Source organism: Furipterus horrens, unplaced genomic scaffold, assembly GCF_987537825.1.
Source record: "Furipterus horrens unplaced genomic scaffold, mFurHor1.1.pri manual_scaffold_6, whole genome shotgun sequence".
Classification (NCBI taxonomy): domain Eukaryota; kingdom Metazoa; phylum Chordata; class Mammalia; order Chiroptera; family Furipteridae; genus Furipterus; species Furipterus horrens.
This window is the reverse complement of record NW_028327176.1, coordinates 51,698,906-51,770,338: the sequence shown is the minus strand read 5'-3', so window position 1 is coordinate 51,770,338 and position 71,433 is coordinate 51,698,906. Positions and strand designations below refer to the sequence as shown.

Sequence of the window (71,433 nt, the reverse complement as noted above, 5' to 3'; positions counted from 1 at the left end):
GCATTATTAAAGCCTCCTTAAAAAGCAGCCTACAGATCAGATCGGATCACAGGGGAGAAGACATGCTAGCAGTGATTTCACATCTCCTGAAAAAAGCAACATCTGCTGCTGGAAAAACTCAGAAAAAAGATTCTGCAAAATTGTAGCCTATTGTATATATCTATCTAATCAAGATGGCCCTTGAACCAGGAGCTTATAAAAGCAGCTAACATATTCAAAGGTGTCGTATTTTGTGTGTGTCTATGTCAGGATGTGAAATTCTTGAATGCTAGGTGATATAGATGGGAAATTGTCAGTGGGATGCATGTACCAGAGTGACTGTGATGAGATGGGAATTAATAAGGCAGTGAAGGCAGATGCAGACACATATGAACAGACAGATGGAGGCCAGAACCCGGCTGGTCCTTTTTCCATGAGATGTTTCAGTGACTTTCCTCTTGTGAAGATCATGGTGCTGTGACTCACATTTAGCTCCTGCGTAGCCCCTTCCTCCAGTAACCAGGGGATGAGCTGTGGTATTCTAAAACTCTCTGCAAGTTCCTTTGTCCCACCCCACCCCCACCCACCCCAAAGGAGACTGGCTCCCCCAGGCAAACAGTGGGCTCCCTTAGAAGCTTCCTAGGCTAAGTTCTTTGTTCAGAGGCAACCTCCCTGCTCCCTCGACCTTGACCTTGATGCTCCCACTCTGGATGGCATAGGATCCTCCTCTCCTTTCACACCTCCTGCACCTCTCAGGGCTATTTGAAGATGACTATGGAGAAGGTGAGCCCAGGGGCTGTGTTTCCCACATGGAACCAGATGGAAATACCACTGGAGCCCTTCAAATTACACACTCAACAGTCGAAGAGCAGGTCTGACCTGGAAGGAACTTCAGGGGCTGCCTGGTCCTGCCTTTATTTTACAGATGGGGAAATGGACAGAGAAGTCAAGTGGCTTGCTGTTGATCACAGACTGAGTTAGCTAGAGATCCAGTTAGCTGGCCTCTGGAGTCTGTCTCATGCTCTTTCCCCATGACACACTCCTGAAAGGCTCTCTTAGGGCCCCAATTTCTCGGTATGGTGTGTGGGTCAAGTATATATCTAGGGATCAGGAAAGCTTTCTGTCTCATACATATCGGATCTTTTATTTTATTTTATTAAGTTTAAATATGATAATTTAAACATTTTATTTTATTTTATTGTTGTTCAATTACAGTTGTTCCAATTTCCACCCTCTTTGCCCCCCCCACAGTCAATCCCCACCCTATTGTCCATATCCATGGGTCATTTATACTTGACTACACCCTACCCCTTCTCCCCCCATTATCTCCCTCCTCCCTCCCCTCTGGTTGCTGCCAGTTTTTTTCTTATTTCCATGTCTCTGGTTATATTTTGCTCATTTTGGGTCATTTTTTAAAAATATTTTTTATTGATTTTACTATTACAGCTGTCCCAATTTTCCCCCCTTTGCCCTCCTCAGCCCAGTACCCCCATTCCCTGCAGTAATCCCCTCCCTTAGTTCATATTCATGGGTCATGCATATAAGTTCTTTGACTTCTCCATTTCCTATACTGTTCTTAGCATCCTCTTGTCTCTTTTGTACTTACCACTTTGTACTTCTTAATCTCAGCACCTTTCTCCCCATGCTCTCCCTTCTTCCTCCCAGCTGATAAACCCTCCAAATGATCTTCATATCTATGATTCTGTTCCTGTTCTGCTTGTTTGCTTAGTTTTTTTTAGATCCAGTTGTTGAAAATTTTGCATTTGTTGCCATTTTAATGTTCATAGCTTTTATCTTTTTAAAAATATATTTCCCTTTAACATTTCATATAATAATGGTTTGGTGATGATGAATTCCTTTAGTTTTACCTTGTCTGGGAAGCACTTCATATGTCCTTCCGTTCTAAATGATAGCTTTGCTGGACAGAGTAATCTAAGTCGTAGGTTCTTGCTTTTCATCACTTTGAATACTTCTTGCCAGTCCCTTCTAGCTTGCAAAGCATATTTTGAGAAATCACCCGACAATCTTCTGAGAACTTCTTTGTAGGTAACTCTCTGCTTTTCTATTGCTGCTTTTAAGATTCTCTCTTTATTTTTAACTTTTAGCATTTTAATTATGTTGTGTCTTGGTGCGGGCCTCTTTGTGTACATCTTGTTTGGGACTCTCTGTGCTTCCTAGACTTGTATGTCTATTTCCTTCACCAAATTAGGGAAGTTTTATTTCATTATTTTTTCAAATATATTTTGAACTCCTTGCTCCTCCTCTTCTCCTTCTGGTATCCCTATGATTTGGATGTTGGTACATTTGGAGCTGTACAGAGGCTCCTTATTCTATTCTAATTTTTATGAATTCTTTTTTCTTCTTGCTGTTTTGATTGAATGCTTTTTTTCTTCCTTATATTTCAAATCATTGATTTGAATCTTGGCTTCCTCTCCTTCACTGTTGGTTCCCTGTGGATTTTTTTTTTTTTCACTTAATGCAAACTTCATTTCTGTCTGGGTCTTTTTCATCCTGTTGCAATATCCAATAATTTCTTTGAGCATCCTGATAATCAGTGTTTTGAACTCTGCATCTGATTGGTTGGCTATCTCCATTTTATTTTGTTCTTTTCCTGGAGTTTTGTTCTGTTCTTTCATTTGGGCCATATTTCTTTGTCTCCTCAATCTGTCAGTGTCCCTGTGTTTGTTTCTGTGTATTAGGTAGAGCTGCTATGACTCCCTGTCTTAGCAGTATGACCTATTGTAGAAAAGGTACCTGTCCTGCTTCTTTAAATCCTCAGTTGTCGGACTTCCGTACAGCTCAGTTTTCTGATGAATCTGGGTGATGTTTGTTTTGTAGTGTGGTTGTAATTTTTGCTGTAGCTGTGCACAGAGGAGAAATGTGTTTACCTACGCCTTCATCTTGGCCAGAAGTCTCTTAATCTACTCACAGCCAGCCAGGTGCTCTGGGCAGAAGCCCCTCACATGTGCCGTGTCATAGCACTGCATATAGCATCTTGCTTGGTCCCAATATAGATGGCATTCAAGTATTTCTCCATTGGAAAAAAATCAATTGAGGAATTACTGTGAGCCTAGCATTGTGCAAGGTACTTCTCTGTAGAACTGGATTTTTGTAGATGGGATTTAGGTAGGAGTGTTGCTGGCTAAATCAAGTGCTGTTTTTGATTGGTTTACAAATGGTTTTGCAAACTGTAATGATCCATAGGCCTCATACTACATATTTTTCTATGGCTTCTTGGTTTGGTTACAAAACACTAACTTTGTTCTTCCTTCTACAAAGTCATGACCAGATTCTCTCCTGCTGTGTATGCCTCTTAATCCTCTGGACCCAATGAAAAGGGAGGGAGGGGGAGATTGAAAATATGGTCATAAACATCACCTTGAGGCATTGGGTCCAAGAGATGATCAGCCATTTCATTTTGCCTTTGGTGCTTTGAAAATGAAGGATGGGAATACCTTCAAAGAATTCCCCTTTGGCATCTTCTGGGGCAGAGCCTGCTGCCTGCTGAATGATGGATTTGGTTGAGGGAAACTAAAGGTCGGAGGGTATAGCATCTACTTCCTGTAATGGGTGTTATCAGGGAAGATGTCTGGGCTTCCTGATGCGACATGTGGCCCGGCCATTTACCAGACATTGCCTAATGAAGGCAGTGACCCAGGGGAACAGGAGAAAGCTAGCAAAGCTCAACATGCATCTCTAGGGGTCTGCAGAGGGGTTTTAATTTTTCCTGGAGGGTCACCCATAAGTCCAGCAAGAGACTGTGTAGCCACGGATGTCTCTTGGGCCTTCAGAAATGACTTATCAGGAGGGTCTCGAGGTGCCATCTCATTGCACTTTGATCTGTACACCCTCCTTCAATTCTTACCGAGTACTGCCTATTTTTTAGGCTCTCTTCTAGAGGCTAGGGATACAGCAGTGAGTGAAATCAGACAAGACCCTTTCCTCTTAGAATTTTGTTATTTTTACAATTTTGAGAAAGAAGGTTCCACACAATAAGCTTTTCCCCACTTGTCCTCAGTCTTTCTTATTATTTTTGTCTGCTGACTCCATGTCAGCCCTTTCCCCACAAAGCAGAAGCACCCTGAGGCTGTAGTGGTGTGTATGGTGGGTGGCTGTCCACCCAGGGTTGTACTCGGCAGAACCCTAGGTGAGCAGACGTTCCTCCCTCCCTCCCTCTTTGGTGTTCCATAAGCCTCTAAGTACCCATTTCTTCCTCTCCCAGGTGTCCAGGTCCCCTGTTACAATAAAGTAAGACAGCCTGCATCCTCACAGTGCAGCTCCCTAAGTGCTCCATGCCCTCTTCAGTTCCCTGACCTATCCACCCCTGATGTCTGCAAAGCTCCAGGAAAAAAACAGAAAGCTGTCTCATTAGGTACCACTAGTGTAGACGGGATTAACAAATATCCGATCAGCTCTCTCAGGAGTACAGGCCTTTAAGAGGAGACGTGTTAGCCAAATGAACCTCTAAATGATCAAGCTTCAGGCACAGAGGAGTGGGGTGAGGATGTGTAGACAGCTTTGTGAAATTGGTGGCTGAGGGGTCCCAGCCCCTACTCCACACCTGTGGCTTGGTTGGCCTTGCCTTTCAGGCTCACACACAGTCAGACCACTTTGCCCTACTGACTGGCTTTTCCTTACAAGTGCTGTGTGTGCATATATGTGTGCATATATGTCTGTGTCTTCTTCTTAGGTCACTGTTTTACATATGCGCATCCATGTGACTAATGTTGGCCCACTGACCCTTTTGAGGTACCTGAGGTGGTGGTATGCTCACATGTCCCCATCACCCAACCCCAAGACAGACACATGATTCTCCCAGCACTCGTTCACACAGGGTAGGAGAGGCAAGATCCTGCACATATATTATCTCAGGGCTGCAATGTGGGAAAGAACTAGGATTCATTTTCTTGACACCATCTTTCACCAGTTACAAATTGTAACAATTGCCAGTGGGACTCTTGAGAAATTATGAAGTGTTAATTAACAGAAGCACTGTGTATTTAAAATATATGGCATATTTAAATAACTATTAAATTAAACCTACTTTGCAGAGTTGAGAAACCATCTGGTCCAAAAATCTGAGGAGTTGAATTTGCTGCATATATTAAGAGAAATGTTTAAACACTTCTAGAAATGGTAATGTTGTATCACTTTTATTTCCTTAGATATGGAAACTGAGGCACAGAAGCCGATGGTTACCTTCTATGGTCACAGCCTGGGATAATCTCATTGACATACCTCCATCTCCTGGAGAGAAAATTTAAATTGCTCCTCATGTCCAGAGGGTGTGTTTTGTGAAAGGACTGTGTTTCTTTCTTTCTTTTTTTTTAAAGATTTTATTTATTTATTTTTATAAAGAGGGGAAGGGAAGGAGAAAGAAAGGGGGAGAAACATCAATGTGTGGTTGCCTCTTGCATGCCCCCAGCTGGGAACCTGGCCCGCAGCCAGGCATGTGACCTGACTGGGAATCGAACCGACAACCCTTTGGTTCACAGGCCGGCACTCAATCTACTGAGCCACATCGGCCAGAGCATGACTGTGTTACTATTACTGTGTTTGTTCCTTAGAAGTTGTGTATTTCAAACTTGTTGATCCCAATGACAAGCAACTCTTTTGGCTTGACAGTGCAAAGCAAGCATTCTAGCCATTTTCTGCAGAGATGAGGAGGAGAGAGGCAGGAAGTCCAGTCCAGGCACCAACAACTAAGTATCAGTTTGTCTTTCTTTGGACAAATCAAGGCCCTTTAGGTTTCAGTTTTCTCATAGGTTTAATGAAGCGGGAGGGAAGGGGTGACTGTGCATCAGTCAAGGTCTAAGAAGGAAAATAGCAGCTTATTCGGGTATCTCAAATACAGGGCATTTGCACAGGTCACGAGGGAGCTGGAACCAACAGGACATGCGGAGGCAGCCCAGAAATTTGCTCCAGTGAGAAGTCACTTCTGCTTTGAGGCTGGAAGAAGAACGGGGTGGGGAGTGATGCCAGCCAGGGTCACCGTGGCAGCTGGAACATGGTCCGCCTCTCCAGCAGGAGCTGGGGCAGTGGAGGAGATACCACTGAGGCAGAGAGTAAGGGAGGAAAGGCCCCACCTTTCCCCCCTTCCTGGGTCAGTGCCTCCTATTGTCCTCAACCTAGCAGGAAACCAGTGACTGGATCCTTCAGGGGTCAGCAGGGAAGGTGAGGAATGGTCAGTCTGAGAGCAGCTCAGGCCAGGTTGCCTTTCAAGTGCTGTACCCTGTAATCCTGACAGTCAATGAAAGCTCTGTTCAATGTGTCCTTGAGGGTTTGCCAATGCAAAAACAAGGCCAACAAGGCCAGAGTGGTCTTTAATAAGACTTTCCTACACTCACCATCAGAAATAAACACTCCTAGGGTGCACCTACCTTTTTCTGTGCTGGGCTTGCCTCTGTGCTCTGTGCAGGGAAGACAGGCAAGCCTGCAGGGATGGTGTTTCTGGTTGATGGGAGAAGATGGTACAAGAAGAGGGATAATGAGAAAGAAGAGATAGGACAGGGGTCATAGCTGTGGGTGGAGGGCTGGACCCAAAGGCAAAGAGGTCAGAGGGCTTCGCCCACGAGCAGAGGTGGTTACTGTCTGTGTAAGGATGCTTCCCATCATAAAATAATTCACAACAGGGCTTTCCTGGAATGTTTAACGTATTTTTACACAAAGGGTCTTCAACCCATAACTGTCAAACTGGATTGGTTTGAGATCACCTCCCCTAAGGCACCTCCTCCTGAAGGAGGGGGGAAGGGGTGTTAGCAGTCACACTCTGTCCTCATCTTGGGACAGATTTGTCACACAGGGAGGCATTGCAGCCACAGTAGAATTCGAGGTGCTAATGGACCCTTCTTCTCTGGGCTTCAGGCCCTTTATCTGTAAAGTGAGGGGGTTGGGTGTGCTTCCAGGGCCTTCCCAGCTCTGCCACATGGGGATCTGCCCCAGACCCTGGCAGACAGGTGCAAAAATGGCCCTTGAAGCTATGCCAGGAAGAGAGTGTGTCAGGCATGGGTGGGACACTTACACGGCCACGTACCACGAGGTCCAGTCTGAGTGCCAGACTTTGGCATCAAGGATGGACTTAAGTAACCAGAAGTTCTTTCTAGTAACTCGAGGTCTTTCATTCTTTGACTGTGAATGGGAAGTATGTAAACCACAGCAACATTTCCTATAAATCCATTTTCTCTGCTACCCACTGCCCTCACACCTCACATAACTGCTCCTTTCTCAACACAAGGTTTAAAAAACCCACCAGCTTTTTCTTTAATCCTCACCTGAGGATATGTTTATTGATTTTAGGGAGAGAGGAAGGGAGGGAGGGGGAGAGAGAGAGAAAGAGAGAAAGACATTGATTGTTTGCCTCCCATATGTGCCCTGACCTGTGATCAAACCCACAACCCAGGCATTTTTCCTACCAGGGATCGAACTTGCAACCTTTTAGTGTATGAGACGATGGTCCAACCAACTGAGCCTTGGCCAGGACTCACCAGCTTTCCTTGAGGATCCCATCCTCTTGTTTTCTCCCCATCTCCCTTCTCTGTCAATTCTGCATTATGAAGCCCCAAAGAGCCAATGTGGCAAGGCAGGCTCTTCTTGGAGTTCAGGAAGGGGAGAAGCCTGCGGGTAAGGGAAAAGCTGGGAACATTCATGCATTAGTCATTCTTGTTCTGACTCATATACAGAGAGGCGTAATAGCAGGAAAAGATGCCAGTTCGGTGACAAATGAGGGGTACTGGAGCTGGGAAGAGGGCGTGAGTTAGACGCTGGAGGATGAAAAGACCTTGACTAGAGGACGAGGAGAGGTGTGGCCTGAGCCAGGCCATGTGTGGAGTGTGGGGCTGGCCTAAGATGGAAAGAGTGGCCCTGTATATTTGTCTGGGGTAGGCATTTCATGTAGTGGATGAGTGGGAGATGGTGCTCGGTGCTAGCTTGAGGAGCTTAAAAGCCAAGGTGACTTTATACTGTTGTCTAGAAAGAAATGGCACCTCCAGCTTCTTGAGCCCATGGCACACATGTTGTTTCTGACTGAATGCAGGGAAGGACTCAAGCGCCATCCATCCATTGGAGGTGGTACATGATATAAAGTCTTGTGACCTTCTTGGCTACAGACAACAAGAAGTCGTGGATGATGGCTTTTGTGAAGCACATCAGAGATTACCGTGTGTGTGGATTGAGTTGGAGGAGGAGTGTCGAAGAAAGAAACCAGTGGGAAAATGAATGTAGTGAGGATTCAGGCTCAGGGACATCTGCTGTATCTTCTATCCATTTCTATATTGGACTTAGTGGACAGCTTTAAAAAAAATTTAAACCTAGACTCTTTTAGTGGGTAAAGCAACCCCACTCCCACCCTCATTCTGGAGCACTTGTGCCAGTGGCTTCTCCCCTCTTGTCTACCAGACTGAGCTTCTCAGTACCTAGTCACGGAAGAGCCCAGGCTACATTATAGGCACATTCTTGTCTTCTCCGTGGACCAAGTGTTTTTCATTCCACTAAAACATTTGGGCCAAGTCTCATGGATAGAGAGCAGGTTGGCAGCTCTGAGGAGGGTGTAGGGGAGTGGAAGGATCAAGCAAATAAGAAAAAAAGAGAGAAATAAACTCATGGACATGACAACAGTGTGATGATTGTCAGGGAGGGCAAGTGGGTAGAAGTCGAAGAGGGTATGGAGGATAAATGGTAATGGAAAAAATACAATACAAAAAGTTAATTAATTAAAAAATATTGGGGCAAAAATTCTGGTTTACAGGGCTCCATCCAGTTCATTGAAGTTAGGAAACTGGGATTCTGTCACCAAAGTTTTCATTCTTCCAGAAATTGCTCTGGGCCAGGGATGAAGAAATCTGTTTTTCCTCCCTTTCTCTAAAGAGATGAGACCATTTCTTGGTTAACTCTGTTAGAGAATAATGAACTGGAGCAGTCAGAAGCTATTAGCATTGCCCCAGTGAGCTGCTGCTCAGTTCAAAAGCATCGACTGAGTGTAGGGAGACATGCCACTGGAGGTCAAGGTCAGTGACTTCCATTCATCTTTATCCCTCAGCAGAAAGCTGGGCTCCTCCACTATCACAGTGGCCCAGTGTGGTGGCTGATTAGATCTACATCTTTCAAATCTTTGTTCCAGAGGTCTCCTTTGTCTTCATGGTGCTACTGATGACAATATGCTCTAAAAACTCTTGCTACCAGCAGCATCAGCATCACCCAGGAGTTTCTGAGAAATGCAGACTCGCAGGCCCCACCTTAGACCTGCTGAATCAGAACCTGCAGGTTGGCATGATCCTCAGGTGATTTGTATGCACATTAAGGTGGTAGAAACCTCAGATAGTTCTGGAGGCCAGAAGTGTGAAATCAAGGTGTCTGCAGGGTTTTGCCCCCTCCAAAGGCTCCAAGAGAGACTCCTTCTCCACCTCTTCCAGCTTCTGGTGGCTTCTGGAGTTCCTAGAGATTCTTGAGATTCTTTACTTAATTACATTGCTCAAGATCCCTTTTCCAAATAAGGTCACATTTTCAGGTTCTAGGGATTAAGACATGGACTTTTTTTTTGAAGGGCCATTGTTCAGTTGGCAGCAAAACAGCACCAGATGTTAGACTTCGGTTCAGCAACCTTGGTACTTGGGTTCTGGCTAAGAAAGAATTCAGAGGCAAGACTCAAACTATAAGAGAAAGTTTATTTAGGAAGTCATAGAAGTAGAAGTGAGCCGTGGAAGACATTGGCTCAGGAAATGAGTCACAGAGGCAAAAGAAAGGCCTTTGGAGCTTAGGAGAGAGACATCTGCACCTTGAGAGATGAAAGAGGAAGGAAAGACGTGGGCATTACTCCAGAGAAAGAGAACACATGCAGGGTTCCTGTTTTAAGGGCTTTTATCCAGAGGTCTCAGAGGACGATCTCAACAGAATATCCATCAGCTTTCCAGGGTCGGTGCTGAGGCCTAGATGTGGTCTCCGGGGCTTAATGCTTAGGGAGTGGTCTGAAAGGGCTCGTAGTTTTGCCCATGGTGAGGCACCCAGGCTCTCCCCACTGGTGACCCTCTGCACCTGGCCTGTTGTTGCTACTCTGCTCATGCCTATCTGAGTACCTAATACAGTTCAACCCACTACATACTCTCACGGAACATTCCCAGACAATGTTCTTGTGAGACACTTGCCAGTGCTCACCTTCCTCAGCTGGTCCAGCGTGGTGTTCTGATTTACCCAGGCAGCTGAAAACTACCCAATAATACCAGCTATTATTGGTGCCTCCTCCATGACAAACATTGTCCTGTGTGTTTTACACAGATGAATCCATTTGATTGCAACAACTACTCCCACTTTACTGACAAAGAAACTGAGGCATGAGGTGGTTCAGTGACTTGCCTGAGGTCTCGCAGCTAGTAGAGGAGAACCTGGGATGCAAACCAGGCAGTCTGCACCAGAATCTGTGCTTTTCACCTTATGTAATAATGCTTCTGAAATCATGGAGGGTTCAAAAGGTGAAGATGACACCAGGGAGGCTGGGCACAAAGAAGGCCAAGGTGTGGTGCAGGCAGCTATCTTGCCCCCACCTCCTGCCCCAGTGCAGGAAGGTTATTTATTCCATCCCCCAAACCCTTTTCATTTAACACTGTATAGGTACACACTTCCATGAGACAGCTTGTCATGACTAAAGGTTTTGTGGGGGTCTATTATCAAAGGAGAGCTCTAGATGGATGTACGGTATGGCTTATACATTTTCAGTCAGTATCATGCCTTGGACTAACACATTCCATTTGCTTACTAACCAGTATGTAAAATCTTATTTAATCTTCTTTAAATGCCCTTATTCTGAGTGGTGAGAAGTGGAATCTCCCCTTTGCGTATATCCTTCATGATTTTGGTTTGCAGTCCTTTGCCTTCATTTTTTCCCAGACTAAAAATCTCGTGCCTTTCTCTTGAGTTCCATACTTGACTACCAAAAAGGTCCAGAAGTCCTTCCCAAGACACAAGCATGTCAGATGCCTGGGCACAACCTTTTGTTCCTGTACTAAATGACCAGGTCAAGGGGGTCAGGGAATTAGCTGGGATACCTGCAGTTCAGTCCAGACATTTTCACTAGTGATGCAGGTACAATAGCATTGTGACCAGCACTGGAAGAGCCAAATTACCTGCTCAGGTGAAAAATACAGAACCCACTGTTTAAAACTGTATATCAGCCAAAAATCTACCTGTGTCTTTAAGACAGAAATTTAGGAGCTAACATAACCTGCCTAATTTTATTAAAGTCAGTTTTACATGTTCACTGACATTCCCTTGAGAACATTGGATGAGGCAGTAAGCCCAGATGTATACTTGCTGGCAAGATGGAATCCAGACTGTGACTTAAAAAATTCAATTGTTATAATGCCAATAAACCGAATGAAGAATGATTTAATAGTAGCACCTAACATTTATTGAGCCCTTCTTATCAGGCCTGTGACTTCATATATTATCTCATATCCTCTGAGAAGGTACTGTTTCTCCATTGTATAGATGAAGAAACTGAGGTCTAGAGAAATTAAGCAAGTTGCCCAAGTTCACGCAGCTAGAAGGATGCAGAGCTGGGATTCTATCCTGTGCCCTCAATGGTCTCCAAAGCCTAGATTCTTAGCCATGATGCTGTTATGGTGGAGCCAACTCCCTGGGCCCTTCCTAAAATGAGATAGCTTTGGATGCCTGTTGAGTTCTTTACCACCCCCAGCCCTGTCCTCCACAATAGTCCTTAATTTTCCCTTTGCTTGCCTCCAATCTCTCTGCTCCCAATATAGGGAAAATGCAGGGCAGATCTGAATGGCAGATATGGGAGGATTCTTGGAGAGAGGGTGTAGGGGTTGGGAACTAGGATTTATTTAGCACTTATTATGTGCTAGTCCTTCTGGAGAACACTTCTAGCCATGCTGGTTTTCATCAGTTCACAGAACAGGGAATCCATGTAGTGGATCTATCTCCATTTTCATCTAATCTTGTTGTCTTTTAAGCTCTGGCCTTCTCATCCTAGGCTGTTCTTGCCTTATGACACTATGCTCCTGAGTGAAACCTTTCTGAGAGCTGGGCACATCACCTGCTTCATAGATCTCAGGACACTCGACCCAGAAGAAACAGGACTGACATCCAACAAACCTGACTGATCAGGGCATCAAGGGGCTCACGTGGAGCCTGTTGCCTCTTGCTCCTGCCTCATCCATCAGATCCACGTTATTTTGATGAATTAAGATCAGTGAAGTTGGAAATAACATTGACAAATGGTCAGAATGCAAAAAAAAAAAAAAAAAAAAGTCAATAATAAAACTAATGAGAGAACCAGAAACCAATATGGGTATAATATTGTATGTTAAACTGTAATAAAAATAAAAAAAAACTAATGTGAGGAAAAGTGAGAAAACAGAGAGTCAACATATGGCTAGTTGATGGTCCTGAAGGAGACACTGGAATAAGTGGAACAGGAAAAACAACCGTGGAGTTCACTGAAGACTATCCTGAGCTAAAGAATAGGTGTGACTTCGTGTTCAGGGCAGGCTACCTGCTGTAACAACAACTTCAGAATCTCCATTCAGTTGACTAACTGCTTTCAGGGGCACCTCGTTCCTTCCGTTTGGTGACTGCATCATCCCAAGGGTCCTAGCGTTTCCACTGAACCTATGCATCCAGCAGGGAGGCAAAAAAGGAGAAAGTGTGGAGAAAGTACCTCTGCTCTCACTTACCTCGGCTATAGATGAGGCACATCACTTCTGCTTACATTCCATGGGCTTGCATTCCATGCGGCCCTATCCAGATGGAAGGGGGCTGGGAAATGTGGGTGCCCAGGAACAACAAGAAGTGGGTTTGGTGAGCACGTGGCATTGTCTCTGACACATGGATATGCAAACACATACTGATACATACAGTTATTTCCTTAATGTCTTCATGATAAAATCCAAACCATACAAGAGCATAGGCAGGATCATAGAGATGAATGAAAAGTGAAACAACATCCTTCCTATCATTTCCATCTTGTTCCTGACACTCTGTGATAGTCTGAGCCTCACTTGTCAGGCTTTTGGGATGTTTTCACGTAGATGGTCCAGAGGTCAGCAGAATTCCCCATGTCAGACTTTAGACACCCTTGACCTTTCACATATTTTCTCCAGTTCCCACCTTCCCCTCCTCCTGTGCCTACTGACCTGCCTTCCTTCCCTCCCCTAAGCCAGCAAGTCCAAGGTCTCATTGGAGTGGTACATTTTTAGAGCTTTCTCAGTCTGCAGAGGGGAGGGATGGCATCAGATCTCCCTCTAGCCCTAGATGCAAGGTGTTATTCCAATTTTCTCTTAAACATCCCCCAACAAAACCAATTTTTTAAAAAAGGGAACAAAATAATTTTGACCTTCATGTGCTAAAAGAGCATTTATTTCCACAGCTGCGGTTTATTCCTTTAGACATAGAACGCTACATCCTCCTGGCTTTCTTAGCTAGCGGGGGTAGAGGAGGACCGGCGTTGTCCTGGTCCCATGATTCAGTGAAGTACACTTCACTTTCTATTGAAGGTCATACAAGGAGGAACCCCCCAAAATGGAATTATCTTCTGGAGGGCGGACCCCTTCTAGTACAGGCTTCCCCTCCTAGGTGAGTGTTCTAGGAACCCATCTGTATCAGTGTACCTGCTGGTGTTGTGAGAGGCTGCATTCAGCTTCAGTTAACTTTTTTTGAAGACTTTCAACATGTTTCCTACACCGCAATGCGTGTTCAGCAGTTTTTGACTACAAAATGGCATGACCCCCATGCCCTACCCTCCTTATCGCCTGATCTAGTCCTAAGTGACTTTTTTGGTTTTCCTGATGAAAAAAGTCCTCAGAAGGAAGTGGTTTGCTGATGTGGAAGAGTTGAAACAAAAACAAATGGCAGAAGCAATAAAAGGCATCAAAATCGACGAGTTCAAAACTGTTTTGAGCAGTGGGAAAAAGCCTTAAATGGAGAGTACTTTGAAAGTGACTGAAGTTTAAACTTGTAAAAATAAATACATAATTTTTAATAAATAAATCCCAGGTGTTTTGGGTCCCTCCTCATATGCTCACAGATTTGTCCAAAAAGCAGAACCAACTGTGTTATGTCTGAAACTTTTTAAAAGGTTTTTAGGTACAGTCTGCCTGAAGGCAAAAGGTAGATAAGATGATCCCTTAGAAGTATCCATGACTAGATTCTAGGACAGCCTGGAGTGTGGAACGCTGAATCAGAGGACGTGTCAGTTCGGCTAGACAGCATTTTTGATGAGTTTTATCCACATGGTATGCAAGTTTGGCTGACCTTTTCACCGGAGGGACTGAGTATTTGAAGGCTGAGCACAGCCATCCTGCCAGTTCAGCACTGTCTCTGCATCACCAGGGCTTTCTTTCCCCGTCATTGAAGGCATGTCATCCGCATGGTTTTGTGATTGGTGGCAGAGGTATCTGACAAGTGAGCTGAAGCTCAGTGCTGGAGCCGAAGGGTGAGATATCCATGCGCCCACCATTCATGAGCCTCTACTGAAGCACAGTCTCCCCAGTATTGCAATGATCTCTCTATGACCTGCACCTGCCCCAAGTCCCTCATGGGCCTTTTGAGCAGGGACTGTGAATTACATCCTTTGGTGTCTCAGCGCCAGAAATAGAAACCAGAATTATTGTTTAAGGCGTTGGCTAAATCTTCAGAGCTTCTTCCAGAAATCTGGTGCCTGGGACTTGGGCTCTGCCACTTGCTGATTTCCATTCCCCACCTTCCTACCAGGGTCCTTGCTTCTGCTCACCTTCATTTGGACAAGGGGAGGAAAGTGTGGTGTAGTAAAAAGAAAGAACAGGTTCTGGAACCAGGTGGGGTCTAATCAGCCCTGCCCTTCACTAGTTCTATGGCCATGATCAAGTCACTCCCTTTCCTGCAGCCTCAGTTTCCTCCACTGGAAACCAGGATGATGGTCCCTTCCCTTGCAGCACTGACAAGAAGGGCCCAGCTCAGCACCAACATCTATCTGGGTTTAACAGCCCAAATTTCATTGATTGAATAATGTCTTCATTAAGGGTCTAACTCAGGACTGCGGCCCTCATCAATGTGGCCCCAAGGTTTTCAGTCTCCTGTTCTAGAAAACATTGAACGGTTTCATTTATTTTCAGTTTCCTGTATTGTATTGACCTTAACAGTTATATATATAACTGTTATATATATATCTGAAAATAAATGTCAGAGGTGGTCTGAAATCAATGCATTTAATGCTTGTTAGAAATATATATATGTATATATTTTCACCAGATTGTGGGCTTCTATCAGCCAGGGGGCAAATCTCCTTTCTTTTGGGAATCTCCCCTCTCATGCCCAATTCCAGTTCCTACTTCTGGGCCCAGGAGATACTCAACAAATACTCGTGCTTGGCCAGCGAGAGGGAATGGAGTTGATTCCAAGTGGTGAGAAAGAATGCTGGGCTGTTCGTCCCACAGCAGTGAAATTCCTGGGTACCAGAAGAATGGACAAAATTGCCTACCGACCGTTAGGCTTTGGGTCCTTTGCTAGAAGGTTTTTAAAATTCCCTGGACTTCCCCAGGAAAGTATGCATCAGAGACGCTCAGAAATGAGTGCTGCTTAGGTCTGCAGCCGTCAGGGGGTTAAAGGCTCCTTCCAGACAAGGGGGTTTCCAGAGGTGGGCAGAGGGAAATTTGACCATCTCTCTCCTTCTCCCTTTCTTCTCTTAAACTATTTCTGTCCTAAATGGTTTCAGCAGCTAATACCTAATGAAGAACTTTGAAAAAGTCAGAAGTGGGTGAAGAAGCTGATGATAAGCTTTACCCATAATCCTACCACCCAACGGGGCGAGCTTTCTCTCTATCTGAACAGACCAGGCCGGGTGTGGTCCCGTCCCTTATTCAACAGTCTCCATTTACTCTGCTAAGTCACAGCAGCAAGGCCAGGCCCAGCTCCTCCCTGACATTTGGAAGTGTCATTCAGGGATCGGTGAGTTTGGGCTCTGACTTCCAGAGTGAAGCTGGGAGCAAATTCTGTGCGTCCTTGCCTGGAGCTGACCCCGGGGACAGGGGACTAGGGCTTTCAGAGGCTGGCACCTCCACAGGAGTGTGGCCTTGTGCAGGGCAGTGGTGGGAGCAGCTGGGAAATGACACCTTGCAGCAGCTTTCCCACTTAGGACTCAGGGTGCCAGGTGATACACACTGTCTGCTCCTGTCTGGACACCTCCCCTGAAGTGGCAGGGGACAGGCACCCACCTCTCCTTGGTGCTCACAAGCTTAAACAGGTTTTAAACAAAAAGTCAGACAACTTGGGCATCTGTTACTCCCTTCTAGACCTTCCATTTCTTTTTTAGCTACAAGGAATGACCTGTAGAAGTGCAATTTCCTATTCTAGTGATTAGATATACCTGGTCTTCAGAGAGACAGGAAAGAAAATGGCCTGTGACAGGAAGCATCTTTCATGATTTGCAGTGCTCAGCTGCTCTCCGAGGATGGTGAATCCCAAATAGAGTCCTTGCTGAGCAGGGTCAAGAGTGTGAGGGTGCAAACCAGAGGTGCCCAGAGGGAGCTTTGGGGATACTGTGAGCCAAGAGCGGAGGTGGGGGACAGGGGAGGGTTGGCTGCTGGAGGGACAGATCAAGGGCAGGGCTGAACTGCGGAGAGCCAAGGGAATTGTGGCGCACGACGTACGGTATATACTATTAGCTTCGCTTGTCTCCTCATAATCAAAGTTATATTGTGGAGTGGGATTTGGTTGTTTGAGAGTTATAGTCAATTGCTGGAATTCTGCTTCAAAATAGGCAAGAAGAAAGGCTGCCAGCAGGGCCCAGCATTTGGGTTATATAACAGAAGAATGTTTAGTTTCACATCAGGTGATTTAGGCACTAGGGCACCTGCCATGCAGCCTCCATTAACTCTCAGCACCTTACCCTGAAATGGGCTGCTTAGGGTCTGTCTCCCCACACTGTGCCATGAGCTCCCCTGGGTCTTACTCACCCTGGACCCCAGTGCCTGGACAGTGCTGCTTTGCCGAATCAGCCCAGCTCCTCCCAATTCACAGTTAGTTGAGTTTTACTTCCAACTTACATTTATTTAGTACCTACCTGGCCCCAGGTCCTCTGGGAACATGGGGAATAGAGAAATGCTGAAGACACAAGCCTCGCCCACTAGGGGCCCGTGGTCATAGATTGTTACTATTGGACTGTAAATGGAATGAAAGGGGGAGTCACAGTGATTAGAGAGCCCAAGGGTCAAGAGTGTGGGGGAAAGACTTCTGGGAGAGGACAATCTGATCTGAAAGGACAAGGTCAAGGAAAGAGTGCTCCAGGTAGAGACCAGCATGGACCATCCACAAGACGGGAACCAGCCTGGTGCCTTCCAGGTCCTGGGAATAGCACCAATGATGGGGGGCGGGGGTGGGGTGGGTGGGTAGCAGGCACTGAGAGGCCCACAGGCCTTGTGTGCCAGCTAAGAGTTTGCACCTCATTCTACAGGGTAGCAGTTTTCAAGAGGAAGGGGGTGGCCGGAGCAAGAGAGCCATAGCCCCCAGTCCCCTGGGTAGGATGTGTGGGTTTGAATTTTCCACATGGATCATGTGTTTGGTTTGAAAAAGTGAATTCAGAATGAATTCTAATATAATCTAAATTTGACAAAATTTTGGCTAGAGGAGTAGGAATTAGGAAAAAACAAAAGGCAAAGGAACACTGCCCTAGGTGATGAGAGCCACTGTTGAGTTTTTAGTAGGACATGGGCCATATTTGCATTTTTAGAGCCATAACTCTGGCTACTGATTGGGTAGGGGTATAAGAGAGGAAAGACTAGGCAGAGACCATGAATGGGATGAGAGGTGTGGGCTTGATTCAGGTTATGGTACCCCAACAGGGAGATATTTAGGACAGTGGGTGCACAGGGTGAGAAAGGGAGTCATGTCTGCCTTCAGGGACTCTTGGTGGGGTGGCTGGCTGGGTGTGGGGCAGAGAGGAGGGGCTGGCTGGATAAGAGAGGTTCTGGTACAGGATTGGCCACAGGTCGATTTCAAGGTGGTCATGGGACATCCAGGTGGGCAAAGGCGCCTAAACTCCTATGACTTGTCCAGGCTTACTGTCTAGTGGATGGCCAACTAAAGGTAGAATCCTGTATCATAACCCTTCCACCTCCTAGCCCAGCTTGACCACACACTAAGACCAGGGAGCAGGCGTCCAAGGAGGTGTCAGGCACTCTGGATGTTGATGCTGCTGTTCTCACTGTGTGTGATGCCCTCCCCTTGCTCCTCAGCTCTGCCCCCAGGGCCTGGGTGCCTGGCAGCTGAGGCAAGCTAGGCTCTGGAAGCACATGCTGGGGAAACCAAAGGCTAAATGTGTGGTGATGCTGGCTGGCCTTGGTACCCCAGCAGGTGCAGGCTCAGGGGGTTGACAGGCCAGAGTCCCCAGAGGCTCACCTAGTTCTGGCAGCCCTGCCCTAGGTGCTGGACTCTCTTGAGTGGCCTTGGCATCAGGCCTCTTTTCTATTCCCTCGCCCCATAAGACGTGCTAATTCTGTGCCTGTCCTGATCCTGCTCAGCCCAACTCCGCAATCAGAGAGTTGACAGTTTAGGTACCACAGGAGAATCTTCTACAAATGACACATTTGCTTAAAACAACTCTCAGAGCTACTTTCATTTTAATCAGGAGATAACTCCATAAGCCAAGGAATGAAGCTCTAATAGTGGAATTTCAACACTGAGGAGATAGAGATGGGAATTACTGTATAGAGTGCATACTTATTGGAGGGTCAGATGTCTGTCTGTCTTCTTACATGAATGGTGCAGAAGATTAATTCTTTTAGTGGACATAAGAAATAGCTCAGACTGAAAATTCAAACCTCAGCAGTTTAAGGGACAACCCCATACTTCTGTGGCAGGAACCACTAGGGAAGGGGAGGAAGCTGATGCTTCAGGTAAGATAATTTACCTGGCTGCAGGATTGGTCCTGAGGGAGGGTCAGTGGCCACCCACCCAAAAAAATAGCATCCAGAGGTATGTCAGCAAACCCCACCCTGGAGCCAGCCTGCCCTGGAAGGGAGGGCTCCCATGTTGGTGGGTGCTGGACAGAAGCAGCATTAAGTGGTGGCGGTAACTCTGTTCTAGCTAAAAACATGACCATTGAAAGAGCGGCTACAGCTGGCCATGACATGCAGAACATAGGGAGTAGCTTTTGGAGGTCTCTGTCTAGAGTCGCTAACTAGAGGTGTGAACCTCAGGCCTGGGCTCAGGGCCCCCTATAGGTGCCCTGTGTCCTGGACTCCCTAAGACACACCATCCCTACCAAGATGAAGTCTCCTGGTCCCTCATGGATGAGACAAGTCTTTCCAGATGCTCTGCTCTGGGTAGTACCAGGTCAGGAATGGAGCTGATCTGGCTGGTGAGGCAGGACAGGCAGGGCATGGCCCCCAGAGTTATGGTGGGGGTGGGGGTGGGATGGGGGCAGGGATGCTGCCAGCCCTGGATGAGAAAAGCATCTGAGGGTCTGAATGATTGTGTTCCAAGTGAAAATGGACAACTATCACTTGTCTTTGAAAAAATATTTTTCTGATGATTAACCCTTGGAAGACCTTGATTTCCAGAAATTTTGGAGTAGTAAATCGCCCTTGTTTGTAAGATATTAACAACTTTACATTCCTCCTTCAGTAGTACCTTATAACCTGTTACCCAGGTACTAGCTGGGACCTTTCTTCCCCTTGCACTCTAGGTGAAATTGTTTGGAATCCACCAATTCCTGGCCTGGGCGGCACCAAAAACCTCCTGCTTGCCTGGGGTGTGATATTCTCCAGGCTTTTTCTGTCTCTTGGGCAGCATCCAAAAATCACTCACACAGCATTTGCGAGTTTAGTCACTGTTAGTGAAGTATTGGGGACGGGTGTGAGAAAGATGTCAGGTTCCTCTGGTGCAGCAGCCCTGGGCCGCTGGGGCTCACATTCTCCTCCCTCCACCTGCAGAGCAGCCTCCCTTCTCTGGGCCTCCCTGGCTAACCCTCCACAAAGGGACTTTGCATTTCTTCTCTTTGAAATGAACTTTGATCCTAATTATAAGGACAATGAAGCTTTCTTTAGCTTTTTATAGGCATAATTTGCTTTTAAAATAAAAGTCCATGTCAAGTTCATTTTCAGGAATTTCCCAGCAGTCCTTCAACTAAATCCCCACCTGATGGTGCTGCGAAAGCAGGTGCAGGTGTCATGGTGGCGCTGACTAGCCCCTGATTTTTGTTGTCTTTGTGTTTTCCAGGTTCCACCCAGATGTTTGAGATCCTGTAGATGCGGACGGCATCTCTGAGGAGAGCAGGGCTGAGCACATAGGCTGAACGCTGAGAAGAGGGCAGCCTGGGACAAGGCTGGTCCCCCCTCCTGGTAATTAGTTGGTAGCCTTTGGTGGCGATGAGGGTGGGGCACACTTTTCCCTTGGATCTGTCTCATCATCATGAGCTTCCAGACACTCAGGTCATTGCCTGAACTCCCCCGGTCCTGCTCACTCAAGAGTTACCATGAACCTGGTGGACCTTAGAGGTCACAGGCCCACCCCTCCAGCCAGGGCAAAGCCGCTCTACAGCTTCCATAGCCACCCTGGTGCCGCCCAGGACAGAGCTCACCACTGAGAAGGCAGCCTGTCCTGTACAATCTTCCCCTGCCGGGGGAAAGCTCTCCCTCATGCCCTCGGCCAGAATCTGCCTCCTGCAGCAACCACTGGCTTTTCTGGTTCTGGCTCCCGAGGCTCTAAGGAATCAGCTTCATCCCTCTTCCACAGGACAGCCCAACAGATATTTGGGGATTACTGGAGTGGAGGAGTGCCCGGTCTGGAGCAAGAGACAGTCCTGGTTGAAATCCAGGCTCCACTGTTATCTCTGTGATCTTGAGCAAGTTAGTTAACTTCTCTGATTCAGTTTCTTTATCTGTAAAACTGGGAAAATAATGTCTGTTTCATAGAGTAGTCCTGGAAATGAAAATAAATCATGAATAGAAGTTGCCTGGTGCTGTTTCATCACCAACTTTCTGACACCCATGGGTGTCCTACAGTTCAGCTCAGTTCTGGCACTACCCTGAGCCAAAGGGCACAGAAGTTAACTACCACAGGTTAAATGGCAAGTCGCCCAAAAGGCAGCCCCTGCTTCAGAGATCAGCTACAGTGGGGTCCCCAGGCCACCTGCACTTCTGACTGATGAGTATATAAATTTGGGGGTTTCCACGTCCTCCCTTCCATTTCTGTAATTCACTAGAACAATCACAGAATTCACTGCAGACACTGTAATTGTGATTACACTTTTATGATAAAGGATTCAACTCAGGAACAGCCAAATGGAAGCAACACATAGGGCAGGGTCTGGGGCCTGGGGGAGTGCCTCTTCTTGTGGAATCTGGGTGGGTCACCAGCTCAGCCCAGCCATGTGCTCACCAGCCAGGAAGCCTCTGTGTCCAGAGTTTTAATGGGGAGAGGGGAGGTCACCAATGGTAAGAGGGACTTTATTACTAGGCATAATTGTTTAGATCTTTTGCCACTTGATTGAACTCAATCTGCAGTTCCTACCTTCCCTTCCTTTGTGGTTGAGGGTGGGCCTGAAGTTGCAACTTTCTAATCAAGTGCTTGGTTTTCCTTGGTGGCCAGTCCTTCCCTTGAAACTCTCTGAGGACCTGCCATAAGTCACCTCATGAGCATAAATTCAGGTTTCACAGAAGGAGCTCATTATGAATAACTGACAACGCTCCCAATGTCTTTTGGACATTTTACAAATCCCAAGGGTTTTTTGAAGTTGTGTGCCAGAAACTGGGGACAAAGACCAGATATATTCTCTACGATGTCACACCTCTGCCACCCATGCTGGCCTCCTGATCTTCAGCGTCATGCTCACTCTTCTTCCTGTGGTCCCCAGGTTCGCATGTTCTCACCATCTATCTGGTCAGAGAACTAGGCATCCCAGCAGTCTTTTCTGCATGTGCTTCTTTTTGTTCCTATAGCTCAAGATTGAATTATTTTTCAACTAAAACATGTAATTATAGTAATTTAGTGTGCACCTGTTTACAATAGAATCATAAACCTCTCATTACTCAAGTTCTTAATGGTGTGATGATTCTAGCCTCTAAATGACACATAAGAGCAAATGCTTAATAGCACTTGCTATGCACCAGGCACAATTTCAGGTATGTACTTCATATACATTAACTAATCTGATCCTCACAACAACATGAAAATAGCTAAATAGTTGCAATCCCCATTTTATATATGGAGAAACTAAAGCACAGACAGGTTAGGTAACTTGCCCAAGATCACACAGTTAATAACTGACATAGCTGAAATATGAACTTATAGTCTTGCTCCAGAGTCTGTGCTTTTAACTACTAAGCCACTCTGCACTCAACTTTGATCACCTAAGAAATATTTCAGGAAGGGAAGGAAGAAGTATAAAAAGATGCCTCTGAGTCACAAAGTCAAAGGGTTTGAGCAGGCCCCTGTTGTCATGGTGAGAGTCAGTGCTTCCATTTCCACACCCACGGGAGCACCTCCAGAGCAGCCTTCTGGGGCTGAGCTCTAAGAAGTAAAGGCAGGCCTGGAGGCATGGTGGTGTGGGCTCCTGCTCATCAGGCCCAGAACTTTGTTGTTCCTGGTGCTTCAGGAAGTGGAGAGCTAATTCAGAGCCTTCTCAGACCTCTTCCTGGGAAATGCAGCCACTCCAAAGAGAATCTAAGAGAATCAGCCTTTCCCTGCCCTGATGGAAAGGATTCAGGCCAGGAAGGCTCAACACCAGTCTGTGCTGGCCAAAATCCTAGGTCCGGAGAAGCTGAGAATTTAGGTGGTTCTGGAGCTGGTGGGACCTGGAGTCATAAGGAAGGCAGGGATCTCCAGGCTCACATCCAATGCACCAATTGTGTGCATGTGTGTGTGGGGGAGTTACTTATTGATATTTTTTAAAGGATTTGAGGCTGTGAAAGTGCCAAGGAGTATTAAAAGGAGTGGGATGCAGTGGGCCATGACTCTGGAAGAATTTTAGTCTGCAGCGCTGTCTGCCCAGAAGAATTGGATGGTAACTGCCAGTCTGCATTTCCATTATGTTTGATCTTGCAATCTCTTCTTACTCCCAAGCTTCAGGGATGAGGCTGGGTGGGCATGTAACAGAATGCCTGGGCTGCTCCAATTGAAAACAAACCCACGGGCTCTTTAGTTAGGGGCCCGATTGCCCACCACCAGAATTATAACCCTCAATACCAGAGTTTAGTGAAAAGAAAAAGAATTGTTTATTTAACAGTTATATAGATTTAGATTATTTGTGGATTTCTGCTGTTAAGTCTTATGTTTTTTAAAACACTCATAAACATATATCCTTGCCTCCCCACACTCCCCCACCAAACCTGGCCAGTCTTAGGAAGGTCAGAAACACCGTTTCCCTACTTTCCAAACACAGTTCAGCTTTACCAGCAGCTGCCAATCACTCAATTCTGATTGGGGAGGTCCTTTCTGTGCTGTGGTGCCCTCCAGCTCTCAATGCAGAACCGCCTGGATTCTCAGCCTCCTTGTAAACAGCCTTCTTCTTGCAAACAACATGGATCTTCTCTCCTCAAAACCGCATGGCGAGAGCCTCTTAAAGCAGCCTGGAGACCCCTTCTCCAAGCCACATGGAGGGAGCACTCGAGAGCGAGAGAGGACTAAAATGTCTGCAGCTGCTTATATATCCCTGACTGCATCCTCTGATGCAGTAGGTGTTGCAAACAGTTCTGACCATTCACAGAGCCTTAAATATGAAACTAAAAAGTTTTTGCACAGCAAAGGAAACTATCAACAAGATAAAAAGACAACTCACAGAATGGGAGAAAGTATTCACCGATACATCTGGTAAAGGGTTAATATCCAAAATCTATAAAGTACTTATAAAACTGTCCTGGCTGGTTTGGCTCAGTGGATTGAGCATCGGCCTGCGAGCTAAGTGTTGCTGGTTCGATCTTCCAGTCAGGGCACATCAGAGAAGGAAAACTGATTCCAAAAAACCTCAGCTGCCTTGCGGCATACCTCTTCAGGGGAAAGGCTAAGGGAGTAAACCCCGACAGAAAATCCGGAGCCGGAGTCCCTAAGGCGGTTTGACGTTGTAGTCAACACCGGCAACTCCTGCGGCGCACCTGAAGCCAAGCTGTATTGACTCCGTCTTTCCCTTGGACCCTTCAGCTGCGAAGAGAGGGGGGGTCTGCTGCATGGGCAACAGCAGACCCTCCATATCACCCTGCCCAGGCTCTGTAGCTTCAGCTTCACTGGAGAGGACACTCCAGTGTCATCGCAAGATGTCGATTCAACATGGGAGGAGACAGATACCGTGTCACTCCCGAGTCGGACTGCACAGCCATTCTCGGCGGTGCAGATAGACTCTTAAGAAGCTACACCATCGTCTCTCGAGACGGACGGCTGCCGACGACGACGACGAGGTAGGCTCTGTCTGCTTTTTCCATACCATCCCCTGGTTCAAGACCCCTCCCATCTACCTGAGGCCTTGGAAGCATCCAAGCCATTTGTGTAACAAAGACACTAGCCACCAGCCTCAGGCATGTGGAGGCATTCTGAAAGCTGCTTCCTTCTCCCCATCCCCCAGCCCCAAACTCTGGGGATTTTTGGACTCCCCTGTTTCTGTAACAGGCAGGCGTGCTAGAAATGGCCAATGGACACCTTTCATTACACGTTACAACCATTAACATCTAGCCAGTGGTATTTCAACCCTTGCTGCCTGTTAGAATCACCCAGGGAGCTTTTTAAAATCTTGATGTCCAGGTCGCACTTCAGACTAGTAACATTTAAATCTTTGATATAAGTGTTTTTAGAAGTTCACCAGGTGATTACCGTGTGCACCCAAGGTTAGGAACCACTCAGTACTTTAGGCCAAAGGTTCAGGCCATGAAAGAAAGAAAAAGAAAGAAAGAAAGAAAGAAAGAAAGAAAGAAAGAAAGAAAGAAAGAAAGAAAGAAAGAAAGAAAGAAGGAAGGAAGGAAGGAAGGAAGGAAGGAAGGAAGGAAGGAAGGAAGGAAGGAAGGAAGGAAGGAAGGAAGAGAAAGAAAGAAAGAAAGAAAGAAAGAAAGAAAGAAAGAAAGAAAGAAAGAAAGAAAGAAAGAAAGAAAGAAAGAAGAAGAAAGAAAGAAAGAGGAAGAAAAAGGAAGGAAAGAGTCAACGAAATGTTCTGGGCTGTCGGGCTGGACTCCCACTGGTCCCTTTATCTAGTGCATCATCCTCACTCTCCCCACCCAGAGGAACTGTAAGGTGGGGGAGGAGGGTAGTGTCATGACAGCTCATGGACAACTAGCTGTCAGTAATGAGCTGCTGACTGGAATGAGGGCCAGGGCTTGGACTAGCGTGATCAGCCAAGGGGGCAGAGCAGATCAGGACCAGGGAGGCCAGGAACGCTCTTAGAGAACAAGAGAGTACTCCCCCTCCTCGCAGAAGGGGAGCCCTTGGAGGTAAACTGAGGAGGGGCAGGTTAAGGATGAAAGCCAGGTGTCCTGATCTCATGGAATGCTCTTTTGTTAGTATCTCCCTATTGCTGTTCCAAAGCTAATTATTGTTCAATCTAGACACTTGCCTTCCTTTGCTGAGACGGGGATCGGACAAGGAGAAGGCTAAGCTCTGTAGGGCCCCCCTGGGTGGTGAAAGGGTGTAAACCAGTTTGAGGGCATAGCAGTGCTGACGAAGGGAGGCTGGCTGTGTGGACAAAGCCCCACAGCTGGGAAGCAGAGGTTGGAACTGCAACCTGCTCCTTCTCATGGGCTCCAGTGTGGCAGTAGATGTTCCTTCATCCATCATTCAGGCATTTTTAAAAAGCATGCTCGAGTAGAAAAAAATGTATCTTTTCCCTCCTGCCCAACTCCAAAGGCTGCACTAGTCCTCACTCCAGGGACCAGGTCTAGATATAAGGGACTCTGGGCAACCTGCCAACCTGGTGCCTTTCAAACAGGGTTTATTCTTTTGCTATTTCTCAGTATTTATTTCATTTGATGTTGGAGAAACTAATTTTTCATTAATGAAAATTGCAGACCTCTTTTAAACTTGGAATAAGAATGTGATTCTGCATTGAGACACGTTTTAAAGAAACAGATTCACTACTCATTCCTGCACAGAAGCCAGAGCAAGTCAAAGTTGTGAAGAAAAGCATTGCGCAAAGCGTTCCCACCCTTTAGTGTTCTCGCTTTCTTTTCAGTTTTCATTTGTGAATTTACCACCCAAATTTTTTAGGAGGCTTCTTCAAGGCTTGACTTTTTAGATGAAGTACTCATTCCAGGAAATAGCTTTACTCTGTGTAAGATATGCACCACAGAAATCCTCAAAAAAGTCTGCATGTCATGCTGGCACAGAGGGAACCGTCTACTTTAACCGGAGGGTGGCCATTTAAGCTGGGCGGGATAGGCAAGGAAAGGTGGTGGACGCCTGAGCCGGTGCCCTGTTTTCACTTATCATATGATGCATTAGCGCCCCCTATAGATCGGCAGCTGTCGGCGCCCTGCCCTCGAACCTACGGCTCCGCTTACAGACTCCTGGAAATAGCCTCATCCCACTGTGAATCCTCCAAAATTCAACCCTTCTGCTGTGTACCCCGACTGGGAGCTCCAAACTGTCCGCCTCCTCTTCCCGTCTCTGCAGGGTTCCAGGAGTGGACTGTAAGTCCACCAGGACAATGAGTGAGGACACTGTCCCCGAGGCCGCCTCCCTGCCGCCCCTGGAGGGGCAGCAGTACTCTGACCGCTTCTCTGAGGATGACCCTGAGTATATGCGCCTTCGCAACCGTGCGGCGGACCTGCGGCAAGACTTCAACCTGATGGAGCAGAAGAAACGCGTCACCATGATCCTGCAGAGCCCGGTGAGTAGGGTCTGACCCAGGCGGGATGGGGCGGGGACGCGCGGGGGTGGGAGGGAATTGCGCTGATCCACCTGGGTGAACGTGAAAGATACTCCTCTTTAGCTCTCAGAGTCCTAGAAGTTTTAAGCCCGCTGAGTTAGACTAGGGTGTTTGATTCTCTCTCTAGCCTCTGGTGGATGGCAAAACCTGATGTATGTTCTGGTGGTTTGGCTCGGTGGTGGGTGGAGGTGGGTCTGAGAGGCAAGAGCCCCTCCTCAGTTACCAGTGCCCCTTCGGAGCCTTAGTTCCCAGTCTTCTCCCCTCCTCACCAAAAGCTAACAACGAACAAATTTGTGTAAACCGAGGCCAGCAGAGGGCGCCACGTGGAAAGTTTGGGACACCCATTCCTGAACACCAGAAAGAACTCACTGTTAAAACAATAAGACTGACATGCAGGGGTGAAGAGGGCCTGGAAGCCCCAGGAAGTGGGGAGAGTGGAGGGTTCAATGGGTTATGGACAGGCACCCGGGAAGGTAGAGCAACTCAGCATCACCCCACCAAAGCTCCAGACGAGGTCAGTTGGTGCCTGCCTGGCATGGACACAGAGCTCATCCTTGAGGTGGGGATAGAATGTGGGCCTACTGGGCCACTTAAGTAGGAGGCTGGTACATGTTCTTGGACAGAGAAGAGGAAAAGAAATGGGAGTCTGAGGGCGATAGAGCTGAGGGGTCCTCGGGAAGGGGCTGGGAAACTCAGGGATGGAACTGGTATCTCCAGGTGCTTGCCCAGATGGCCCTGCCTCAGCCCCCTCTGTGCCTTGGGGGATTGCATGGGCCGTATGTGACCCTAGCTGAGAGCACACAGTAAATGCTCAGGCCTCCCAGAGGAGCACTGAGGGATGGGCCTGAGGTCTTGGGGACAGGTGTGACACTATTGGGGAGCCTGAAGGAATATAGCAGGTGCTAAAAGCATTTGGGTGATGGCAAAAACGCAGAGTGTGACGAGGAGGGATGGCAGGTGTGGGAGGAGAAATGGCAGAGTTAGTACCAACACAAGCTTCAGGCCTGAAAGGGTGAGGGTAGGTGATGGAAATGGGAGGAGAGCTCAGACTGCGTCTCTCCTTTTTATAGATTCACCAGGACCTGAGCAGCTTTCCGTTTTCTCCAGAGTGTTCCCTACTGCCACCTGGTGGACAGGCATGCTTACTTCATAGCCCGATAGTCTGAAAAGCCAGGCTTAGAGTAGTGGAGCATCAGAAGTGGAGGAGACCTCAAAGGTCTTGAAATCCTTCTGAAACTGAGGAAACTGAGGCCCAGAAAAGCCACAGACATGCCTAATGGACAGGGAATATGGCACACTTTTTCATTCAGTTCTGGTTTTTAAAATGTCTCAATTACTCAAATGAAATCCTGTAGTGTCTGATGGGGGAGGGGTCTTGGCTATAACTTTGACGCAAGAAGGACCTAGAATCCAGAGCAGGGCCTACAGGATCCACTCCCAGCATCTCCTTATTTCTCCCCCAGTAGCAGTTTGGGGAGGCTCCTAAAATCCCACTGAAATTGCCCTATGTCCTCTGGGGCCCAGGGATCCCAAGGGTAGCCCTTGCCTAGCTGATGTGGGGTGAGGTGGGCACTTGGAATAGGGGCCCTGGGTCTCCTGTATGAGATGCCTGAGGGAACCGACCCCTCTGGGCCTGCTTCTAGTCTTTCAGGGAGGAGCTGGAAGGCCTCATCCAGGAGCAGATGAAGAAGGGAAACAATTCCTCCAACATCTGGGCCCTGCGGCAGATCGCGGACTTCATGGCCAGCACCTCCCACGCTGTCTTCCCAACATCTTCCATGAGTACGTGGGGAGCTGGGGAGCTGGGGAGCTGGGGAGCTGCCAGGAGTGGAGGGTGGGGGAAGTGAGGTGGGGAAGAGAAGAAGGAGCAGCAAGAAGCAGCTTGGTTGCCTGGCTACGGGGTGAGTGCTGCAGTTGCTTTAGCAAATCTGGGGGGATGGAGCAGCCACCAGAGAGGTACCTGGCTCTGTTTCCAATGCTGCAGAAGAATGATCCCTGATGCCAGAAATAGGAGGGGTAGGGGCTGTGGTGGCTCAAGGGAGAACCTGGTTCTGGTTATGCTGAGGGAGGGGCAGGATAACACAATGTCACTGCTCGGAGAAGTAGAGCAGCCTATATATAGGAACCCCCCCCCCCCCCACCTCATCAGTGGATTAGCATGAAGGGAAGAGCTTTGCAACTCAAGGTTCCTTACGTGGCCTTTGCTTGAAGGCCCAGGAGTGGAGAATGGGGAGTGAGGTTTCTGCTCCCTGATAACTTTAGCTATGGGTACAGAGCTGAAGAAAAATCGTTCTGTACAAACAACGTCCATGACTCAGGTTGCTCTTCCCTAGTTCCCTGGAGCCACTCCTCCAGGGTCTCCAGGTCCACATGGAAAGGCCAACTTGACTCCACAGGCCAGGGCCAACAGTAGCCAGGGCTAGGCATGAACCCACCTTCCTGGGGTCTGAAACAGTGTCTACAACCTTTAAGAAACAAACATCAAAAAATACTCCCCCTCAGCAAGATGAATACAGGATTATGGTGGAAAATTAGGAAAATATCCAAGAAAGGGAAATTGCTGTGCTGTGTTCTTACAACCAAAAAACTACTATTACCAATATTTTGATATATATATTTTTAGCCTTTTTCTCTTAACATATATAGATTATCAAATAAAAGTGGAATCACATTATTCATGCACATTTAATACTTTAACATGTCTTGACTAATTTTCACATAAATTATGATTCTATAATATAATTCTGAGTGGGATGTATGCTATGGCTAAATATGCCATAGTTTAATCCATTTCCATTTTTTTTTTTTTTTTTTTACATTTAGGTTGTTCCCAACTTCTTGCTGTTATGAGCAACAATGCAACTTGTTAATAAATCTGATTACATCTATGGCTATTTCTTAAGATAAATTACTAGAAGTAGAATTGCTAAATCAAAGTATATGCATGTTTTATAGAGTCGAATGCATAATACCCAATTACCTTGGAGAAAGATAAGACCAATTTACATTCCCACCAGCCATGCACTAGAGTACCCATTTACTTTCCCCTGATCCATAATATGTATTACCATTTGTTTCACTCTCATGATTTTATAGGTGCTGAAAAGTACTTTGTTTGTGTTTTAATGTGTAGTTACTAATGAGGTTGGATGTATTTTTATATATATATTGGACATGATTTTCTTTTTGTAGTAAATTGCCTCTTACATCTTTTGGCAATTTTCCTACTTGTGTGTTCTTTTCTCATATATTTTCAAACCTTTATAAAGTAAGACTATTTCTCTGTTATCTGTCAAATATATTGCAGTCTTTTCCAGTGTCTTGCTTGCCTTTTAATTTTGTTGATGATGTTTCTGTCTGGTTGAATGCTTTAATTTTCACATAGTTGAATCCACTATTATTTTCTTTTGGTTTCTACTTTTGATTGCCTGCTTAGAAACACCTTCCCATGGTTTATCATCTGATAATATACCCTTAATTATTCATTTGTGATTTTTTTTCAACTATTTGTACAAGTTGATTCTTTAAAATAACTTTGAAAGTATTTTGTCGAGTCTCCCCTTCACCTCAAAAAATTCCTCTTGGGATTTTGGTTGGGATTACATTAAATGGATAGACTAAATTGGTGGAGAATTTTTAAATTTACAATTTTGTATTAGAATGTAAGCTCCGCCCTGGCTGGTATGGCTCAGTGGACCGAGCACCAGCCTGCAAGCCGAAAGATCACAGGTTCGATTCCCAGTCAGGGCTTATGTCTGGGTTGCAGGCCAGGTCCCTGATGGGGGCATGTAAGAGGCAACCACACATTGATGTTTCTCTCCCTCTCTCTCTCTCCCTCCCTTCCTCTCTCTCTAAAAATAAATAAATAAATAAAATATTACAATGTAAACTCCACAGGGGAAAAGGTATATTTATATCTTTTGTTTCCTGCTATATCTTAGAATAGTGTTCTGGACTTAGAAAAGTGTCTGGAACATTGTAGGTACTTTAAAAATCTTTGCATGAATTAATTTTAAATCTTTTCAGAAATGATGTATGCCTTCTATTTAATTTTTTTTTAATTTCCATCAGAAAAGTTTAGGAATTATTTTCACATAATCTCTACTGATTTCTTTTTAAGTTTATCTTGAAAATTTTATGTAATTTTGTTATTTTAAATGATTCTTTTTCCATTTAACTTTCTTTCTGGTTTTTGCTGTAATTGGGGAAATCATTGGATATATATGTTTAAACTAGCCCCTTACCAAACGCTTACATTTTATTATCTTCTTACTTAATTCTTTTGGTTTTAGTATATAGAAAAAACACATACTTTGCAAATAATGGTCATTTTGCATCTCTCATTTCAACATCTACTCTTTGGTTTTTATTTCCAGTTTTTTCACTGCATCTGTTAGAACTCTCATAACAATGTTTAATAATAAGTTAGAGAGTAGTCATCCAGATCTTGTTGCTGAGTTTAATGGGCATTCTTTTAGCATGAGAGCTCAAGTTAGTTGTTTTTTATCATGTTGAGGAAATATCTTTTTATTTTAGTTTGATATGAGTTTTTCTCAGCAACAGATGTTGAATTTTATAAAATGCATTTTGGACATTTGCGTTTTCTTTCCTCAGACTATTGATGAGACAAATTATATTATTAGATTTCTGAATATTGAGCTCTTCTTTTCATCCCTGAAATAAGTCATTCCTGGTCTTGATGCATTCTTTTAAAAATACTCTCTGGATTTGATTCACTGGACTTTTATCAAGGATTTTTGCATTCATATTCACATATGAGACTGGTCAGCAGTTCACTTTTTGGACAATCTTTATCTTCTTTTCCCTAATGGAGTTTAAATAAGATAGGAAGCCCCTGTTTTTTGAAAATTTATTATTCACTTGAAAAGCCATCTAGATCTGGAATATTTTTGATAAACATTTTTTTTCAAAGTTTTATCTAGAATTTTTAAAAATATTTTGCTGGTTCTATATTTTGTATAAAACGACCATTTTGTGGAGCCTTTCAAAGCTATGAGAGTGATTTATAATATTACAATGTTTTTATCATTTAAACTTTCTGCAGTGAGTGAGAGGACTCGCATTCTCATTCCTGGTGCTCTGCAATCCCACTTTCTCTTTACTGGCCAATCTGGATGTGGGTTTATGCACAGATCTCCTCACATAAGCCAATCATTGAATTTCATATTGGTTCTACTGATTTTCTTGTTCCCAATTTATTTCTTTTGCTTTAATATTCATTAATTCTTTTTCATAACATTTTTTGGTTTATTTTGTTGTTTATATTTTTTCTAGAGAAGAATAAAATGGATGATTTTTTTAATATTTAATTCAATAATAAAAATGTTTAAGGCTATTTTTTTTCTCTGAGTATATTTGGTCTTATCCCATGAATTTTGACACATTGTATTTCCTTTGTTGCTAATTTCTAAGTAGGCGATTGCTATTTTAATTTTATTTGGGAGTGTATTTTCTCATTTTAAAATGGCTGACTTTGCTTTCTTCTAAAAATTTGTTGTCAATATCTAATTTTATTGCCTTATGTTTAGAAAATGTGGCCTAATATTTAGTGTCTGTGTTGAGGATTTATTGAGATTTTTTTGTAGCCTAATAATATCATTTAAAAATGATGTATGGGTATAGACAATCTCTAGAACATAGTAGTTAATCTATATCTTCATTTATTGTTATTGATTTTATAATAAATGAGAATTATGTTGTCTTCCACTGTATTTGAATTTTGTTCATTTGTGTTTGCTTTTCTGATGGCTTTTGCTTTGGATATTTTGATGAAATGTTATTCAAAGCATAAGTGTCTTTTACAACTTTAGCTTTATTTAGGATTAAACCTTTAATCCCTGTAAAATGACCTACAAAATGGCTCTCTGTCCAAAAGTATATTGTTTCCCTAAATTCTGCTTTGATAATAGTATTATAACCTCTATTTGCTTTTTGTTTATATTTTTATGGCATGCTTTTGATGATTCTTTTACCTTAACAAGTTTTATGTCACTTTAGTGTTTTTGTTTTTGTAAACCTCCTATAGCATTGTCTTCTGGCATCTATTGCTATAGAAGAGAAATCTGAAACAACCTATTTTTTGTTCTTTTGTAGATAATCAAAACTTTTTTCTAGATGTTTGTGGATTTCCCCCCTTATTCTTGTATTTCAGAAACGTTGCCAGGAAGTGTATAATTATAGGCTGCTTCTTCTTTTCATGGACTCCCTGCCTTCCATGCTCTGCAGAATGTGGAGTCGTCGGCGGCGGCAGCCGTCCGTCTCGAGAGACGATGGTGTAGCTTCTTAAGAGTCTATCTGCACCGCCGAGAATGGCTGTGCAGTCCGACTCGGGAGTGACATGGTATCTGTCTCCTCCCGTGTTGAATCGACATCTTGTGATGACGCTGAAGCTACAGAGCCTGGGCAGGGTAATATGGAGGGTCTGCTGTTGCCCATGCAGCAGACCCCCCCTCTCTTCGCAGCTGAAGGGTCCAAGGGAAAGACGGAGTCGATACAGCTTGGGTTCAGGTGCGCCGCAGGAGTTGCCGGTGTTGACTACAACGTCAAACCGCCTTAGGGACTCCGGCTCCGGATTTTCTGTCGGGGTTTACTCCCTTAGCCTTTCCCCTGAAGAGGTATGCCGCAAGGCAGCGGAGGTTTTTTGGAGTCAGAGTTTTCCTTCTCTGATGTACCCTGACTGGAAGATCGAACCAGCGACACTTAGCTCGCAGGCCGACGCTCAATCCACTGAGCTAAACCAGCCAGGGCAAAGAATGTGGAGTAAATCTTTATAATCTATATACATAGATCTTTTTTCAGTCCAGAAGCTTTTTCTATTAGAGCAATACTGATTGTCTATATGCTGACTCTCTGGTACTTGTCTCCCATAGCTATCATATCCTCTTTTATTGATTTCATGTCTCTGTCCTCATACTCTTCCATCTGAGAGAAAAGCAGGGCTGACCAGTGTTCCCGTTGCCTCACCAACCAGCATCTCTCAGGAAGGCAGTTACATGATTGGAAATCTGATTAGTGCACATCCAGGGTGTCTGAGTCAGGGAATGTAGAGAGGGAAACTCAAAATGTCTTGAGTTCAAGCCCAGAGAGGTTGTTCTTTGTCCAACTCTATTTGCCTTGGAATTTTTTGTTTTTTAATAGTGTGTCCTTGAGTCTTAATTTTCAGGGTGTTTGGTGGGTTTTTATCTTTTTCTGTGTTTTCTTGAGTAACTTGAATGAATGGCTCAGTTAGATCTGAGTCATAAACCTGGTGCCTCTGCAGGGCAGAGGATGGAGAGTCCTCTGAAACTCTCAGGCCTGTGGGTGGGGTAACGCTCACAGAGTGGTGGTGGGAGAGGGGCCTCCGAGACAGGATGCAGAGGATATGGGGGGTGTTTTAAGACCTATTTTGGCTTTCTGGGCATCACTCAGACCCACAGTTGTTTGTAAGAGAAGAATTCAAAGAACTGGAGCTAAAGAGCCTCCCAACAATAGCGACCCACTCCCCCAGGCTTTGTCTGGGGGCCTTATGCTTTTGATATGCTTCCCTTCTTGCCACCCAGGGTGAAGCATATGGGTAATTTCTTGTCAGGGTGATGCACAGTGAGGAGGAAGGGATTGCAGACTGGTCCATTTAAATTAGAAATTGTTGAGTTTGGAGTTCCATTATTGCTCTTCTTGCCCATTGAGCTGGATCTTTGGACGGCTTCTTGTCTCTGTCAGCTACTTTTTCTGGACACATGCCCTGGAGGTATACCATCCTGGTAAGCACAGGCCCTTTGGGTGCATTGTCCTGCCATAGGTGTTTGAGGGTTGCTCTGCTTGCTCTACATTGGGACAACAGTACCCACTCGACCTTCATCTTCACACACCATCTCATTATTTCAACTAATGGCAAACCTGGTCCAGGGCAGACATCACATTGTATAGTAGCGAGGTTTATAGAGATGGTGGAAGTTTCTCAAGAGCATTTTAGTTTTTAATACGATGCTAGGAGAGACAGCATCAGGAGGCTCCCAGCCAGACATCATTTTAAGCTGGAACACTTTCCTATTGATTCTCCTATTCGTTCCTAGACACTGACAATGGGAGTGCTGGGGCTCAAATGCCCTCTTCTGCCTTCTCAAGGCCTGCAAGCTGCAATCATCATGGTTAATGGGACAGACTAGACGTCAACTCCTAGACCCTTTGGGTGCCCTGAGGACAAGACTATCAAACACTCTGGGTTCATTTCCAAAACCCTTCCACAGGCCCCCAAAATTCCCAAAGAGAAACCATAAAGAGCCAAGAGACTCATATCCAGAGGGGAGTAGATGAGGCTTCCTGAGGCCTGCATGCCTTCAGCCAACCACAGACATCCAGAATGATTTCTGGAAGTTTATGACTTGTCAGAAAAAGCTGAAAAATTTACTCCCTGGCTGACCTGGCATTCTATCTGCCCTGTTTCCAAATCAGAGAAGAAGTTACATTGCATGGTATAGTTAAAACAGCATGGTCATAGCAGGTCTAATGATTAGTAACTTCTTCATGAAAGTGAACTAATGAAATATACCCATACTTGCACTCAGAAACTTATTCTTGCTTTTATTCGATGTCCTTCTGTAGGATTTATGGTAAGCTTGGCCTTCTGAGAACCCTTAATTCTGTGGCCTTCAGCTATGTCATGATTTTTTGACCCAAAGCAATGCCATTCTTACCCAAATAAGCAGAGGACTTGGTTTTCCTTCCCCTGAAGTCAGGTGAAAGGATGTTGAATTTCCTGTCTGTGGAAGTCTCTCATGCAGATGTAGTACCAGTGAGAATTTGGAGAGGACTAGGACAATGAAGGGGGTGCAGTGGAAGCCCCTGTTCTTCAGAGTAGCCTTGTTCTCACCCTGTCCTCCTCCAGACTTCTCCATGATGACACCCATCAATGACCTCCACACAGCCGACTCCTTGAACCTGGCCAAGGGGGAGCGACTCATGCGGTGCAAGACCAGCAGCGTCTACCGACTCCTGGACCTCTATGGCTGGGCCCAGCTGAGCGACACCTATGTCACGGTGAGGAGAGCACCTTGAAGTGGGGTGGGGCCCCCACAAAATCGAAAGGGAGAACTCCTGACTGTTGCCATGGCCATGGCACTGCTGGTGGCCTTTGGACAAGCTTTCTAACCATTGTGCTCACCTGAAATAACCTGGCCAGTGGACATTTCTCTGGATGGGGAGCTGGGAACTCCTGGATCCTGTTTCTATGGCTACCCTTGACCATAAAGAGATTCTTCTTGTAGCTCCATTTCTCTAGTTCCAAATTAGGGCCAAGTTCTCTTTATCTCTCATGGGTTGGGGTAGGGGTTGAGGAGATAAAGGTCCTTGAGAGGAAGATTTGGGTGTAGTGGATTCAGAGGAAGAGGGGAGTCAAACAGAATGTCCTTGGAAATGACCCCTTCCCTTTGCCACTGAGAACCTGTGTCTTTCCTCCAGCTGAGAGTCAGCAAGGAGCAGGACCACTTCCTGATTAGCCCTAAGGGAGTTTCTTGCAGTGAAGTCACAGCATCCAGCCTGGTGAGTACAGTCTGGTGTCTCACTGCTCATTCCTTATTGAAATGACTACCCCCTGTGCTCCTACAGTGATAGGTCATCTCCAAATTTTCCACTTCTGTCCTGTCCCTTGTGGAGCTTACAATCTGGTGGGACAAGAAGACACATAGGTACCAAAACAAACTGAGTGCCCAGAGCATGATGCCACCACAAGACCAAAATGTGAGGTGCAGGCAGCAAGCCCAGTGGGAAAGAGAGGAGATGGGCCTGGTCCACTGAGCCTGGATTGTATCACAAAGTCTGGGAGAGGGGAGGACTTTCTGAAGGGGAGATAAGTTAGAATGAAAGCCAATGCCTTGTCCCAAAGCAATGCAAGACTTGTCTAGTGCTGGTGCCATTAGCGATAACTTCTGGGACCACTTTCAGTTTTCTTGCTCCTTTAGGTATGATAGTAGAAACTTCCAGAAGTTGGTTTCATCAAGAAATATTTCTGGGTGTAAGGAGGAAAGCAATAGAAATGACTGTCTTAGAAGCAGAAGAGGGCCAGTGTTTCTTAGATGCGTGGGCAACAGCTGTTGGACCTGGGAGAGGAAGATGCCACCTTGGGGCCTCCGCCAGGCTTGAGACACTCAGATGTTGAGTCCAGGTCCTCAGCTTAAAGATCAGGCCACTTTAGAGGCAGGAGAGGACGCTGGTGCCCAGTGAGGGAAAGTGACTTGCCCAGGACCACCCAAGGAGGTCATGGAAGAGTCAGACAGGGACCTCAGACACACGGATGGCACAGGCTCTGTCTTTAAGGCATTTGTGGTGGGGTCGGGGGAAGAGGGGAGGTGATCAGTGATTAAACTCAAACTGAAGAGTGCTCTGAGAGAGAAGAAGGAAGCCCTGGGAGCACAGAGACAGGGCTTTGGGCTCACCGGGTTCTGTAGGAGGTACAAAGGAGGAGCTTCTAGGTTGAAATGGTGATGAAGGAGTAGAGTCCTCAGGAGCTCACTGCGGAGAAGCAGACTTATACCAGGGAAGCAGGAAAAGGCTGAGCAGAGGTGACCATGTCTTCAGCAGGAGGGCAGCACGCGCCAAGCCCAAATGAATGCCAGGTCCTGGTGCACTTGGGAAGACTCATGAGGCACTGAGTCTGGCTTCCATAGTCAGTGTCTGGAGGTGAGGCTGGGAAGCTGATATTGACCAGATGATAAAGGGCACTGCGGGCCTGTATAGCCCTTTATTCTGCTGGACACGCAGAACCTCTGAAGCACTGTCAGCAGGAAAGTGATGCAATCAGGTTTCCATTGCAGAGAGTGCCCTCTGGCAACTGTGTGGAGGCAAACAGACATCATGCCAACTGGTTGGGGCTGATACAGTCAGCCAGGAAAGCAATTCTGGGCCAGCAGCATTAGTGGGCCTGGTGATCATATGGGCTGGCAGTGTGGGACTGAGTTTGAAGAGCTGGTGGGATGTTCAGGAAGGAAGGAAGTGGCGTTTGTTTGTCCTAGATTCAGAAGAGATATGACCTAGAGATCCAGGTTTGAGAGCCAAGGGCCTGAGGTGTTGTGGATGCATGTGCCTGTGCACTGTGCAAGAGAGCCTGGCTGGTGAGGGGCGGGGAGGGTGAAAACCAACCTTGCTAAGCGTGTCTTGGTACTGGGCTTGTTTTTCAAATTTGCTCAGTGGAAGCATCTGCACACCAAGCCCCATGTGCCTGGTGCTGCCCTCAAGAGGGGTTTGTTCTCATTTGGACAAAAAGGCTCTCTGTGGGGGTAGTGGCGGTCCCATTAGACTATGGAGACTCTTAAGTGACAGCTGGTCACACATTCAAGGCTGAGATGAGGATTGCATGAGACTGGAGAGAGACCATCCTGGAGAGGGAACTCTGAGCAGGCCACACATCAGAGGAAGAGGGGGAGCTGGGCTGAAGGGAGACCAGGGGTCAGTATTAGACACTCACAGGTTTAAGGTCCCTGAGGTGGGAGAGTTGCTGCCACTTCTAGGGGCCAGCCACTTTGAAGTCATGTTCATTCTGTAAAATTCACTTAAACTAGAACTTTGTAAGAGGGGATTTGATGCTTCTGCTTAAACAAATGATGTCAATAGGATGTCCCTTCCCCACAAGAGTCTGTCCCTTCCTTTGGTACCATCTTGTCTGTGGCGCCTTCTGGAATGGAGGTGGAGGGCACTGCCCAGTGTCCCTTGTTCAGAATGTCATGATGGTACAATTTTAAGGGCCAAAGCTATCGTGATTTTTAGAAACTAAAATCTAGCTTGTTAATAATGACAGGGAACACCTGTCATCAACAAGTTAGGTTAACTACCAGCTGCAGGGCAATTGCACCCTGGAGACCAGGGGGTATGTTCAATAAGACCAGGGGGCATAGTAGGAGGGGACTCATTACAGGGTCTGGGTTGGTGTCGGGTGATTTGGGGAGTGTTCTGAGAAGGAGGTGTTGTCTTGGCTGGTACACTGTCAGATGCTGGGGTGATTCTAAGGTGGGGGAGGGTCAGGGGTCAGTGACGGGAATGGAGCGAGGCTGGAGCTGCTGTTGATAAAGAAGCTCCAGGGTCTCCAGTTGGCCAGGAGTGAGGTGTGGGTCATTTTTGTGCTTGCGCAGTGGTGTTTTTGTCTGTGCTTAGACATGATTAAGGAGCAGTCTTTTGTCTTGCTATGTCACAATCAAAGTGACCTTCTCTGATTGTGATGTTCTATGAGACTATTTCTATTATGCAGGGGACACCACAGCCTCACTGTGGGCTGGGCCAGCCAGAGCCATCAGAAATTGTGCATGTGTGCACACCCACCCACTCACACACACACACTCACACACTCATACACGAGCATGTGATTTTTAGCCATTACACCTACTAACCCGTTGGTGTCAAAAGCATGTTATAAAACCAGTGACTACTTTCTACTTGTCCTTTAAAACCTAGCTTTTGGGTCATTGGTAAAAAGACATTTTACAAGGATTAAATACTCCTCCCATCTGCTTTTAGAGAATTCTACGAATGACGCTATTCCAGCAGCTTGCTGCTTAGAGCGTGGTCTGTGGACCAGCAGCCTGAGTATCACTTGGGAACTTGTAGAAAAGCAGGCTCTCAGGCCCTCTTCTTGGTCTACTGAATCAGAATCTGCATTTGACAGGATCTCCAGGTGATTCTTATGCACACTCAAGTTTGAGAAACTCTGCTATATTGTTTTTTATGCTGAATTGAATCTCCTGTGTCCCCCATTAGTCTGGGCACTTACTGAGGGCAGGAGCTGGGTCTCCTTCTCCCCCAGCACCAAGCACAGCCATTGCTGAGGTGTGATGAATGAATGAATACCAGTGGGTATCCATGTGCTGGCCCACCTGTGGGGAGGGGAGTTAGTGTCTGTTCAGTGGCCATCAGTGTCTTTTCTTCCCTGGCCCAGATCAAGGTGAACATCCTGGGAGAGGTGGTGGAGAAGGGCAGCAGCTGCTTCCCAGTGGACACCACAGGCTTCTTTCTGCACTCGGCCATCTACGCAGCCAGACCTGATGTGCGTTGCATCATCCACCTGCACACGCCAGCCACGGCAGCGGTGAGTGTCAGCTCCTCAGCCAGCACGTCACGTCCTGAGGCTGGCAGCAATCCCACAGTACTGCTTCTCTGAGACTCCCCCTGAGCAAAGACGTAAGACCCCCAAGCTAGTGACAAGCTCATCATTTAAATAGAACTGGAAAGATTTCCTGGAGTTCATGCTAAAGTGAGGAGAAGGAACACCCAATGTGGGGAACCTAACTGTCTTCACTTTTCTAACAACAGAACCCTTGGTTTGGGAAGAGAAGGTACAGACGTGTAGTGTTTGCCCCACTGCATCCCCTACCCTGCCACGTACACAGACTGGCATCACTTACCTGGGTGATGGCCCCTCCTCAGTTTCTCTACTCAGGGAGGTCCTGTTGGACCGAGGGCTAGTGCCACTCTGCCCCTTCCCCCAGCCCAGGCTCTGATGAGGAGAGATCTGGATAGAAGATGTGGGAAACCTGGACTTGCCAACTTCTCATAGCCCAGGGGGACTGAGATCTGGGGATGGGGGCAAGGAAATCTGGGAGACAGTAGAATAAAGAGCCCCCTTCCCCAAGGAACAGGTTGTCCCTTCAGGGTCTCTAGTAATTTCTCTGCAATGTCACTTGGAAAGGCAGCAGACAACCAGTTCTAGTTGTCTCCACCGTTACCCCATTATACCCACCCCCCAGGCCATACAGGGGCAGAGCAGACTTGTAACTGGCCTGTAGTTTTCTCAGCAAAGCACATTCATTGTGAGCACTGAGACCTTGCAGAATTTGGACCAAGACTGGATGATGTCTTTGTGCCAAGTGTGCAGAGCCTGGGCTTACTCATGGGGCAAAATGAGTGAAGGAGGCCAAGAGGCTCTTCTAAATCTCTCCTTGCTTTTAATAAAAGGCAGAGCATGAGCCATGGGGGTTTTAATTCTGTTCCCTAGCACCCTTATTGATTGCTTCATTGCTGTTAAAATGGGGTTTCACAATGGGCCTCCCTGTTAGCAAGGAGTCGTGGCTGTTTCTGCACTGACCTCAAGGCTGAGGGTCTCTACCAACCCACCCCAGGGGACCCCAGGCCCTGCTCTACCCCAGCCTGGTGCCAACTCCACCACCCTCGCTTCTTCCCAGAGTCCTAGGACAAGAGCAAAGCAGGCAGGTGGCAGCGGCAATAGCTTTCTCCAGTGCCTTCTTTGCAGCAATTTTAGAAGGTGATATATGGACACAGCTGCTGTGAAAACTGCGATGGAAGGACATTAGAGGAAGCAGCCAGAAAGCAAGACCCCAGCCAGGTGGCAGAGAGCCAGAGGGTAGCCTCTCTCATGTACTTGGTCCCCACACCCATCCCCAGAGCAGAACTTGACCATGCCACTCTGAGGAAAGGTGCTGGGAGCTACAAGTGCTAACCGTTCTGTCGTCTCACTGAAGGTGTCAGTCATGAAGTGGGGCCTCCTGCCTGTCTCCCACAATGCCCTGCTAGTGGGGGACATGGCCTATTATGACTTCAATGGAGAAATGGAGCAGGAAGCGGATCGGATCAACCTGCAGAAGTGCCTTGGACCCACCTGCAAGGTCTGGCTCAGCTCTTCTGGGAACATGTTTCAGGGCAGGGTTGTCAAAAGCTGACGTTACAAGAGACACACATTTCATTGGATGATGATTAGAATTTGTAAATAAAAATAATGAAATAAAATTCTCTCTATCACACTACTCTGAGATTCTGGTACACACCCCCAGATATAGTCACGTGTATTTATAAAACTAGGATCATAAAATATATTTTCTTTTTTCCCCTAGCAATATACAGTAAATGCCTTTGTATATTATTAAACATTTTCTACATCACTATTCTAAGTGATTAAATTTTATCTCATTGCATCGATGGCTGTGCCACCATTTACCTGAACAGTCCTTTATGATTGGACATCGGGAGGGTTTCCCCCCCACCCCCAAATTTTCTCTTGATATAAACACTACTGCAATATAAATCCTTTCAGCTAAATCTCTGTATGTGTTTGATATGACTTCCTTAGGGTAAATTTCTATGGATGCACATTTAAAAATTCTTATATCACATGACCAAACTGTTCTCTCCACCCCACAACATCTAGTATATGAGAATGCTATTTCTCTGTGGTCTCCCCAAACTTGAGTGCTATCACTTTTTTTTCCTAACTTGATAGAGGAAAACAGAATCTCATTTATTGTTTGGTTAAAGTCTAAAGACCTATTTTATAAGGGTGCATAATCGGGGTGGTCAGCTTAGTACAGGAAGTTTAGGAGCCAAACCTGAGTTGATGGATGCCTTCTCCCATCCTGGAAAGGCAGTCCCTGTCATTTCCCAGCTGAGACTCCCCACCGCCCCATCTCTGACACAGAGGAGAAATCCCTGCTGCTTGCTCCTGACATTCTCTAAAGCCTTGTGAGCAGTGCCCGGGAAGGAATGAGACGTTCATCTCTGTGAATTGTTACAAGAATTTGAAAGTTGGGGCATTTGTTCTCTGCAAAATCTCTTGTGGGACAGAGTCACTGTCTTTTTCCATTTCTCTGGCACTTCAGAGGGAAAACCTCCAGCTGTTTTTGGTAAGAGAGGCTGTGATCATTAGGCCTCAGCACAGGTCTCCAGGGAAAGATGCGACACATGGATCTATGTCCCGGCTCCCAGGTGGACACCAGCTGGTCTCAGAGAGTTCTCAAGGATAAAACCAAACAAGAATTTTTGACATCTGGACCTCAGGGCATCAAGTGCTTGGGATAAACTCTTTTCCAGGTTTTCCCTCCTCTCCTCTGTCTTCCCCTGGCTGAGTCGGAAACACTGAGCCAACACAACAGGGAGACTACCTGGGCTCTAGTTCCCATTCTGCCCCTAAATAGCTGGGAAACTTAAATTTCTTCAGCTTTGTATTTCTTCTACTGTAAAACCAGTGAGTTAGATTAGAAGGCTGCTGTGACCTTTTTCATAGAACTGTAGGATCTTACATCTGCAGGGACCTCACTGACTGTATGGAGAGCAGGGCCATTGTCCAGAGAGGTCATGTGATTTGCCATCAGGGACTCGGGTTCCCCACCTGTTTCTGCAGAGTCACCTCTTAGAGAGCCAACCCCAGGCTGACTCATAGGGGCAAGAAGTTGCTTTTGAGGTGGGATACTCATATTGGACATGAAATAATTTTGTTTACTTTATCACAAACACTAGCTCTTCAGACTTCTAAGATCTCCAAGGCCTAAAAACCTAGGCTCAAAGAAATCCACCAAACTATTTTGTCTCAGTATTAAAATTATTTTTCTATTTCTAGGGTTGTTAAAATCACACGTGATTTTACATGTGGGGCACATTGGGGTATTTGTGTAGGGAGAAGGAACAAGGAGTTGGGGGGAAGGGTGCTCCAGGATTGAATATGAAAAATCTCTCCCTCTTCACTAAAGTTTAGAAGGCTCAGAGTTTTCATTGGCCATTTGCTCCTCCACAGATCCTGGTGCTAAGAAACCATGGCATGGTTGCTCTAGGTGACACCGTGGAGGAGGCGTTCTATAAGATCTTCCACCTGCAGGCTGCATGTGAGACACAGGTGAGCACGTTCCTCCACAGACTCTGGGGAAAGGCTCTGACACTGGCCCGTGGGCAAAGGCCACCCCTCCCCATGCCATTAGCTGTGATTCAGGGCGGCCTATAAGCCCAGTATCTAAAAGCCTGGCCCTACTTCTCTGTCTTGGCACCACCGTATTCACCTGAAGTTTGACACTTATAAGCAGTTGTGTAGCTTTAAAAAATATATCACCATTGTCTAACAACCAACACCCAGCTCCAGGGGGTCAATGCCCAGAATGAGGAGCTATCTGGGCTCATCAGTTGGACAGCAGGAGAAACCATAATAGGGCAGATAAAAGTTCTCACCATGGTCACATATCGCTTTGGGTATACCTGTTACATTTGACTATGGCCAATAGACACCACTCATGTAGGTTTCCTTCCTTCCTTTCTCCCTTCCTTCTTTTCTCCCTTCCTTCCTTCCTTCCTTCCTTTCTTCCTTCCTTCCTTCCTTCCTTCCTTCCTTCCTTCCTTCCTTCCTTCCAGGGGGCTAGTTTGCAAAGACCGTGAACATGGTCAAGTCCAGAAAGAGAAGTGGAGCGGAGGCAAGGTGGAGGGTTGACATGGCAGATAAACACGAGGACACCTCCAAGGTGATATGCAGGGAGCATCATGAAGTTCCCCTAACCAGTGAGAGATGGGGTGGAGGGTGGGTGGGAGTGTCAGTGGTCATGGGACTCCTAGAGGAGTTGGTGAAGAAGCAATAGGAAGTCAGACAAAAATCCTATAGCTTTATCAGGCCAGTGATGTTGGATAAGCCAAGGACACACCCCTTTCAGTGTGGCAAGATGTGGGGGGTGAGGAGGGGCTTAGCATAGTTGACTGGGCTCCATCCTCCCCAGCTCTGGGCTTGAGTCAGGGACTTTCCTCTGTGATCCTCTGTTTCCTCAGCTGCATAGGTGGGGCCTGTAGAGTCCTTCTGAGGACAGCCTTTCAGACAAAGGAGAGGCGTTGCCGATGGTATTTTTGGGACTCGGTGGATGGGGGTGGGGGGCCTTGCTGCTTCAGGATGAGTCAGCTCCCGTCTGCCCTCTCCTGGCCTGTCTGGACAGAGCAGCGCCCCAGGAAGAAGGCCTTTCTCTTGGGAGTAACAGGGAAGGGAATTATATTCCAGAAGCATCACTTCTTGTGAAGGCTCTACAAGTGGTTCCTTTCTCGGTGGTTTTTAAAGAAAGGTGTTGAGAGGACAGTTATTAAGACAGTAATGAAGAGGTGTTAGAAGAAGTGGTATGAGACTATCCTCCTACCCTACCCTTGAGGGGGAGGGAGGAAACCCAGCAGTGGTCAGAACATGAGAAAGTGGAGCAGGACCAAAGCTCTGCCTTTCCAATATAATGGCCTTGCTGCCCCCTAAGCAGCGATGCTGGGCCTGAGCTTGGACCCCTGACTGGGGTCAGAAAATGGCAGAGCCTCTGATATGCCCACTTTCCCTACCCCACATCTGAGCTCTTTAAGAGTTTCCTATCTTTCTTTTGAAGAAGAGGCTCCCATGAAAAATTGTTCTTGTCTCCTTGCAAAGACGGCACAGCCCTGAGAATGAATGGAGAGAGATGCCCCCATGGTGAAGTGTGTCTCTCCCAGGCTCCAGGCCCTCAGAAATGGGCAGTGTGCAATTTAACTAAAGGCAGGATGGCCATGTAGCAAACACAGAGCTGAACAGGCAGAGCTGATAGCCAACTGGCTGCTCCTCTTGGCTCTGCCGGCTGTCCCTTTCTTTTCACTCAAGATTGGTTCAATGTGATCTGGTTGTAATGCATGCGGCGATGAAGGCAGATAACCCCCAGAGAAACTCCAGTGGCTTCTTTTAGCTGGTGGAGCAGGGAGGCTTCTAGAGGAAGACATGAAACTGGAAGGCATGGAAGGAAACCCGGCAAGGTTAGCCCAGAGGTTTAAGGCGTGGAAGTTCCCTGGTGCTGGCAGTTTGCAGATGCTGTTGGGATCCCAGCATGTGCTGGGTCATTTCTGGTTAAATGGCCAGCATCAAGATTTTCTTTCCATTGTGGGTCTAGTTTTCTCTGTCAGTGACTTTGGCAAACAAACAAACGTGATTGTGGTCATTTTAGTGATTCAAGGCTAAAAGCCTATTTTTTCCTCTTGGGACAGTGTCTTCTGTGCTCCCCATCAGTTTGGGATTCCAGGAAACTGGGCCACCCCCAGCTGAGAGAGGCAGCTCTCTGCTCTGCTTACAGGCAGATGGGAAGAAGCTCAGGCAATTCTCCATCTGCTACCCATCACCATGGGAACCAATGGAAGAAGAGGGAGTTGGGAGGGGGCAGCTCTTGCAAGGATGTGGGCAGTTCCCTCCTCCTCCATGAATGACCAGTACCCAAAGAATATTGCTTCTCAACCTTCCATGGTAAAACCTCATAATTTATTTGTCATAAATATATGGCATTCCACATGCACCAGGTCTTATCCTAAGTGCTTCACAAATATTACCTTCAATAATTCGCATGAGGTAGGTAGTACTATTTTCATTTTACACATGAGAAAACTGAGGCACAGACAGGGTAAATCACTGCCCAAAGTTGCACAGTAAGTAAATGGCAGAGCCAGGAGTCAAACCCAGGCAGCCTGGTGCCTGCGTCTGTGTTCTTAAACCCTACACTGCATTGCACTGCCTCTCAGGGCAGTAAGTGTTGGTGGACAAGTTTGGCTGACAGGCCAGGACCTCTCTTCAGGGAACTGGCACTTCAAGTCAGGGTTTCAGGTCACAGGCAAAAGTTCTGTCTGGGCAAGATGAGGATCCAGGATGAACTAGGTAAATTGATTGACCAGGTGGAATTCACTGCCTCAGAGGGTATGTTCCATGCACTCAGCCTCAGTGCTGGGCGTGAGGGACTTCAGGACTAGGAAGCCTGCCAGCAGAGTGCAGAACTGGGATCAGTAGATTTCAACTCACTGTAATCTATGTCAACTCACCACGGTCCTCAAACACTTGGATAGCAGTACAGTAGGCTGCCTCCCAGGCATGGAGCTGGTCACCTCCTAGGGAAATCAGACAAGGACTCTTACTGTTGGTGGGCGGGTGGAATTAATGACCCCTAAGGTCTCCTTTTCTCTGCCAGCGCATGGCATCATCTTTTTAAGTTAAAAATAGAGCCTTCCATTGGACACAGGTCTTGGATAAAAAGGGTGTAGAACAATTAGAGTTCTAGTTTCCTCCTCTTCACAGGGTGATGGGGTCACATTGGGAAGGTGGCCTGGCTGACCTCCAAGAAGTCTCATAGGGGCCATTTGTTACACTGGTGAATTTAACACACTCCAGGCTATGTCCAGGATCTTCCTGGAATCATAGACCTGTGTTCATCAGCAAGCTAAAGTATTATATCCTTTCATTTTCAATTAAAAAAAAAAAACTGTCACAAAAACTGAAACTCTGAAGGCTTATGTAATAGGAGCTGTTCCCCTGTAATGAGCAGGCTTACATAGACTATCAAATACTAATTAGAATGCTAGTGTATTGATGCACAGCACAAAACTCCTGCTCAGCTACTTTCTGTAGCTGAACTTGCCCAGGAAGCCAAATCATAACCAATTATATCTGAGTGGCAGATATGAGGAGTAAATAGAATGTACTATTAGATGAGCATGGAATTAGAAAATAAGGGAATTCAATTGCTGAATGTTTTTGAGGATCATTCTAAAAGCATCTGTTGTGTACACATACCTCTTGCCTGAGTACTCAAAGTCTGTTGCCTGTGACCACCTGTATTGTTGCCTCCCCGTGGAAGCTTGACAGTGCGACAGACGCTCCAAGTCCATTGGTGAAAGCTGCCTCCCCCTACACAGTGCCTGGCTGTGCACTATCAGCACTTCACCTGCCTCCTCCTGGGTTTCCTTGACTGACTGATCCCATTGTGGAAGCTGCAGTCTTCCTTTAGACCTATTAACTCAGCCCAACAGGCTGCACTCATATTTCATTGGCCTATTGTTTTCTCTAGTGACTTTTTTAAAAAGTAGGATATATTTCAAATACACACACAAAAAAACAAAGAGAATAATATAATAGTAAATACTCACTACCCACCACTCAGATTTAACAAATATTAACAGCCTTTTTGCTTCATATCTTTTCCTCTTAAAGAAATAAAATATTGCAGATAAGACTTGAAGTTCCCTTTGGAGCCCTTTCAATCCCATTCTCCCACCTTCCTCAGCAATAATCACAATCTGAAGTTGGTCTGTAACCCAGGTAATGTTCAGTTCTCCATATTCTTTTATTCTTAAGGTTACTTTGTCCTCTATGGTTTCTAAAGAAGTGACATGAAGAAAGAAACTGCTAACAGCTCTTTCCCTGGAATGGGTGCATGCCCAACAAATTTGGGATGGTTTTTCCTCTGGCAGGAAACAGTCAAATACAGCCCAATTTCCCAGCCCATTTCTGATTCTAATCATTTGTCATCCCCACTCTCCACTACACACATAAGCTTAGGTCAGTGCACAAGTGTGTGTGTGTGACATGTGCGCGTGTGCACACATGAGCTGAGGACTCTCTGCTCTTTGTGTCAGGTGTCCGCTCTGTCCAGTGCTGGGGGAGTGGAGAACCTCATCCTCCTGGAGCAGGAGAAGCACCGACCCCATGAGGTGGGCTCAGTGCAGTGGGCTGGGAGCACCTTCGGGCCCATGCAGAAGAGCCGGCTGGGGGAGCACGAGTTTGAGGCCCTCATGAGGATGCTGGACAACCTGGTGAGTGTGCTGCCATTGTCCTTCAAGGCTAGTCTGTTGAGGCTTGGCCTCTGGACCAGTCAGTATGAGGCATTAGGTGGGCATCAGGATTGCCAACATCACAGTTCCAATGTTAAAGCCTCATTGATTGGCAACTTGACTTAGTATTTGTGGTTGTTATAATAGTAGTTGAGAAGGCCTTTGCCACCCCCTTGTCAGGGCTGTGGGTGTCATCATACCTGCATGGTGCTTTTTGGAAAAGGGGTAAGAAGATATTGGTTGGTAAGAGTTAGTAATCCAGTAAAAATCAGAACCACAGAGCCTCACCTATTACATGACTCAGTTCACTCTTTTGTAGTTAGTTCTGCCTTTCTTACTTCATGATTTTAATGCAGAAAACACATAATACCACAAATTTCCTTATTCCTTGTGAGCAGCATTATAACAATATCCTATTATAATTAGTAAACCAGTCAGTCATTACAGAAGTTAACTGGGACACATCTAAGAATAGGACTTAAAGGATACAAAAGAATTTTAAGACATTCTTCCTTCTTCTAGGGTCTAACAGTTCAGTTGAGTTAGTTGATGATGTGGCATATAAATAGGAGACAATTCAAGAACAAGAGGAGAGCTTATACCATGAGGAGCTAATTGCATGAAGAGACTCCTACTTTTTAGATTGCTCCAAGTAGTGAAAGATGAGACCTATCTTTGTAACATTTCTATATCAAATTCATTTCCCCCTCCTCACTGTTACTATCTTGGACCCTCTTTTTGTGTGTAGATCATTGCAATAATTAATACTTTCCTTTTTGCCTTCAGTTCCTTCTAACCATCTCTACCTTATTACCGGGCTGACCATGGGGGTCTCTTTATAATGATGGAAGGTATAATCCACAATGAAAATACAATTAACATTTGTGTGCTGATTAATCTATGCCTAAATAAAGCACCAGAACCAGATGGTTTTCTATAGGAATTTTTCAAATCTTTAAGAAACAGACAATTCTTATGCTATTTAAACTTTCAGAGAAGAGTGAAAGGACACCAAACCATAACAATTATAACACAGTCAGACCAATCTTACAAGTTAATGAAAAATAATGCATGAAAACTAGCAAATAGTATCTAGCATAACATTAAAATAATAATCCACAGTAACCAAGTGAGGGTTCATTCATAGTATTCAAGGATGTTTTAATATTATAAATCTTTAAAATATATTTCATGATATTACTGAGTCTAAGGATAAAAACCTTTTTGATCATTTTAATAAATATCAAAAGGCAGTTGATAAAAATTTAGTATCAATTTATAAAAATAATAAGTAGTATAAAAAGACACTTATTTAACATGATTAAAATATTTTTTTCTCAAAACATGAGCCAATATCATGGTAAAACATTAGGACAATTTCCATTACATTTTACTTGATCTTAGTCAAACAGCTGAGAAGCGATCTATTAAATTTTGAAATTAAACAATGATTCCTGCTCTCAGCATTATTATTTAATATTACTCTGGAATAGTATTGAAACTCAGCTCAAAGAAGTATGACCTAAAAATAAGAGGTATAAATTTTCAAAGGAAACAAAATTACTGTTCTTTGTAGATAGTATAATTACATGCCTATGAAGTCCAAAGACTCAACTGAAAAAAAATGTTAGAAATAATGGGTGCATTTTAATGTGGTCACTTATAAAAATATATACATAAATTAGTAGCTGTTTTGTGTCTTAATATAAAACATACTTGAAAATTTAATAATGGGAGAAAAATAATCCTAGTTGCAAATGCAACAAAATCATAAAACATTAAGCAGAACCCATTTAAAGAAAACTGTAAAGTTTAACCAGTTGACATCAGAGAAAACCTGAAATCAGTGAAGAGCTATAATTTATTTTTGGTTAGAAAGCTTCCATAGGGTAAAGAGGTCACTTTTCAAATTAATCAACAAAATCAATGTAATTCCTTTCAAAATGGGGGAAGGTGAAAGGACTTAGCAAAATGTTCTTCTAGGTGGAATTCAGAATGCCTAGGAAGACCCTATAAAAAGAAGAGTAATTAGGGATTCTTGTCCCACCACACGGTAAAGCATAATAAAGCCTGAGTAACTAAATGGAGGAGCAGTATTTCAGAATGGCCAGGCATTTCAGTGCGACAGATTAGAGAATCCAGAAACACATGCCAAGCATATGAGAACTTAACACAGAGCAAACAGGTATCTTATAAAGCAGGGGGGAAAGATAGACTACTAGCTGTTTGAAGAATAAAAGTTAGGTGGATTGCTACCACATTCCCTTCAACAAGATGAATTCCTGATTTATCAAAAATTAATACAGCCCTGGCTGCTGTGGCTTAGCTGGTTGGAGCATCATCCCATGAACCAAAAAGTTGTGGGTTCAATTCTCAGTCAGAGCACAAATGAGAGGCAATTGATCAATGTTTCTCTCCCCTCTATCTTCCCCCTTCCCCTCTCTCTAGAAATCAATAAGCATTTCTTTGGGCAAGGATAAAAAAATTAAAACATAAAAAATAAACTCATACAGGTATTAAAAAATGTAGATTAATACTTTTGATGCTCTTGTGCTGGGACAGACCTTGTCAAGCATGGCAGGAAAGTCTGAGATCATGATGACAAATATTGACAGATATGATTACATAAAAGTCAAAGCTAAAAGACAAACTGTGGGGGAAAATATTTGCAACACATATAACAGTCAAATTACTGTAAAAAGATATTACAAATCAATGTGACAAACATCTCAGCAGAAAAATGGACCAAGAGCACAATTTATAAAGGAATAGATTCAAGTGGCCATTAAATGTAATTTAAAACATCCAGTTTTACTAGTTACCCCCAAAAGAGCAAAACAAAATTAGAGAAAATGGGGCAAAGCTAAGAGTCGCTTGTCAGCGGTCAAGATTCCTGAGTGTTTGTTCTCACTGAGCAGCAGCCAGCTCCGCCGTTGTGGGACATGGTCTTGCTTAGGAGACAGAAATTTGAGGGTTCTGAGAGGGAAATAGTTAAGCCTCAGAGTTGAGGAAAGGAAGGCTAACTGTTAGAATCAGCTGGGAAACTTAAAAACCCTGTAGCCCAGACCATACCACGTCCATTGAAGTGGGCAGGTCTCCAGGCATCAGCTTTTTTAATCCTTACCCGAGGACATGTTTATTGATTTTTGAGAGAAGGGAAGGGAGGGAGAGCAGGAGGAAGAGAAACATTGATGAGCAAGAGAAGCATCAATTGGTTGCCTCTCATACGTGCCCCGACCAGGGACCAAACTTGCAACCTAAGTATGTGCCCTGACCAGGAATCAAACCCACAACCTTTCAGTTTATGGGATGACGCTCCAACCAACTGACCCACACTGGCCAGGGCCAGGCATCAGCATTTTTAAAGCTCCCACATGGTTCCAATGTGCAGCCAGGGCTGAGAACCACTGCACCAGACAAAAAGTTGGAGCTCTGTTTAGGGAAGGAGGTCTGTGGAGTGCACATGGTTCCAGGGATATTCTCAGCCCTCATCAGAGGGCTTGTTGGGGTGGGGAAGGGCGGGGTTGGGGCACCGAGAAAGGAACAATTCCGAAACACACTAGAGAAGCAGTGAATTTGTACCTCGAAGATTGAGGTTTAAACTGAGTCATTAGATAGAAGGGGGTGAAGTGCGTGGGTGGGCACGCAGGTGCATACAGACCATTTTCCCCACATCAAGTTCTGTTTTTATCCCTTTTAGGGCTACAGAACAGGCTATACATACCGCTACCCCTTTGTTCAAGAGAAAACCAAACACAAGAGTGAGGTGGAGATTCCAGCCACGGTCACAGCCTTCGTGTTTGAGGAGGATGGCACCCCGGTGCCCGCCCTGCGGCAGCACGCCCAGAAGCAGCAGAAGGAGAAGACCCGCTGGCTCAACACACCCAACACCTACCTGCGGGTCAATGTGGCTGACGAGGTCCAGAGGAGCATGGGCAGCCCCCGGCCCAAGACCACAGTAAGGCGGGCGGAGGGGGTCTCCTGCTGGGAGAAACCAGGATGGGCGGAGAGTGCTTGGCTATGTTTATGGGTTAAGTGGCTTTAAAATAAAGGAACAGAACAAGTCTTCCCTGCGCATGTGTTAGCACAGGACCCCCTTAAGGCTTCATATCCACTCAGCCTCTGATCACGTGTTCCTTGCATGTCTGCACTGAGTTTTGGGGTCCTTGGATGGCTGGACCAGGTCACGCCAAGCAGCCTAAAAGGGAGGGGCAATTGATTTTTGCTTCTTGCTCCCACATGTAGAGGGGAATTCTGGCAAGTTCAAGGATGGGTATCCAACATTTGAACTGCACATCTGATGCAAATCCAGGAGGTGGGTGGGATTTTCATTTCTACTACTTTGTTCTCTCCACCAAGCACACACTCTGATGCTTAATTTGATTTTTCATTAACATTAATGTAGCTGGCAGCCAAATGGAATAGCCCTTCATTAAAAAAAAGAAAGGAGAAGAAGCTCTGTAAATTGACATGGAGTCATCTAATATATAAGCTCAAGAGGCTGTCTGCCTGTCAATGCTGGTTACCAAGGTTCTGACCCCTACTCTTAAGTGTTCCTTATGGCTGTTGACCTGGGGCCTTCTTTGGCAGCTGGGACATTTGTTGCCTATCCTGCTCTGGGAGACGGACATCACAGAGGAGAGACAACATGCATGTATAGGCTTTAGCTGACCTTCCATGTAGGCCAGTGGGCCCAAGTGGCTTGGGGCGGACCCCTGGGGAGGACGCACGGGTCTTATTCTTTCGCCTTACCCACCTGGCCTTCTGTGTGTTCAGTGGATGAAGGCTGACGAGGTGGAGAAATCCAGCAGTGGCATGCCCATACGGATTGAAAACCCAAACCAATTTGTGCCTCTCTATACCGACCCCCAAGAAGTGCTGGACATGCGGAACAAGGTAGGGTGGTAGCTGGCTGTCTCGCTATGTCTTCTCCCTCAAGAGTGGAGGGGTGGGGTGGGGTCAGGATGTGCCTGACTTACCAACACCCCTGATATCTCTCACGGGAAAGAAAGCACTGTTTACTGGCTCTGTTCCCAGCACTGTGCTGAGTACCAGACTTACGGTGTCTGATAGGATCCTCTTACATAGAGAGGTGCTTGCTTTAGGCATTAGATCTAAGAGACCTGCCTACAAATTGAGTTTTTAATGAATTTTATGCTACTTATACTATTATCCTTTGGCCAAGATTTCAAAATCCTTTATATTTATTTTTCTACTTTGCTTTATAGTTCACTTATATTTCTAATCACTTTAAAAGCCTGAATTGTAACAGATCACCTTCAGTTGGTCTGATACATTCACAGAACTCTGTTTCAATATGTGGTCCAAGGACCCTTTGCAGTGCCTGTTAAAAATGCAGATTCCTGGGTCACCTGCCCCCCAAGAGATTCAGATTCAGTAAGTGTGGGGTGGCCTCAATAATCTGTATTTTAAACAAATCTGTCAGGGGATTCATAGGAATATTAAAGTTTGAGAATCTCCCTCAAGGACCAACTCTGCCTTCTTTTACTCTTCACCTCCTCCAGTTAGTTACCTTCTCTGAGTCAGTGAGACTTGGGTGTTGTGCACAAACTGTGTCAGAGTGGATGGGCTGTGTTAGAAATAGAGGCGTGCGAGGATCTTTTTAGACCAAGTCACAGATTACACTAGACACCAGTATGCCCTGGGAATGCCCCTCCCAAACACCGCAGCCTGACTCTGCACACTGAGCTTAGTCTCCCCCTCCCTTTCCACACAGATTCGAGAACAAAACCGACAAGATGTGAAGTCAGCAGGGCCCCAGTCCCAGCTCCTGGCGAGCGTCATCGCTGAGAAGAGCCGAAGTCCGGTACAGCAGAGGCAGACCCTGTCTGGAGGGGAAACAAGTTTACCTTCCGGGTCTTCAGTGTCCGGGGCTGGGCAGCAGAACCCCTGAGTCCTCATGCCCACCTCCCCCATGATGTTGGGTGCTGGTGCTTTGCTGCAAAACAGATGCTGGGAGGACCAGGGACAGTGTCTAATCACCCCCTGTGGGCACTGGGACGGGCAGCAGCTGCCCAGCCTGCATGGAGTGGTGTTGGTTTCCACGCTACCCACATGGAACTCCACTCTGCCCTCTGCTAGTATCTTGCAAAGTGGGGACCACAGAAATGTGACTGGCAGCTCCCACCTGCTCCAGACCTGCCTGCCCTGAGCTTTTCTGGTGTCTGTGTGGATATGGCATCATGAGATTATAGCTGTGGGACAATGCTCATGTGCTCTCTGAGGGAAGGCGTATATACATATAAAGACTGGTGCTCCTACCAATGATAGGGGCCGGGAGTTGCCCACACAAACCCACATAGAGTTAGAAAGTGTAACGTAGTTGTTTCCATGCTTGAGATAGGACAGTGTTTGTTTAGTGCTTAGCAAAAAGGGGGAAGGTCAGAGCTCTGGCTCATGCTGGAAATAATTGCTACCTATTGCAAACTAGCAGTGGGCATGGCATCTTCCTTAGCTGTAAGAAAGGGGGATACAAGAACCAGTTCTCTTGGCTGAGCAAACTGAAGTGATGCCATGATTTCTGATCAGGCTGCAGCCCACAAGGTGGGTGTGCATTGGCAGGAGGCGTGTGAAGGTTATATCATCACACCCAGCTCCATCCCCACCTCAACTCAGCCAACTTGAGGAACACCAAACTTGCCACAGGGTTGAGGACAGAAATACTGCATGATACTGGGGGAATGGGGGAGTTCAAGGCAGTGAGCAAAATTGTTTAAAAACATTTGCCATTTATATTAAATGTTCTCCTTGGAGTCCCTCTTCTTGGAATCCTGGCCTTGGCCTCTCTTTTGAACCCTGTGATTCCTTAAGATAGGCCCAGTGCTGCCCTCTTTTGGAAGGCGCCCATGGGAGAGTTGGCCTGGAGTTTGCAATGCAGGCCCGCTGCCCAGGGCTCACCTGCCTGGGCTTTGCTTTCTTTGGCTCCTCAGCTTCAGAGCACTGCATTTACAAAGGTCAAGGTGAGGATGCTGGATTAGGAAAAAGGACTGTGGAGTCTGAACTTTAGTCCCTGTCTGGAGCTACCCAAGTGTACCCAGCTAGTGAGCTCCCCAGAGCAAGGGGCTCCACAGAAGCGGTGAAACTGTGATTTTGCCAATGTCCCCACAGACCTGAGTACAGACAGTTGAAGATCCAAGATTCAGGACCCTGGTCCCCTTGTAATTTTATGACTGTGTGCAAAACAGGACTAACAGTTGGAACTGAGAATGCTGAAGCCGCTGTGTGTTTTACTGCTGTGTGCTATAGCTTGTGCTGCTTTGGGGGTCAGGGTGGGGCATGGTGGGGAACAGCTGGCACGAAGCTGGTTAAGCCAACCCTTTGCTTGCTGGATTTGGACTGACTGACTTGGGCCGCTGATTGTATTTGCATAGCGATGGCTTACAAGAGTCTATAGGAAGGATTGCAATAAAGCTGTGTCTTCCTTCTGCTTGGGAGCATCCTTTGATTTTATTTGCGGGGCAGAGGGTGGGTCCCCTGCATTCATCTAGGCAGTTGCAAAGAATCTGGGAATAATTGCTGGGGGTGAGGTAGATGTGGGGAGGAATGAAGAAGCCCTACTCTGAGGCCCTGTGCTGTTTCCAAGGTGCTGCATGTCATGCTGTCCCTAGCAAGACCACAGGCAGCCACATGAGTCTGAAAGGAAGCTCGGGCCTGGGCCCCCACCCCAGCGTTCAGAGAGCAACACACACTCTGTGGTTAACTTTCAGTCTACAGAGAGCCAGCTGATGGCCAAGGGCGACGCAGACACCAAAGACGAGACAGAGGAGACAGTGCCCAACCCCTTCAGCCAACTCACTGACCAAGAGCTAGAGGAATACAAGAAAGAGGTGGAGAGGAAGAAACTAGAACTGGAAGGTAAAGAACCCAGTGCTTTGGGATCTTCCAGGGTGGAGGGAAGGGAAGCCCAGACACCAAGCAGGGCTACCGACAGCCCTGGAACCCATGCCTCCCCCGGCAGGGCCCTCAGGGCTCAGTCTAGCCTCTGCTTTCATTTTTAGTCCTCACTTGCTTCTTGTGATATCCTCAATTTGACCAAATAATATTCTTATTAGCATAATACTATATTAATCACAATAATGAGCCTTGTTGTTACATGGTGTCTTCAGGACTTCATCCAACCTTCTCAGTGGGATATAAAGAGTTAATCCTTGTAGTGAGCTTAGAACAGTGCCTGTAAATATGGTGTAGGCCAGTAAAATACCAGATAAATGTTAGCTATAATAGGTCATTATAATAGTGGCAATTATTTTCTTTCAGATCTGGCATAAACTTTTTAGGCAAAGCTCTCTGCTAGCTGACTTCTTTATGTCTTCTTCTCACCCCTCCTTTAGTTAAGCCCATTGTTCCCTGTTGACTCCCAGACAGATATTCATACTCAAGATTGTTCGTGTGCCCTTGCTCATGCCCTTCTCCCTTCCTGGCATGGCTTCCCTCAACTTGATCCCAAGTTATCTACACTTCAGGCTCCATCTCAAACCCCACTTCTGCTAATAAGCTCACTCTGTCTCTCCCTAAGCCCCAGAATTGAGCTGTCCCTTCTCTTTGCTTCAGGAGCACTCGAGGTCTAAGACCCAGAACTCAACTCTTGGCTTTGTCCACCAGGCTAGGTTTTCGTTCCCCGAGTGCCGGGCGTTCCTCCACTGCCCCCTCCCCTCCCAGAGTCAGACACCTTCCCGCGAGCCAAGCAGGCACTGGAAAACTGTGCTGGCTTGCTCAGAGTTCTGATGTGCCAATTGAAAAGGTAGGTTGAAAAATATGGTGCCTTTTATCCCTAGGCATTGTTTGCACTGAACATGTGAATTAGATCAATAACAATGAGCTACATGCCACCAAATCGTGGGAGGTAACACTCCTGCAGTCTTGCTGTCTGTGTCGGGGGTAACATATTCCATGGTGGGTGTGCTTTGATGGAGGAAACAGAACATGACTCACACTCCTCCCATTGGCCTCCCCAGGGTGTAGCAGAAATAACAAAAGCTTAGGGGAACAGCTACCTCCAACCTGGAGAAATGAGGAGCAAGTAAAAGAAAGCTATTTTTTTAATGCTCTCTTTCTCTCTCTCTCTCCATCTCTCCTCTGCTTGACTTTTATCCTGAGGTGGTTTTCTGTATTTTCAGGAGAGAAAGAAACCACTGCAGAGGAGCCTGGCTCACCTGTGAAGTCAGCACCTGCTTCTCCTGCACAGAGTCCAGTGAAGTCGGAGGCAAAGAGCCCTGTGGTCTCTCCCTCCAAGTCTTTAGATGGTGAGTTGAGCTGAGAAACCAGGAGGGAGGGAGAGGCATCCACAGGCTGAGAAAGGGGTCTGTGTGGAAGGCAGAGCAGGTATGCACACTATAGGTACCTGCCTTTCAACAGGTGTTGCCCCTTACCTGAAAAGCTTCCCCCTCTGCCATTTCTAGGGAATCTGAAATGGAAGTTACCAGCTTAAGCTTGTTTAATTCACAAGCTGTGACCATACACCTTATAGTTTAAGTGATGTTGAATAAATTTACAATTGACTCAGCCTTCTCACTTCTAACTCAGACTGGGTTGGCTGATGGGCTTTCCAGATGCACCAGCCCAGGGATCAAACCTCCATGTGCCCAGGGATCACCTAGGGATCTTGTTAAAATGAAGATGCTGGTGCAGCAAGTCTGGGGTGGGACATGAGACTCTGCATTTCCAATGAGTTCTCAGGTGAGGCTAATGAGGTCATTGTCAGCCTTGACCACACTTGGGAATCACAAGAGTGGGAATGAAGCCTGGAGTTTTAAGATCTTCCCAGGTGAATCTACTGTGTAGCCCAGGTCAAGAACCACTTTACTAGCTACTAGTTTAGAGAACTGAGTTCTAGGTCCAACTCAACTGCTAACTAATAATAATTCAACTGCTAATTTTAGAAAATCAGATAATCTCGTGCCTCAATCTCCTTGTCTGTCAAATGGGGCTACTATTTTCCTCTTTCAAGGCTCTTATATGTATAAAGGAAGTTGCAGGTGAAAAATACTTTGAAAGAGTAGAAGTATGATTTAAATGTAAGATTAATTATGGTTATGATTAATAACAAATATGATGGATAATAATAGTATTACAGTCCATACCATCTAAATCATAAAAGTGTCTTTGATGAGCTCCCGGAATCACTCCTGGGCATGAACACTCTTCCCTGGACCCCCAGAGCCCTCCTGACAGAGGGCTTCTGTACCTCCACACAGGGAGCTGCAGCTTGGTGGCCTGTTGGACTCTTTTCCTTCCTGGCAAGAATAGCCACACTGGTAGAAGCTGCCAGAATCAACCCAATCCCTTTGTGCCCTCTATAGGCAAATTGCTGACTCGCGTGCAGGTCCAGTGTTGCCAGAGGAAACCCATCTTGCTTGAGGCCAGAGCCCAAGCAGACGCCCCACTACTGTGTTCATTGTGTCTCATCGTGGTGTTGTCAACCTGTCTCCACCTTGTCTTCCTTTCTTTTCCCATTTGTGCCTTCATCAAAGGAGTTCCCTCCGATTCTGAATACTTGTCTCTGTAGTAAGTATAGAGAGGCTGTTTACTAACTCACTCCAACACTGGCAATGGGGGAGGGAAGACTTTTTCAAAAGAAATCTATTTCTCCTCATTTTTTTTTCTTTTGCAACTCACAACCCTGCCTTTGGGAGGGTTCCTGGCTGTAAAATTCATGACCAATTTCATATGTTCTATACATGGACCAGACTTCCCTGAAGGCTAGACAAACATAGGACATGCCTATGCACCAATGCACACCGATACCCATGCAGAGTGTGCCACCCAGAAGAAATGAGCCCCCACAGCTGCTGGGCACTCCCTGCGGTAGAGTGCTTGTGGCCATCTGAAGCACATCTCCATCCCTTTCCTAAGGCATGGACACCTCTAAGGAGCCCATGACCTCTTCTAGGGACCAACTACCTCATAGGGAAGCATAGAGCCCATGGCTTGACTGCTGTCTTCAGCATCCCTCAGGGCATGCGTGCCTACTGAGCAAAAGACATCCAGACCAGAGAGGAGGCTCATGCTAGGAGTGGGGCAAGGGCTGGCAATTTCATTTTAGCTCCCGGGAGCCCCTTGTGGTGACCTCTGCTGCTCAGCAGGACACAGGACAGAGGGCAGGAGGAGGGCTGTGTGATGGGCAGGACAAATGCTTACCCACCACCTGACATTTTCCCCCCTGCAGCAGGATTTCTGCTTCTCTCCTGTACCCTAGGTGCCCCTGTGGAGAGCACAGCAAAGCTGAGCTGTTAGAAAACTGAAGGTTTCCCCTGAAGACACTTCCTATAATTCAGACAGAGCTGGGAAGTGTGGGCCTCCTTGGAGCATATCCCACATGATGTGACCTGTGTGGTGTCAGTGGCCCTGCCCAGCTGACCAATGGCTTGCCCAGTCCTCTGGGCAGACAGGGCTGGCTGACCCTGAAAGCAGCATCTTCAGGTTCACATTTAGCTCACCCATCAGATCAAGGATGGCTTTTTCATCGTGCGTCACCATGCTTATAGGTCCTCTTGTGCTGAGTCACCTCAGTGTCTCTCCTTGTCTGTCTCCCTTCCTCCTACCCCCATCAGCCTCTCTGAATGAGAGCCTTTAATCCTCTTCCTTTACATCTGGCCATTTGTTATCATCACCTTCTCTTCCCTGCCCCTGCCCCTGCCTCTGCTGACTGTGTCCTCCAGTGACCTCTCAGGAGCACCAGCTAGGCCTACAAATAGCCCTGCATTTAACATCATATGGTCAGCTCTGCCACTTACTAATTTAGCCATCCCAACCAAGTCACTTCAGAACACTGCAGAATGGAGGAACAACACAAAACTTGCCCTTTCTAACTCACAGCATTGGTACCAGGATAAAGTGAACTAATGAATATAAGAGGACCTTATAATTGGCTTAGATCAGTGGATTCTCATTGTATACTATGTTCTCCGGATTGTGAGAGAGAATATGTCACTTGTTGTTTTAAGCCACTCCGTTTTGGGATTGTTTGTTATGTAGCAACAGATAATTATTAAATCTTGGTGCATAATAAGAACTGGTTTTATGGCAATTAGTTCTGCTGTGGAATGGCTGGGCTCAGCAGGACGGTTCTTTTGCTCCACTGATGTCAGCTGGGGCTGTTGTCATCTGGGAGCTTGACTCAACTGGAGCTTCCAAGATGGTGCACTCACATGTCAAGTGCTCGCTGGGGCAGCTGGAAGGCTAGGCTCAGCCAGAACCCTGGGATGGTGTCTCTCTCTGTCTCTGTCTCTCTCCATGTGGTTGTACAGCTTCTCCATGTGTGTCTCCATCGAGGTAGTTGGAATTTATACCTGATGGCTTAGGAGTCCCCAAATTATAAAGCAGAAGCTGCTAGGCTTTTTTAAGTCTTTGGCCTGAGGCTGTCTCAGTGGCACTTTCTCTGCATTCTGTTGGTTACTGTGAGCCACAGGGTCAGCCCAGATTCAGCATGTGTGTGGTGGCAGGGGTGGGGGGGGCGGCAGTGGCAGGGGGGAGAGGACCACAGCCAAGTGTGGGCTCTTTAAAAAAAGATAAGTAACACATGCAAGTGTAAAATGAATATATTGGCAGTAGGGTTAGAGGAGGGCAAGATCATTGTTAAATGTTGAGGGAGTCTTGAGCCAGACTTTGGGTTGACGTATACTTGGACTAGCAGACAGGAGTAGAGTGGTGGCTAGGAAGCTGGGGGATTGAACACCCTGGAAGAAGAACCAGAAGATGGAGGGACAACGAGTAGTTGGAAGCTGAGGTATGGTGAGAAATCAAGTCTGAGAGATGGAATGTCCAAACAAGCTGACAACCTCCCTGTAGAAGCACCTTCCTTCCTCCTCCTTCCTCTGCAAGACTTTCAGCCCTTTGTTTCCCCAATCACAGTGGTCTGGATTTTAAGCCTGGCTGCCAAATTTAGTTTTGCTCCAAATTACTCACTTTCTGAATTCCCCCTCCCCCTGCTTCCTGCCCACCATCCTTGGACAGAGCTGTGCTTCACCCCCATATCTGTGCCCTACTCCCAGAGCTCCAAGTGCCCCACTGGGAGAGAAAGCCAGTGGTTGTTCTTAGGAGATGCTTGAAGACAAGCTTCCATCTGCCCCTGGCTCCCAGGGCTTTTCTCAGCCTGGTCTCCAGTTCGCCAGTGACCAGTTGAGAGCTCCATGTAGTTCTGGCCTTAACTCTCTTGAGATGTTAACAGAGGAGGGATCTAGGCTCTCAGGTCTGGTCCTTGATGCTTTCCAGGAGCTCAATAAGTGCTTATTTCTAGAGCCATGACTGATCACCCCTTCTCTTGGCCATCCAAACTCTCCAGCGGTCTCTGTCCCCTGTAGCTGAGGGACTGGTGACCTCCGTTTGGAGCCTGGAAACTCCAAGACCCACTGTGCCTCTACTAGCCCCACTTTCATTTACTGCTTCTCCCCCACACAACTGATAGTGTGGGAGCTGAGATCCTGGTGGATATATTTTGTGTGGCCTCATTTTCTGGATAGTGAGAAGAAGTTTGAGTGCCACTCTTCTAAACCAATACCCAGACCAGAAGCTGAGGCTGTACAAGGGGCTGGCAGTAAGGTGGGTATTGGTGAAGGGCATGGATGAAGAGCACTGTTGGAGCGAGGATACCCACCCACCAGCGCAGGAAAGGACACGTGGACAGAAAGCCCTTCTTACCCACAGTTATGTTCATGGAGCTAGAAGGCAAGTGCCAAAATCATCTGAGAGGGTCACCCTTGAGGAACATGTCTTAATGGGTCATCCAGAAGAGTGGCCTGTGGTGAGAACCTGAACTGAGGTTGCAGAGCCATGTCAGGACATGAGCCCAGGAGAATGAGTGGGAACAGGGGACTAGGTACAAGAGACATAGGCCAGCGCTCAGCGCTGCTGTTTTTGTCCATGGCTGGGTCCAGATCAGCTGAGAAGGCTCAGGCTGGGACAGGCAGGAGAGAGTATGAGGGATGGTGTTGGCTTGGTTAGAACAAAACCATTTTCACATTTATTCGTTTGCTCTTGCATTTGACCATTCACAGATTCCACATTTTTGAGTACTTTCTATGCGCTAGTTATTACATAGATAAGTTAGACACAGTCTTGCCCTAATTTCAGTTTTGGGGGAGCGATAGGTATACACAAGGAAGTGTGGTTGTTTTACAGTGTCTACAATGGAAGTTTATATAGTGAGAGTGGAAAGGAGTGAGTGATCAATCTACTTGGGAGTAGAGAGGGGTCAGGAAAAACTTGAAGGAAGAGGTAACACTCATGCTGATTCATTGCATAGGTTGAAGGTTGGGGACACAGAGGAGAGAGAAGGGCCTTACAGACAGAGGGAAATAGGCTGGAGTGACAGGGAGGGGTCAAGGGGTCAAAGAGCAGGTGAAGTAAGGAGAGTGGACAGGGTCTGCTGGTTTACTGCATTCAAGAGTACTGCCAGGTAAGAGCTGTGGGATACATGGAAGTGGGGGAGAAGGGGTGATAAGAGTCAAGAGCATTAGGGAACTTGATTTTCAGATGATGACAGAACATGGGCTGGACAGTAGGAATGGGAGCTGATGGTCAAGGTCTTTGGTACTAAGAGACAGGCAGTCCTCAGAAGTCACCAGGCAGGGAATTTTGACTCACCCGGCCAATTTCAGAAGTTACAAGACCTTGTCCAGATAATTAAACCAGTTCATTCTAACTGTCCCCAGATTTATCCCTCTCTGTTCCATCTTCCACATAATCATACATTTCCTTAGTCTTTACTCCGGTCAAAACCCCCAGCCTTTTCCTAAAGCCCATCCTCACTCACTGTTTCTGTGATACCAGCCTTACATGTCCCCCAATACATTCTTGCACAGCAGAACGTGCCAGGGCTCCTTCTGGGATGGGCTGCTTCTCACACTAACCCCCCCCCCCCCCCACACACACACACCCAAACTCTCACACTCTCACACACTTCAAAGTTTCCCATCCTGAAAAGGACACTGAACTGGATGCCAGGATACTGATGTCTCCTCCTCTTACTGTTTACTCAGTTTGCATAGCTGTAAAATGGGGAGGAGCTGAGCTAGATGACCTTTGCATTCCTTTCTACTTTTCAGAGCCTGTGGTTTTGTCATTTTTCCCTCCTCCCTCCCCATTCAGGCATTTCAAAGCTTACGTGGAAGCAGGCTGGAGTGAGAGTGGGAGGGGGAAGAAGGGTCACAGGAGGGTTTTGTTTCTGGAGTCTGAGCAGTTCTGGCCTTGTTGATGGTGCCAATCTTAACAGGTTCCCCCCAGGCAGGATAAAGTCCTGGGGTGTGGAGTGGGGCAGTGGCTGCTAGAATGGGCCAAGGCAGCTTCCCCTTTGGGTTAATCCTCATATCTTAGAAACATAGGGTTCACATCACTCAGGAATTCCACCTCCTTCTGCCTTCCCCTCTGCCTACAGAGAAGCTAACCCTCCATTCTCCTGAAAGTTCCTCACTGGTGTAGGAAATGAAATGGGTATGAAAACATGTAAATTTCACGCATTTACTGGTGAAACTGAGCCAGTTACAATTCTTAGATGCCTCCACTGAGTTGTACATGACACTGCTCTCTGGCCTGCCCATCCTCCTACAGCCTCTGTCCTCCTCTATTTCCTTGTTCTGTGCCTAGAAATGTTCCTAGCTGGACCCCAGCTGGGCCTCCAGCCATGTTTGGACACCATTACCTGTTGGCATTTGTAGACAAGAGGCCAGAGTCATTGACCCACCCAGGGCTTGTTTCCAGGGTCAGCCATGTGGAAGGGGTGCAGGTTTGGATGAGGGCCCTGCCTACTCTCAGCTTCTACAACATCAGCCTGCTTTCTCTCCCACTGCTCTAGACTTACTTTGTAGAATTGACTAGAAAAGGTTCTGGTAACCCCAGGTGGAAGCTCTCACCTGAATGACATCTTATGGGTCACATTTTTAAAATCTTTTTCCAGAAGGTGCTAAGAAGATAGAAACAAGCAAAGCCACCACGGAGCCTGAAACAACGCAGCCAGAAGGGGTGGCGGTCAACGGGAGGGAGGATGAGCAGACCGCGGAGGAAATTCTCAGCAAAGGCTTGAGCCAGATGACCACCAATGCTGACACAGATGTTGACACTTCTAAGGACAAAACCGAGTCGGTCACCAGCGGCCCCATGTCCCCAGAGGGCTCACCTTCCAAATCTCCCTCAAAGAAAAAAAAGAAATTCCGAACCCCATCCTTCCTGAAAAAGAGCAAAAAGAAGGAGAAAGTGGAGTCCTGATTCTTAGCACCCTGGGGCTCCCATCTGCATCCTCTCTCCCAGCTTCCCTTCTCCCATCTCCATCCCTGGAAGCACAGGGCCAAGGAGGGATAGAGTAGGACCCTGGACCATACTCTGATGGGGAACAGAGAGATCGCCCGACCAACCCCCCATCTGCAATTGTCCCAGAGAAATCAGATGACTTTCCTAAGGTCACACAGCTAGTTAGGGGCAAAGTCTGCACTAGAATTCAGGTCTTCTGGCTACCAGTCCAGTGCTCTTTCCACTACACAACACTGCCTAGTTGTGGGCTGCCTTTGTGAGGGTACTGCCCACTGAGCTGAGCCCTGGACAAGAGGGCCAGAGTGGGCCACAAGCTCTCACTGGCTCAGACTAAATCAGGTCGAGGCTTCCCCTGAACAAGGTCCTTTTCCTCACGGGAACCCAGTCTCCTGCTGATGGAGCTATCAGTATGTTTAGAAATCTCTCTTCTCTTTTTCATAGGGTCCCTGCATTGCTGCTGCCAGTAACCAGACAAATTGACCTGTCCCCGCCACCAGAAGTTAATCTTTGTTCCCCAAAGCTAATGGCTTAGCTTGTGCTTCCCCAACCATGAACCCCAAGCTTTCTTCATGGAACCTCCTGAATTATGGTTGGAAAAGCTGTACGAGTTGGCAGACATTGGGCAAGCCAAGTCAGCCACAGAGTGGGAGATAATTGAACCAATATAAAGCACCAGGGGCTTGACCTGTGAAAATTGTGCATCTCAGGAGCTTCAAAAGTAAAATGAAATTTAGCTTAGAAAACAGTTGTCTCATGCTCAGGGCAGAAATTTTGGGAAATTTTGGTCCTCTGTTGGCTTTGGGTTATATGAGGATGATCAAAACAACACGGGAAATGCTCTGCCTTTCTAGCTTTGCATGACACGTGGAGCTCTACCCAACTCACTCCTGTCCAGCAGGGAGGTATCCCCTGACATTCCCTTGAACCCAAGAGCACTGGATGATAGACTAGAACTGGCATCTTACCCTTGGCCCCTTGACCTTGGCTCCTTTCGGTTCCAACTCAGTCACTCTGGGTCCAGCAGAGGAGAATGAGATGAACCTTTCAGGATTTATCAGAGAAATGCTTGTGTGTTCCCAGCTCTGTCACTATCTGTCCATCCTGGGGCCTGATAAGAGCCACAGTTATTGTTTTAAATGCCAACACTATCTTTCCATATTCTCCATGGGATATTAATTAATGAGCATTGTTGGCTTCTAAAAAAATAGACAATCCATTCTCTTTAAAGCACAGTGTCTTCAAAGGATATTTTCTCTTTTTGTCCTGATTATTGTAAAAGTATTTTTGAAAGTTCTTAATCATAGTTTTCCATGTTTGAGCACTTACTATATATGTAGACACTGTGTAGGCTTTATAGACATTACATCCTTTAACCCTCACGGTAATCCTGTAATGTGCATAAGATTAGTCCCATTTTGTGGGTAAGGGAACTGCACCCCCCAAAGGATAATTGATTTGTTCCAGATGACTTGGCTAGAAAGATCCAGAGCCTGGCTTTCCTGCCAAGTCAGCCTGAGTCCAGAGCCTTTGCACTTAACAGCTATGGTGATCAGAAATCTTTAATCCCCAAGGGCATTGGTTTTAGTCCAGGACCTGTATTCGCGTCTCCACTGTATCGTGTCAGTACTTGAAACGAAGATGGGATATTACCTGTGTTCTCCCTCACCAGTGCATGTTAAGTTCCTGGTTAACATGGGCCATGGTCAGGCCCATGTGGACCTCTGCCAAAGGAGGTACAAGGGCCTTCTGGTTGGGGCAGGAAACACCATCCCATAGTTGCACTATTTTTTGAGAAGGAAGGAAGCCAGTGCTATGTCTCTCTAGTGCAGATTCCCAACTGCTACCCCAGCAGTTCTCCCCTACCCCCACCCTCATACACCCCTCTCCCATTCTACTTTCTGATTGGGTCTTGTGATGGACAACCCAATGATTATGGACACTGATGCCCCATAAAAATCTGTGATGTAGGAAATGCCTTTAAAAGTCAATCCTTTGATGCCTTCTTTAAAAAAGTAGATTTGACATTCATTCATTCACTCATTCATTCATTCCCTTCACAATATTTGTTATGCCCCTCTAAATGCCAGGTATTATGCTGACATTAAAAGAAAATAATCATTGTGACTAGAATGATCAGTGGCAAGCAATGTTAAGAAAAGGGTGAAATGGAACTGTCCACTGATGCAGTTTTTTGTGTTTGAGTGGTTGTAGCTCAGAGATATGTTGATTGACTCTGCATTCAACAGATTCTCTTTATTTTCTTTACAGCAGTGAAGCCTCATTAGATGAATATGCCAGAGGTTGCTGGAATTTAAGCATTGCCTTTGGAGTGCATGCAATGGGGCCACCTCATATTTATCCCTTTGTTTATTCCTTGTAACGTTCAAGAAAACCATCTGAAATTGGAGCATGGGCCAGGCCTGAGGGCAGGACTTAGTCTCTTCCCACAGGAAGCTCATAAGTAAAGGAGGCACATAGACAAGTTACAAACAGACAAGGGTACAGAGGCGGCATTAGGAAGCAATGATTTACTACCTTCTGGGCCAGAGAAATCTTCTTGAAAGGAGTGATGGTTGAGTTAGATTTTCAAAACAAAGAGGAAATTTTCCATGAGGACAAGGTTTGGCAGGACATTCCGTGATGCGGGAAGAGCATGTGCAAAGGCACAGAAGTGTGCAACTCCATGATTTGTGCACTGAGCAATTCAGTACAGCCCGAGCCTAAGGTGTTCAGTTTGGTTGGGGGCGAGGGGGCGGTGGTTCATTTCACAGGTGGTGGGCAGGGCTGGATCATAAAGAAACTTGTAGAAAGTATGGAGGAACTAGACTCTATCATGTAAGGGGTTTGGAGCCACTGAGGACTTCTCAGCATAGAGTCATGATCAGCCCTGGATTTTAGGAAACCTTTGGTGGCTGAGTGGAGAATGGACTCAAAGGAGTGGGCTGGAAGCATAGAAGATGTCCTCATAATGAGGCCTTTCTGAAATGTCCATTCTAAACCATGTTCGGTGACCTGCCTTACACTACATTTTCCCTTATAGCAAAAAGTGAACTTCCAGCACAGGATTCATTTCCATCAAATTATTTGGATAAGGCATTTTAAGAGAGATTTTCAACAAAAAGACAGAAATACTCAAAGAGCTAGGGCTTAGCACAGTTTCCAGTTCTCTGTTGGCATGCATAGTTGTTCTCCCCTTGCACATATTGGATATGGCATGCTCAGCTCCAGACTTGAGGCCATGCATGCGATACTGCTGCAGCAGGTGTACAGTCCAAACATAACCATAGACTGTTAGGGTGACAGGAAGGGACATTGCTTTTGGCACTGGTTAAAAGCTGGCTGAAAACTTGGGCCAGTATCTGGCTGGAGAAAATGTGTATATGAGAAACTCAGAATTGGTAGGCAATTGTTCATTCTGAGCTTGGATATGCTACAGAAAAAGAATGAGAAAATGGAACCAGGCTGCTGCGCTGTGGCCAGCTGAGCTGAAGAGAGGAGAGGTTTCTGGGGCTCTTTCCATGGGAAGATGGGCAGGAGTGGGAGGGGGTGGGAGAGATGATTACAGAGAGGTAAGCGGAGTCTCGTGGCTCCGTGCACTGGTGGCCGGCCCCCAGCAGTGGTGTGGGGGAACATCCACACTGTGTGACCTTTCCTCAAACTCTGTAAAAAGTGCTGGCAAGATACAACCTCCAGCCCAGATCTGGGCTCCCTAAGAGCCTCCTGGCTTTCAGGTGACCCAGGGACCTGACCTACTTCGTCCAGGTTATACACAGATAAGAATAATCTTCCTCGACACCCCTGTAACAAAATGGGGTTCTTCCTCTGCAGGCAGCCAAGTTCTTTTTCAAGGACTGGGTATGTTGGGATGAATCCCACTGCAAAGCATTGCTCTTATACCACTGACTTACATATATACCAAACCTTGAATCCTGTTCCCTGTGTCTAGTATTGTGTCACTCATTTCTGAATGTGGCCACACAGTCACGCAGATGTCGTTCATCAGAGTCATAACAGAGGGCTTCTGCTTTAGTCAGCATGGGGAGAACTGCTACAAGCCACTTCTCTGACTGCATGGATTCGAAAGAACCATTTGCCAAGGGCACAGTTCACTTCTGAAGGTCTGAAAGATTAAGAAGAAGTGTGGATTTTTTTCACATAGGGGCACATAGGGGTAGATGGACATAGCCCACCATTGGCCCGTCTGCCATCTTTTGCATAAGTGTGAAGTTTATGTTCTAGTTCCAGGCTGAGAGTATTCAAATTCTGACTGTTGAACAGGCGAGAAAGCACATAGTGCTTACTCATCTTTCATGCGGGTTCATCAGAAGCCCTTGAGATGGCTGGCACAGATGCAGTTGACCTTGAATATAGAGGAAATAGGTCTGACAGCTCTCATTGCTTGAGCCCAAGCAAACTGTCTGAGACAATAAAACTCAAAGAGTCTGAGAAGAAAGGACAAGGCACCTCACAACTCAAAATCTAATGGGATATCTTACTGCCAGTGCCCCACATCTATTCCGAAAGAGATAATGTAATAGGAGGAGTCAGAGGCCTTCAGCTGACACTAATGAAATATGCTCATTGGTTATTTATCTGCAGAGGTCCCCTCGTGCCACAATACGAAAAGCATACAGAGTAGAGTGATTATTTCCAAATGCCCTGTCTAACCAACCTGTGTCCACTTGGATGGGCACACACATAGAGCCCTATCACCAAGGCACACCCAACCCTCTTGAGACTCTCACAGCGAGAAGCCACCCTCACCCAGGAATCAACATGGGAGGTCAGATGAGGACTCTTCAGTGGAGAAAGCTCTTTTCATCATTTTTATCTAGACAGGCTTCTCTTTTTAGGAACAATTAGAAAGAACCCCTGGTTGGAGGTGCTCTTAAATACATGGAAGTAATGGTTTGCATTGATTCACACTTGGGTGGTATTATACTAGGTTTTGTCAAATTGATGTTTGGTGCCGTTTTCCTTCAAGATGTCCCTAAAAGTTGGGTCATGGCTTTGAGAAACTGGGGCTAGAAGATGAAGGAGAAATGGTCACTGTTATTGATACATGGAGGGACTCTGGTGTAGCCGGAGCCTCAGGGTGAGAATGTCCCTCTGGCTTTGCTCCTCTGCTCCTTGTTGCATCCGTTTCCCACGCAGCAGGACGAGGCCAGCTGTCATGAGCAAGTCCCCTAGCTCTAAGTCATGTAAAGCAAGTGTGAGGGTTTAGGTGGCGGTGGTGTGGGGCAAGTAACAATAGAAGAACCCTAAACTCTTCTCCCCTCCAGCACATTACCTTGTATAACTTTTAGAAGCTCAAAGGCTGGATCTTCTCTTTCAAAGTGACCCAGAAGAAGGACTGCAGTTGGACCAAGGACAGAGGGGCCACATTTAAATACATCAAAGCCCTTACACAATGGAAATATACTTTGGGGACCCCACCCATACATTTCAACTCCACCTCATTCTTCTTGGGCCTGCGTGGTGAGTGATTGTTTGATCTCAGTGGTCAGCTCCACCTTTAAATTCCTGCAATCTGTGCTATACCTGCTAAGTCCTGCGGGGCGTCCTTCCCCAGGAGAAGGACTGGTGAAGGCTTGGGCTGGCCTGGCTGGGTGCCAGGGGCTAGACAGAGAGTGTGGTGTTCTCTCAAGCTGTGGATGGTTTCAGTGACATGTCTGTGTCTGACAAGCGTCTCCCTTGTACATACATTGTGTTTAGGTTGTCCTAGTATCGTGAAGTTTCAAATAGGGGTTCCATGTAAATACTCTTCCTGCTACTGAAATGCCAGACCCCAGATCACACAGCAGCCCCATGAACAGTTTTGCCTTTCTCTCTGCTAACACTTTTTGAGCCACTGATGTGCAGACTGATGATTAGTTTCTTGGGCTTTTATTTTGCAATTTTATATATACACACACACACATATATATAAAACTCACATGTTCTATATATATATATATAACTCACATATTATATATATATATAAAAGTACACACACACACACACACACACATATTTATGGATTGGTTTTGTATAGTTTCCTGTTTGAATCTCTAAGCACCAAAGCTGCCCTTCGATTTTCAAGAGAACATCCCAAAGCCACTTCCAGACCCTCACCTCTGCCTTGGTGTTTGTGGTGCCGGGTGGTCTCTGCCCATGGATTTCTGTATGTATGTGCTGTTATCTCACCTACAGATATTACCCTAGTAAATGGACTGTGCTTGGCTTCCTGGTGTGTGACCCATCTCTGTTGACCACGAGTTCTGCCAGCTCCCAGGACGGCAGAAGCCAGAGAAGGGTTCCATTTATGGAAACATCTAACTTCACATTTACCCTGGAGACCATTCCTTGCCCATGGAAAGCTGAACATAAGAATCATTGAGTTCTGGTTGGGGAGGGAGGCAATGAAATGCACTAGTCCTCTGTGAAGGTCAGGCCATGTTGGTTTGCAAACAGCTCTTTGGAAGAGAATGAATTTAGATAGTGGGGATGGGGGAGGGGAGAGGGTTACAAAAGCCTACATGCAAATGGTCCTGGAAGGGAAGCAGCAAGCAGGGACAGACTGGGGGGTAGGGGCTAGAATGGAAAGGGGTGTCAGGCCAGAATCATAGGACTGGGGAGAGCTAAGCTGTCACCTCAAAGGGTGAAAGGGGAATGCATGGAGATACTGGGGAAAAGATAGAAGAGGGAAGAGCCCATTTTGCCCCTCTCAGCTCTTCTTTTCACAGATAGGAACCCAGGATTTATTGCAGACCTGTGCATATAGGTCAGGTGTTAGTGTCTTACACGCAGCACCTTGTTCAATCCCTGTAACCCTCCGAGGGTGGTCCTATCATTTTTACCCATGTTGCGGGTAAGGAAACTGGTTCTGACATAAGGAGTTTCATGGGCCACGCGTTAATATGCGGTGAAGCCCAAATTCAAACCAAAATCTTCCAGGTAACCAAGTTTCTTACTCTCTCCACTACTTCCCACCCACTGCCCAGGTGTGCTGAGCAGTCTCAGTCATCACTCCCAGCCCACTGTCCCTCCAAAGCTGCCTCCTA

The 71,433-nt window shown here is 46.3% G+C and overlaps 1 protein-coding gene across 1 annotated transcript; it reads left to right on the top strand.

Moving 5' to 3' along the window:
* The first annotated feature begins 15,835 nt into the window (after positions 1–15,835).
* ADD2 (adducin 2) lies at positions 15,836–69,346 on the top strand. The gene is made up of 16 exons (XM_090281491.1): positions 15,836–15,909; positions 20,179–20,300; positions 26,548–26,764; positions 28,447–28,585; positions 35,688–35,839; positions 36,260–36,340; positions 39,723–39,872; positions 41,263–41,406; positions 43,305–43,403; positions 47,936–48,112; positions 51,831–52,088; positions 52,907–53,026; positions 53,868–53,957; positions 55,858–56,005; positions 57,268–57,393; positions 64,041–69,346. The coding sequence occupies exons 3-16, from the start codon at positions 26,582–26,584 to the stop codon at positions 64,346–64,348; spliced, it is 2,175 nt and encodes a 724-aa protein (XP_090137617.1). The 5' UTR covers positions 15,836–15,909; positions 20,179–20,300; positions 26,548–26,581; the 3' UTR covers positions 64,349–69,346.
* The last annotated feature ends 2,087 nt before the right edge of the window (positions 69,347–71,433 follow it).

What these genes read in the sequence shown, in the direction of transcription:
- ADD2 (XM_090281491.1), top strand. Translation starts at nt 26,582, where the DNA reads ATGAGTGAGGACACTGTCCCCGAGGCCGCCTCCCTGCCGCCCCTGGAG. An exon ending in ACACGCCAGCCACGGCAGCG is followed by an intron (nt 39,873 to 41,262) that starts GTGAGTGTCAGC and finishes GTCTCACTGAAG; the next exon opens with GTGTCAGTCATGAAGTGGGG. An exon ending in CTGAGAAGAGCCGAAGTCCG is followed by an intron (nt 53,958 to 55,857) that starts GTACAGCAGAGG and finishes GTTAACTTTCAG; the next exon opens with TCTACAGAGAGCCAGCTGAT.